This window comes from Sphaeramia orbicularis, chromosome 11 (assembly GCF_902148855.1).
Source record: "Sphaeramia orbicularis chromosome 11, fSphaOr1.1, whole genome shotgun sequence".
NCBI lineage: Eukaryota > Metazoa > Chordata > Actinopteri > Kurtiformes > Apogonidae > Sphaeramia > Sphaeramia orbicularis.
This window is the reverse complement of record NC_043967.1, coordinates 17802645-17874733: the sequence shown is the minus strand read 5'-3', so window position 1 is coordinate 17874733 and position 72089 is coordinate 17802645. Positions and strand designations below refer to the sequence as shown.

Genomic DNA, 72089 nt, shown 5'->3' with positions numbered 1-72089 from the left:
ACCCTACTCTGCCTCTAATTGGCTAGTACTCGTTGCCATCACTGATTAGACTGGTTAACTGTAGGCATGAGGACTGATGAGCCAATCAGAGGCAGAGTAGGGCGGGTCATTCCGAGGAAAGTATTGCTAACTAGCGCTGGCCACCTCTGGAACTTGATTGGACACTTCTGGAACCAGTTCCACCCCAGTTGATTGACAGGTCACTGCACATCGCGTTGAAAGGTGCACCATTATTGGAAATGTGAACAAGAAAGGGAGAATAAATGTCTTTCAAGAAAGTGACACATATCGAGAGAACCTACTTTTTTACTTTGGAATACATAATTCTGAGGTAAGTTTTAAGGTGGTTTCCAAACGAGTCACTGCTTTAAACTACTGGTCATATGACTGCACATTTAAATGAGAAGAGATTTTGTCACCAATAGTTAAACTATGTGAGTAGGCTAATGTTATGAAAGGCTAAAGTTATGAAAGGCTAATCCTATGTTTGCCTCATGTTAGGCAAGGCAAAGCAGCTTTATTTATTTGTTTTATATGTTGAATAAATTTTCATTCATGCAGCTGCTTGTCTGACCGGTAAAACCTACAAACTGTTCTGGATCAAGTCATGGTCATTTTATAATAGTGAGTAAATACTACTGATGGACTTTTGGGTAAACGAAACAGAGCAGTCTGACATGTCACTGTTTCTAAAACAAGTTGTTTTTCTGGACTACTTTAACAAAAAAAAAAAAAAGGCAAAATTTGAGAGTATACCCACTTCTCCAGGGACCACTACACCACTGTATGAAACTACATTTTTGGAAGTAATTATAGACCACAAAATCTGCTGGAAACCTTATTTAAAATATATGCGAGCAAAGTTGGAAAGGAGCATTGCAGTTCAATGTAAAGTAAGATAAACACTGAACCATCCCATTTTCTGTATATGTCTCTTGTCTTACTGTATTTCAATTATAGCGTAGACATATGGTGGTAATACTTGCAAAAGAGCTATCCACCCTTTATGGGTATTGAAAAGAAGAGCTATGAGTATTAACAATGTAGAATCAAGAGAACACACAAACAGGCTGTTCATAAATCTGGTAAAATTCAATCTGTTTAATGTACACAGCAATAAATAACTTGCTTTCTGGTGCTATTCCAAAAGGTTTGTCAGACAGAGAAGATGACTATATTTTAAGAGGAACATTTTATTTAAAACACACATGTTCAGACCACTCTGACGAGCATACGCTTCAATTTTTGGAGTGAATTCATGGAGTAGTTTAGCTGTTGAACTTAATGTGACACTGATTTGCAAGAAGTACAGGACAAGAAACAGGACTGCCATGCTTACTATCAGTTATGTCAGTAATTATGTGTCTTTTTCTTTGATGTTGATGTTGGAAAAGCTCCTACACATTAGTAGAGAAACTATAATTAAAATAAAAGTTCATTTAACATATTTAGCATTAGAAATAAATGGTGTGATCTTATGCTTTTATGCATCTTCCTAAAAGTTAACTGAACAAAAGCCATTCTGCAGACAATCTTAAGAATAAAAGAGCAGCAGACTTGTTATCTTCATCTGGCTGTGTGTAATAATACTCCTGACATAAGGGAGGATCTGCCACCTGAACCGGCAGATGTGCAGAGAGACAACGAACAATGCCCTCACATGCACAAGAGAATGAGAATCCCATCAGTCCTCTCTCGTTAGCAGCCGACACCTCTAAACGGTTCCAGATGCCTGATGGTAATGTGGAGGAAATCGGTTAATCGTCTTGTTTGTGCCCCACAGTTCGCTATTTCCACCAGAAGAGCTTTTGGACGTCAGCTGTAATGAGAAGCTCATTGTTTGGGTTAATACGGTGCAATTTTCTGATTTGCTTTCAACACTTTCTCAAACACATTTCAGTTGATATAAACAGAAAAGTCACTGGAGACAATAGGAACAGTGTGGATTTAAGGGCTAAGGAGCCAGTAGTTGCTTTTCCATTGACCCTCAAATTATGCAAATATAACTTGCGCATAAAAATTTACCGAATGGAAAAACGACAATTTTGACAAAAGTCTCATTTTTCGATTAAAAGTTTTTGAGCTGGCAAGAGGTGGTTTTTCAGGCTCAGTGCAAATTGTATATCACACAAAACTGCAATGGAAAGACCTTTTTTCGCAACTAGAGTCAGGTGAATTAAAAAACTGGATGTTGACGTACGTTACAACAAGCGAAGAAGAAACATGTCGCAGCATGTGTGGACACACCAGGAAACCCGATCATTTTTTAATTCAGTACGAGATAGAGGAGTAATATATAATAATAATGAATATATCTGTAAATCAACACCATATTTACGTTCATCACCATGTTTATGGAACTACTTCTCGTGTCATCTCGTGATAATAAATAAACAAATCATCGCATTTGTGATTTAATGGAAAAACCGACATTACGCACTTCTGTTTTTTCGACATTTAGTAAATATCGGTAAAGTTTTGCGCAGATGTCCAATGGAAAAGCGACTAGTGTCTTTCTCAGGTGTGTTTGGAGAGCATAAAGAGATATAATAGTATCCTTATACACAAAAGTGGGTAATAATACCACTTCAAATAAATGCAAAAGCTGCTCTGTTACTGCTAGATATGCAAATAAGAAAACAGCTTATCAGTCTGTTCAAGAAGTTATATCCTAATTTTGTATAACTAAAAAAGGTTAACATGCTTTATTATTCCTGTAGGGAAATTCAGTCTTTGCATCCTAATAAGATAAGATAAGACAAGATAAAATAAAATAAGATTGAAATTGCGGTGTTTACAGCAGCAAAATCCAGTAACAGAAATGTGTGTTGTCCGCTACTAACCAATATATTATGAGTTCTGGATATGGTAAGCCAGTAACAAAGTAATTTCCTGTAAAATAGATCAAATGCAGCTGCAATGAAGCCACAGATCACTCATTTCTCAATCCAGATCGCTCTAATGGGGGATGGAGACCAGCCCCCTGAGAAAACCTAAGCACTGCTCCAATGCCAAAGGTTCCACCTGAATGCTGCTCTATTATACACTCATTTGTTTAATGTAAATATTAACCATAAACTTGCAATATATTTGGTAGTGATTAGTACTTCTGCCTCACTGTTAGAAGGTTCTGGGTTTGATTCCCAATTGGACTGAGATATTCTGTGTTAAATTTAGCTGTTCTCTCTGGGTCCTCCGGTTTATCCCACCTTTAAAAACAGGTAAATATAGTTTTACCCATAAAGACCCAAACATCCACTGGCAACCAACAATATCTACTGATCTAAAATGTTTAATAACTTCTGAGCCACTAAACCTATCAATGCATGTTTGGTGTGCAATACAGTTATTTATCTTTTCATGGTCATCAGATATGACCATTTCGGGCATTCAGAGGCTCTGTAGTGAACATGGAAACACCATCATTTTTTACAACATTGATTCACCAGTAAAACCCATGGAGTTTGATCAATAACAGTGGATGGACACACTTGTTTTTGTATTCCGTTATCTTTGCTGGAAAAGTGATTTATTCTTCAGTTTTCTTCATTTTTGATTGTTTTTTAATGCAAAGACTTAGAAACGCAAAGCAGAATAGACAATTAATAATAACAAAAACTTAAAATATACAGATCTGAGAAAAATAAATAAATAAATCAGAGAGTAAGTCCATTTTAAAGAATTCCTTATAAATTGCCAGAGTATTAGTGTTTTTTTTTTTTTTTGTTAAAGATAAATTCCAATGATTTAATACATTTTTCAAATTCAGTAAGAAAGACTTTAAAATTTGGGTGTATATTGTTCCATTTTTGATATAATAACCCTCAGCTTTTATGAGCATCTACATAATCAGTGAATTAAATATAAGAAAATATATGATGTACACTGAACAGAAAACACAGAGTATAATATTATAATAAATGGTGATAAATTACTTAAGAAAAGTTAAATATAGAGAAAAATATTTTGGAACTGCTACAAAAGGAGCATCTGGGGTTTTTTTGTGTTAACTCTCCTGTCAGTGCCTCTTGACCACAGAACTGATGAAGGTCTGGAGTTGGTGCCTGAGTACCTTCAATGGCACCTCACTGCTCCTAATGTGCTAATGCTAATTAATAATGCTAATGCTAATATGTGGCGCTGTGTGTCTATTAGGACGTGCAAAATGCAGAGACTGAATTTCCCTAATGGGATTACCTTTAAGCTTTATCAAACACAATCTAGACTGTGCATCGTAGTTTATGTGCAGTATTTATGAGCACTGATGAGGATGGATTTATACCAGTTGTTCCCAACTTTTTTGGCTCGTGACCCCATTTTAACATCACAAATTTCTGGCAACCCCAGACATTCAAAGTGGAGACTTTTTTTTTTTTTTTTTTTGCTAAAATTAATTTATTTTTGATCATGTAAGAGTTTGCTATAGTATGTTGCAAATAAACATTAATTTTAGATGACATTTAGTCTATATAATGCATATTATTATGGACGGAGGCAGAAAAGCCAGGTGTAGATTACTGCACAAAGTGAGGATTTTATTTTCCTTGGTCAGGATATGTACAGTCAGTCTAGCTTGGATTTACAACACTGACAATTAATACTGAACAAACAAGAACTCAAACTATGAATTATGAAAGAGCTGCAGCATCTGAAACCGACCACAATGAACATTTGACAGATAAACAGAACCACAGTGCTTCAGTTTCAGCTTCACAGTTTATCATGTCTTTTATGGATTGGGATTGTCTCTCAATTCACCATATATTTTTATTAGTAAGGTTTTTTTTTTTTTTTTTTTTTTTTTTATCAATTACTAGAAATTTCAGGTGACCCCATTTGAATTCCAGGTGACCCCACATGAGGTCCAGACCCCAAGGTTGAAAAACACTGATTTATACAGTTGGATTCTATCAGTTGTAGGAAACACTGGCCTGCTGCCTGTAATGTACTAAATGCTCATGCTAATTGCTAATGCTAATGCTAGGTCCTGCATGTGTATGTGTGAGAGAGAGACAGAGGGTAAAATGCAGAGACTGAATTTCCCTACAGGGATAATAAACCGAGTTAACCTTTAACCTTTAGGTATTATGAGTAAGGTGAAACGAAACTCAAAACGTTGCTAGTAAATTCCCATTTCACAAATTAGATTCTAAATAAACACAAATGCTGTTGCACCACATTAACAACACAGCCTGAATGTCTTGGTCTCTGAGCAGTAGGGAGGTGTACATCCTTCTCAACTTTTGCCACTAAGAGAAGTATTCAGCATGACAGTAAATCAAAACCAGCTCCATGAGCCAAGTTACAAAGTGCAAAACCAGACACAGACACCCACTTAATGGTAAGAGTATCCTCAAGCTTCCCCATGCAACAATAAAAGCTTCGTTGTATTCATGTTACCAGAGACATCGTGGGCCGGTGTCCGTTCCGACTCCCACCAGAACCACTCTGGAGGATTGGCTTCCAAAACTCTGCTTCCCAACCGTCCACACAGGAAATGTCTACAACTCTAGCTAAGGGGATTATATGTGGATTTCTTAAGGAATATTTGGACTAATACTAAGATAAAAGTCGTGGAATATTCTCTCATCCATTAATTTTGTGTACTCCTTACTGCAGAGGCCTCCTGTGACCTTTGTATAAAACTTATTTTGTATGTGTACTAAGCCATAACAACTGTTATTCATCATTCAGACCACTATATATAGCAATATCACTCCTCTCACTGTGTAAAAATAGTCGCTTTTCCATTGACCCCCAAATTGCGCAAATATAACTTGCACATAAGAATTTACCTAATGGTAAAATGACAATTTTGCCAAAAGTCTCATATTTTGATTAAAAGATTTTGCACTGGCAAGAGGTGGTTTTTCAGGTGTAGAGCAAATGGTATATCACACAAAACTGCAATGGAAAGACCTTTTTTTCGCAACTAAAGTTTGGTGAATTTCAAAAACGGAGGTTGACATACGTTGCAACAAGAGAAGAAGAAGAAACGTTCCAATATTTGTGGACACACCAGGAAACCTGATCATTTTTTAAATTTAGTACAAGATAGAGGGGTAATATATATAATAATAATGAAATATATCTGTAAATCAACACCATATTTATTTTCGTCGCCATGTTTATGGAATGACTGTCATCTCGCAATAAATAAACAAATCATCGCATTTGTGATTTAACAGAAAACCGACATTATGCACCTCTGTTTTTTCGACATTTAGTAAATATCTGTAAAGTTTTGCGCAGGTGTCCAATGGAAAAGCGACTAATGACATCTAAATATTGTGTTTACTGGAATTCAATGTTCGTCTACCTAAAAGGGATTATATTTAGTATCGATATTCCAAGCTCTCAACAGCTGGGAGAAGTCATGTACAAGGCCACGTTTAGGACTGTCACAACCTGGGGTGCCATAAAGGGGGGGTAAACATGACAAATTCATGGGGTCCAGCAGTGCCAGGGGGCCCAGTGGATATAGGTCAGAAGTTGTCAAAATTTCATGTAAGCTCCGGAGTAAAAGAGAGGCATAGAAGCTGGCAGTCGGACGTACAAAGTTAAGTTTCGCTTTCGGTTTCACGTCAGTCATGGCAACCCCACATGTAAACCTCCTGCCCCTAGCCTACACTATGTACATACCCCCCTCCACTCCGACGACAAATTTACGCATACTTTATTTTACAAAGGGCCAGCAACGTTTTACCTTTCATGGGGCCTACAATTGCTAGCTGGAACAAGTGAAAATGTGAAATGGCACAAGTGAAAATTATCTCGGTAAGATTTCTTGAAATAAGATTTTTTAAGATCTATTGTCTAAAAATAAGTTCTTATATCTCACTTACAAGTTACTCTTTAGGGGGTTATGTCTTATTTTAAGTGTGACGAGATATTTTGACTAAAAATGAGAAAAATGCACTTGGTAAGATTTAGATTTTTGCAGTGCAGTCCAGTACACTGGCATCTTTGGCATCTTACTGCATTGCTCATTATTCTATTGCTAAAGTACCTCCAGAATAATGCTATCGTGAACTCTATAAACTTTCGAAAACAAGCTCCATGAAATAAAACATCTAAATTTTCCTTCATCTAGACCGCTCATCACGGAGGTCTTTATCTTTACATAATGTCATGATGCATGGTTGATGTTCGGCTGGCTGTACCCTCAGGATAGCTGCAGAATTCAAGAAAATGATGGATTCGGACCACCCATCCATCTCCCTGCAGCAGCTCTGGCAGCCTGCACATCTCACACAACAGGCCTGCACAGCACAGTGAGTTATCTCATCACCAGGACACACACGCACGACAATCCCAAACAGGCTGAGCTCTGTTTAAACTCATCTGTAATGGCAGGTTACATTTTAATCAAAATACAAGTAGAATAAGTCGACAGAATTTATGTCATTGTTTTTTTAATCGTTTCACGCCCCTGACAGGACGTTTGAGTCGGAGAGGTATGGGAGGCCGAGTGCCAAGTGAAATACACAGTGGAGGGCCTGCCAACCAAACAGAGCGGCAGCATGTGAAAGTACATTTGAAATATGTTGAGTGTTGTGTAGGTTGGCCGTCCTAAGTGTTTTATGGTAAAGGAAAATCCTAAAGAGCTGCAGGGTTTCCTCAAGCATTGTCTCAGTTTCAGCCTTTTTTTTCCTGACACGCTATTGATATCAAGTCACTCCATGAGGCTTGAATTCTCACTCTTTTATGATCATCCATCGATCTGGAAGGAAAGGCTGAGGTTTGATCACATTTCACTAGTTGCAAATCCAGTGTCCAGTCTGCAAACTCCATCCAAATTGTTATGAAACAGAGAATTTATTCCTTCAGAATGAGCGGATGAATGGTTCTCCACACCATAACCGGTCATGGCTACGGTTTATTAAAAACTGTTTGACAGGTTTCAATGAAAGTCAAATTTCACAGTTTTGGAGTTTCCTTCACTCCACTTGGAGCTGAACAAAATGTCTAAAACTATTTTCAGGAAAACTTTTTTATATCAACCAATCAGAGATTCATTAATTTTAGTAATTGTAATGATAAACCTTTAATTTTTATCTCATATCAGTGTCAACGAGTTAAAACTGTAGAAGCTAGCTGAAAATTAATGAGTAAACAGGACAAACACACGCCAAACAGTTGGACGCCTAGAAATGGAACATTCAGAACTATTCAGTTCTATCACTGATCAACAATTGTTGAATTTTAATGTTTTGGGTTTTTTTGTTTTTTTTTTTACATTTGTTCTTGCTGTTGTTTTATTTTAAATGTTGATATTCGAAACTAAACAAACAAATAATGATTTTTCCTAGAGGAGAAAAATGCCTGATTTTACCTAAATTAGGTCACTTGTTCTGAGTCTGACATTCTATATTTCTATAGGATTTTTTTCTTTTTGGATCAATTTTTTTTTTTTAAATTTATTTTCATTGCACATCTCCAAACGTACAAAAAAAGAAAAAAATTCACATTTTATGATACAAGATTTTGTGACACACAAAGTATAACACCCCCACCCCACCTGATGGCCACCCTCATAGCAACCCAACCTGGATCTCAAAATGCAAAAAACACTAATAATAACAAATATACGTATATAGATGAAAATGAACATAATGTACAGATATAAACAGATAGGTGATCAGGATATTCATAGACAATTATGTTGCACTCTTTCTTTAACCATAATGTACACAACATCCCACACACTAAGGGTTTTTCGACTGGCTGCATGCATCCAGACCACTGACCTCCCCATCATAACTATATCTAGAAAATAAATGAACCATTGTTGCCGTGATAAAGTATCATCCTCAGTCTCATCTGAATGCCAGCATTTTCTTGGCTGCAGATTTCCATAGGATTTTGAGATCTGCGCCAGTCAGTATATAACCGTTAGCAGTGTTTTAGTTCTATAAATTCTATTTACTAACTTAAGATGGCTTTAGTACCTGAAGGAATGATGATTCCATATTCCCCTGAAAACTCAGCACTCTACAATTACCAGACTGGGTTTCATTTGTGCCAGTGGTGCATCATTTTTTGGGCATCCATAGAGTCTCAGATTATGATCAAGTAGTTGTTCAAAATAAAAGCATATCCATGGATGGGCTGCAGAATGTCACGCAAAACTAATTTCCCCCACTCATACCCAAGGTTATAATTGTTAACGCAAACGAACGAATTGCCAAAAACTAAAATTGAAAAAACATTTTCGTTGACTGAAATAAATAAAAACTCTAATTAAAAGATAAAAACAATAGCTAACTGAAACTGTATTGTGTGGTTACAAAACTAACTAAAAACGTATAAAAATTATGGATAAAATTCCCTTCGTTTTTGTCTTTGTCAATGTCAGATTGATATCAAATTGATTTATTTGGCTCCAGCAGTTTTAGCTGCAGCACCATATGACACTTCACAGTCTGTCCTGTCTGGTCACTGGTGGTTTCCAGTCGTCTTCTGGTCCCCACTCTACCTGGAACATACAGACTAAAGCTGGGACAAAGCAGCACAGTCCTGTCTGGGATTTACTTTAGTGATGAGTGGGGTTGTTTTTTTTTTTTTCCTCACTGTGTGTGTGTGAGTGACAGAGACAGAGTGGAGCTAAATGACAGCGTCAGACAAGTGTAAGCATCCAGGTAAAAACTGGAGAGTTTATCACCATGAAAAGGCCTTCCAAGGACTTAACTGCACAGTTTAGAAGAGGAGAAAAGAGAAGGATGAAAAGTAATCCAATTACAGAGGTATGGAACCTGTTATAATGTTAAAAAAACATTTGATGTGACTAGCTACAGCTAGCTGAACTGAAGTGAAGCAAAGTTGGCTAATAATGGAACTGGAGATGATTAAGATATGAGATATCTGCTAAGGTGTGGTTTACTGCTGCTGAACTAGGTTATATAGGTTTATATATGTTTCTATGTGGTTTAACTGCTGGTTAGCTGGTTTATATATATGTTTCTGTCTGGTTTAACTGCTGGTTAGATGGTTTATATATGTTTCTATCTGGTTTAACTGCTGTTTGGCTGGTTTATATATATGTTTCTATCTGGTTTAACGGCTGGTTAGCTGGTTTATATATGTTTCTATGCGGTTTAACGGCTGGTTAGCTGGTTTATATATGTTTCTATCTGGTTTAACTGCTGGTTAGCTGATTTATATATTTCTATCTGGTTTAACTGCTGGCTGCTTTGTGCATCTCCTCTCACGCTTTGCACATCTTCGCATTGTTTTCACGTAAATTACGTTGTGTATAGATCACACACACACACACACACCCAACCTGCTATAGGGAACTTATACATCATAATGAACATGTGTTTGTGTCTCTGCTCAGTCAATGAGCCGCCCTAGCCTGACCCCCAAGTAAAGTGTCCAGAGTAACCCACTGATTCGCACCTCACTAATTTCTTCGAATAGGATGGTGAGGAAGATAAAATATATGAAATAACTAAAACTAAACTAAACTAAACTAAAACTAAAACTAAGCATTCAGAAAAAAATGATAACTAATAAAAACTAGCAAACATCCTCTAAAAACTAATTAAAACTAACTGAATTAGAGAAAAAAAAGTCAAAACTAAATAAAACTAAACTGTAATTAAAAATCCAAAACTATTATAACCTTGCTCATACCTTGATTTTTTTCTTCCCACACTGTTTTGGAAGATGCTAGTGATGAATACGGTGATTGATTTCTGAATTGTAAAGCAGGTACCAACAATCTTAAATCAAAGCATGATACCATTGGTGCCTACAGGAAACTGTCACAACCCACAAGAAAAACACCAAGTGTCTGAATCATTTTGAAATGCCAGGTGTGTGTCAGATGTGCTCTTTCACTTTTTTATTACCTCCACCAAGTGAAACGTCAGAGGTTATGTTTTCATCGGGGTTCGTCTGTCTGTTTGCCTGTTAGCAAGATAACTCAAAAAGTTATGGACGGATTTGTGATTAAATTTTGGTGGTGATCGGGGGGGGGGTGCTGATCTGGAGGTCTACGCTCTCCGAGTACCTTTCTAGATTTTTTTTTATTTTTTATCTTAATTCAACTGGATGTTCATATCTGACTAATGCTGGTGAGATTGTGAATACACAATAAAAGTGGTGGGTATGTTTTTCATATTCACTCTGCCAGTTTTATTATCTCCGCCAAAGAGGTTGTGTTTTCAAATTTTCAGGAAATGTTCATACTGGAACAAGGAACAGATGATTAAATTTTGGGGGTGATGGGGGATCTGCCTTGGCAGAGGTCTGCGCTAACCGAGTGCTTTTCTAATTTATTTATTTGACCAGTGTAATTTAATTTTTAAGCTAAAATGTTTGTTCAATATCAAAATACAGAGTGAAATACAAGTATGTACTGTAGGTGCTGTAGTTTACAGCATATGACAAAAAATGTTAACTGCAAGATTACCTATTGTCATTTTAATTGTCTTTGTTTCTTCATCATTCCCCACCTTTAGTAGTTGCACCAATTAAACAATAACCTGCAATTCACATTCCAAAACCCAACTTTAGCAATGCCTGTCCATGTGGAAAATAAAACTGTGAAATATGGTGTTAAATATTGCTCAATAAACTTGTAAAAGACTTCTTTTCATGATAAAATCCATCGTGGCTTTTCTGTGAGTGAGCACATGATCCTGTTTGACACTCAGCAGCGGTACTCAGCAGTGCACAAAGATTTCACAGGCACAGATTTATGTGCAGACATCAGTCAAATTCCTGACACACACCTGGCATTCCAGCCGTCAGCGTGGTTCCAGATGCCTGGAATTTGCATAGAGCTGGCTAAAGGTTCGCTTTCGACACTCTCCCACACTGCTAACGTTGCGTGGGACTTTTTTGTGTTTACCTATTTATCATTGGATTTCCACGCCTGTCGGTGCTTTAATGAATGGATGGTGCAAATTCTTGGGCAAATCCAAGGGCGTTCACACTGACCACTGTGAAAGAAGTTCATTTAAATCTATACTAAGATTTATATTAAAAGACAAACAATAATCTCACATTTGGTGAATTGCAGAGCTGCAAATTTGTGTTTCTAAACAGAGTTGCATGATACACTATAAAAATCTAAATCTTACCAAGTGTATTTTTCTCATTTCTAGTCAAAATATCTCATCACACTTAAAGTAAGACATAATCACCTAAAGAGTAACTTGTAAGTGAGATATAAGAACTCATTTTTAGACAATAGATCTTGAAAATCTTATTTCAAGAAATCTTACCAAGATCATTTTTACTTGTTCCATTGGCAGATTTTTTTTTTGTTTTTGTTTTTGTTTTTTGCTTGAATTAAGAAAAAAAAAAAATTCTGAAGTAAGGACAAGGATAAGATTTTCAAGATCTATTGTCTAAAAATGAGTTCTTATATCTCACTGAAAAGTTACTCTTTCTGTGATTGTCTTGTTTTAAGTGTGATGAAATATTTTGACTAAAAATGAGAAAAATATCCTTGGTAAGATTTAGATTTTTGCAGTGTGGAAGTATTTCTTAACAAACAATAGTTTATCTTTCAGCTCATGACGTCTATTAAACCCATAAAGACCCAGTGCTACTTTTGTGGTAGTTCCCAAATGATTTCTTTCTCTATATTTAACATTTCTTAAGTGATTTGTCACCATTTATTATGAGATAATCCTCTGTATTTTGCATTTTTCCAGTGTAAATCAGGTATTTTCGAATAATTAATGTACTGATCATATAGATGTTCATAAAAGCTCAGATTAAACTTGAGGGTTATTAAACCAAAAAAAAAAAAAAGGAAACTGAAGAAAAAGTGACTTTTTCAGTAAAATCTATTATTAAAAAAAGGAAGTGTGTCCATCCACTGTCATTGATCCAACTCCATGGGTTATACTGGTGAATCAATGTTGTAGAAGATGACGGTGTTTCTACGTTCACTACTAAGCCTCTGAATGTCCAAATGGGTCATATCTGATGAACATGAAAAGATGACAAACTGCATTTTACACCAATTATTTACATGTATTGATAGGATTAGTGGATTAACAGGTATTGTACATTTTATAACAGTAGATGCTTTTGGTCACTGGTGGATGTTTGGGACCTCATGGGTCAATTTGCTTCTTTTAGTTTGACTACAGGAATGATAAAGCTGAACCTGGAAACCTTTGTGCAAAAACTCATGAGTCGTGGAACGAGCTGATGGACTAAGAAATGTTACTTGAGATACTGAAAGTTTTTGAGGTGTTTCGGATGTTAAAAAAAAAAAAAAAAAAGTCCTCTGTTTATTACTAGTTTTTTGAAAGATCAGACTGTTTCTATCACTGCATCAGCAGCACATTTCAGTTTGATCTTCTCCGACAACAGCATGCTTCATTTTTCACACTGTCCCATCCCGGTTATCCACACGTCACACCACCTTTCGTAACCCTGCCACCCCCAATGAACTGGCCCGGTGTTGATGTTATTTCACGTCCCCCCGGGTGCAGCTGCAGCACAGTTTCCTGAGTATTCTGGTTCTTTTGTCCGCTGTCCAACCAGCACAGCCAGGAACTTCCAGTCACAGTGAAGATTTATGAAGCCCTCACCGTCGGGGGCGAACCTCTGTGCATCGGGCAAAGGGTTTGTTCAATAACAACAATAACATCCAGAGGCATGGCGTCCACTACACACTGAAGAAAATACAGACCGTGTGAATTTTGCAACCCAAAAAATGAATGGAGTCGCCTCTAGACACTGGTTTATATTCACATTTACAGATGCATTCTTTCATACGAGGAGATTTCACACTTTTACAAGTATTTTCTCTCTTCCTTTAAGGAACATCCTGACAGAAGAATTCCAAATTGCATGAGGCAAAACAACAAAAAGGGGTCTGTTACAATTAGAAATCAATGATTATGCATAATGTTTTTAGGTTATTGCAGATTTCATGAGCAGTGCAACTGGTTATTACTGGTTTCAAACTACTGTAGTAAAGGTTTTAAATATGGTGGATTTATAGCATAAAGTGCGAAGGAATAGCATTAAAACTAAACAACTAAATGAAGAACTTGTCTTTTTATATGTTAAATATGTTGTATCTATATCTGTATCCACTCCCAGAGTAGTTACGAAGTAAAATTCCCCTCAGAAAAAAAAAAAAAAGGAACATTAAAAGCAGGAATTTAGTTCATTGTAAATATTTAAATTGTGATATTATGTAATGTTGTGTTTTTAAAACTGCTAAATATGATAAAAATGTTCTAAAACATAATCTGAACTTCTACCCTAAATGTGTTTTAGATAGTGGGTGTGGACAGTAGGATTATATCAAAATAAAAAATGAAAAAATAGATACCTACTTCTGTTGAAAATGAAGTTAATTTGTGGCCCAAAGTGAATAAAAAAGTTTGTCTAAATGGCTAAAAAGCTGAACAGAGGACTACAGACTTTGGCGATCCTTTCAGTCACTAGATTTATATTGTGTTGCTGATCTTTTTAAAGGATCAGCAGACTTTTCCAACTACTGTCTGAAATGTGAAATGATTAGGTGAGGAGCATGGCTTATATTTGATCTCCTCTGAATATCCATCATGTGTCGTTTAGTAAAGCCATGGCAGATTTCACATGCGTAAAGTGATGTCTTTGGCTCCGCTCTTCCAGTCATTTTGTCCTCAAAGCCCAGCTGTGATCACAGCGTCCTGACCGAGCCGACTGGCACCCAGCAAATATGAGCACACAGGCGCATGAGGCCAGGTCCAGATACTCTTTGTACTTTATTACCCTCTGTTGACCCTGGCTTTTGATTACACGATTCAAACTGTGTGCAATACTTTGACTGAACGCTGAGGAGAATTTATTAATTCAGCTTTAATCTCTATGTGCTATTTCTCAACATTCCATGTCTTCTTTTCCCACCCACTCTGGCCCACACTAATGTCTTTTCACACCAGAGGTAAATTGTGTGGGTTTTGTGGATAGTATGTATTTCACTAATAAATATAACGGAATTTATTTTCATTCATCGTTAATTTTTCCAACTTTTGGTCAGTGTCAACAACATATTTAAAGCATCTATCTGTAATATTTCTACTTTCAAATATTTAAAAAAGAGCTCTGAAGTAATACCGCAGCTGCCTGTGTATTGGATATGAACTGAATATATTCACACTGACAGTCTGATGGATTTATGTGACCACTAGAGGGAGTAGTGAGTCATTGTCATCCATGTTATGTTGTGGGTGAAAAATTGTTTTGTATGATTATATTGTATGTTATTTGCATTGACTAGTTTTAAAGATTATTGTAAAGATGCCAGGAAGAATAGCCCTTAGCTAATGGGGATCCTAAAAAAAGAAAGAAATGACAGTCTCCTATGGTGCGGAAAACTAGCACCAGGCCTTTGACCAAAGCACCAGATAGTTATGAGAAGGGATGAGAACCATTAAGACTCAACTTGTAGATAAAGACGATAGAAGCGCTGTTGTTTTCACCACTGGACACAGCTCTAAATGGAAAAAATGGAGTTTGATGCTGAAATGACAGCGTTTCTTCTATTATGGTATAATGGTATGGTACAATGGTATAAAGTTGTTTGGTGATGTTATTATCTTTGCTAAGTTTGCATTTGTTGATCCACAGTTCAGACTAAACTGTGACAGTTATGACTTTGTTTCGATGATTCCAAACAGATCTTTAGTGCAACTATTCACAACACAATCCATACTGAAAACTACTATCACTACTACTAACTACTGTGGCTGATTTCTGTCTAAAAACAGAGCTAAGCTAACAAAGCTATAATGTAAACTATCAGCTGACACAGCACATGAAGATTATAAGACACAGTGATATTTTGATTGTTAAAATAAGTGGCTATGAGTTTTACTTTGAAGAAGAAAACTTGATAATACCTTAATACAGGTGAGTGTGTTCTGGTACGTGACATGAGAATTTATTGTTTATTTGTTGAGTTTTTTCTTTAAAATTGCAGCATTATTAAAATCACGATAAAAAGTATGTTGGCAACAAGAGTTTATAGCCCAGTTGAACAGTAAAAATAGTCACTTCTCCATTGATCCTCAAATTGTGTGAATATGACTTGCGCATAAAAACTGACCTAATGGAAAAACGACAATTTTGCCAGAACTCTTGTTTTTAAAAGTTTTTGCGCTGGCAAGAGGTGGTTTTTCAGGCGTAGCAAAATTGGTATATCATGCAAAACTGCAATGGAAAGACCTTTTTCAGCAACTAGAATCACATGAATTTAAAAAAAAACAAAAAAAAAAAACAGATGTTGATGGACGTTACAACAAGTGAAGAAGAAGAGTTTTAAAAGAAACATGGTGCAGTATGTGTGGACACACCAGGAAACTGAATCATTTTTTAATTTAGTATGAGATAGAGGGGTAATATATAATAATAATGAATATATCTGTAAATCAACACCATATTTACGTTCGTCGCCATGTTTATAGAATGACTTCTCGTGTCATCTCGCATTTGTGATTTAATGGAAAAACTGGCATTACGTACTTCTGTTTTTTTGACATTTAGTAAATGTCAGTAAAGTTTTGCGCAGATGTCAATGGAAAAGTGACTAATGACCAAGGTTATTATCGTTAACAAAAACTAACGAAATGATGAAAACTAGAATTGTAAAAACATTTTCGTTAACTGAAATAAATAAAAACTATAATTAAAAGAAAAAAAAGATAACTAACTGAAACTGTATTGTGTGCTTACAAAACTAACTAAAACGTATAAAAATTCTGGATAAAATTCCCTTCATTTTTGTCTTTGTCAATGTCAGATTGATACGAAAGCAATTTATTTCCCTCAAGTAATTTTAGCTGCTGGCACCATATGATATTTAACGGTCCGTCACTTCTTGTCACTTGTGGTTTCCAGTCGTCTTCTGGTCCCCACTCTACCTGGAAACATGGAGACTAAAGTTGGGAGAAAGCAGCAGAGTCCTGACTGGGATTTATTTGAATATGACGGCGAAGAAGATAAAAAATATAAAGAAGCTAAAACTAAACTAAAACTAAGCATTTAGAAAATAACGAAAACTAATAAAAACTAGCAAACCTGCTCTAAAAAGTAATTAAAACTAACTGAATTAGAGAAAAAAAAAGTCAAAACTAAATCAAACTAAACTATAGTGAAAAATCCAGAGCTATTAGAACCTTGCTAATGACACTCTTTTGTTCTCATCCCAGTACGACACAAAGTTTAATGATTTTTTCGTCATTTTAAAACCTCTGCTTCCTGTAAACTCAATACTTTTCCTCCACATCCCGTTTTTAGAGACTGCACATGTCTGTACTTATGTGAGAACATACGTAGACTTGAATGGGGCTCAAAGACCTTCTCCCTGTTGTATTGTTTCTTCATGTCACTCCTGGACCCCTGTGCAGACTTCAACCCTCTTTTCTTCAGATTTGGTCTCCCTCCTTTTATGGCTCTCATATTCTGGACAGCTTAACACATGCCAGACTCTTTTTTTTTTTTTTTAAATGTGTATGAGGGGGAAAAAGAGAGAAAGTGATGAAAGACTGGTTTAAACATGTGCAAGAGACGGCCGCTGGCACATGTGCTTCTCGCATTTATATTTTCTATTTGGGTTTTTCGACATTAAAGTTGGAGAGGAATGGTCTCCGTTTATTTAATGAACAGTTGTGGCTCTTGATGGAAGAGGACCATTGCAGGAAAACAGGTTTGTTTTGGACAAGTTCAGATCATGGTTTCTGGAACTTGGCATAGATATTTGACGGTGTATTCATGCTGGATAAAAGCAGACTTGCAAATTTATCTGCATTAATTACGGAAACTGTTTTCACCAGAACAACAGGCCATGTCATTTGTTTAATGCTGAGAAGAACAATGGTTTAAGAGTCTTTGTTGACAGATTTAACACAGTTTTAACTACAAGAAAATGTAACAGTAACCACATTTAAAGGCCAAATGGGACTTGACTGAGACTAAAGACTTTGGGGCCAGAATTGAGGCTGGAACCATTAATAGGTCAAATAAAAATCCTAGACATAGACAAATAACCATGAGACAAGTATGAGTTAAAAAGCCTGACACATCTTGTCTTGTAGTACTAGGTCAGGGATCGGCACCCTTTACTACCTAGAGCAGGGGTTCCCAAACTTTTAAACTCCTGACCCCCAAAATAACAGTGCCAGAGACTGGTGACCCCCACTAACCCCGAAGTGACTGAAACATAAGAAAAAAACATGCGCACCGGAGTCACGCAATGATGCCAGTGTTTCCTGTGGAATTGATCTCTTGGTCTGGCAGTGTGTGTGTGTGTGTGTGTGTGTGTGTGCGGGGGGTCAGCCAGTTTCTGTCCTACTTATTCAATAAGCAAGCCTACTCAGTGTAGGAAAAAAATCCCTTCACGTGTTGATCCTCCAATTACCCCAGAAAGGTGCGGTGTCACGAACAATTTTTACCCGCGTATTATTTTTGTACTTTGGTGTTTTCGCACATGCGCACAACGTGGGTAAATTTGGTATAGCACACAGCGCGCCGGTTTTACACATGTAATATTTTTACCCCCATTAACTGTGTAGTTTAGAATGTCCAAATAAAGTGACATTTACAATAGTAAATGATAAATAAACAGGGTAAATTCAGTACGACAGGTTTCACTACCAGATCACCACTTAATGTTGACATAAAAAAGAATGCAGTTGCACATGCCCGACAGTTTGGAGCATGTGCATAATTCTTAAGGGGTAAAAAAATATGGGGGTAAAAATTGTACAGCAGCACGGAGATTGACAATAGGCCTATTATATATTATACATAGGTATAATAAGTCTAATGCGATGGTGATGATTTTTTGTATTAAATGTGTGGTGTGGCGGTAAAGAACTTTAGCAGCGGAAACACTGGATACTGTGGCATATTTGCATTGTGGGTACTTGACATTTTACTCATTGTGTTCTGTTTTATGTGCAGGGGTTCAAGGGGGTGTTATGTTAATGTTTATTTACCTTAATGTGTCTGTTTTACAATGTTTATTAGCCTTTTTATGTTTATTTTTATTAATGAGACACCATTAGTTAAACCTGTAGGCAGAACAATGCTTTACCTGTTTGTCGCTGACAAGTTGTTGTTCATGTTATATTAATAAAACCTTTGCTCTTACAAAGTAAATGTACTTTCTACATATCTTGAAACTCACAATATCAATATCCTTCCTTCAAAGTGCAGGTGCCACAACACTGCCCTTAATCTAGTGGTTCCCAACCTTTTTTGGCTCATGACCACATTTTAACATCACAAATTTCTGGCGACCCCAGACATTCAAAATGGAGAGTATAGTATAGTGTAATAGTTTGCTATACTATGTTGCGAATAAATGTTAATTTTACATGACATTTAATCTATATAATGCATATTATTGTGGATGGAGGAAGAAAAGCCAGGTGTAGATTACTGCACAAAGGGAGAATTTTGTACAGTCAGTCCAAAGGCTGCAAATTAATACTGAAAAAACAATAACTCAAACTATGAATTATGAAAGAGCTGCAGCATCTGAAACCAGCCACAATGAACAATTAAAAGAAACAGTACCACAGTGTTTCAGGTTCAGCTTCAGAGTTTGTCATGTTTTTTATGTATTGTAATTGTCTCTCAACTCACCATATATTTTTTATTAGTAAGTTTTAATTTTATTTTTATCAATTACTAGAAATTTCAGGTGACCCCATTTGAATTCCAGGCGACCCCACGTGGGGTCCCGACCCCAAGGTTGAAAAACACTGCCTTAACCTGTTAAACCCTGACCATATTTTCAGGGGAAAAACGCCTAAAAAGACATACCCAAAGTAAATGAAGAATTACTTCACAATAATAAGGTTCATATGGATGTTCTTGGTGTCTATGGACATTTAGAGACCTCACAGAATCTATTCCCATTGTCTAAAATACTGTATCCATTACCCTGCCTGAGTAAACTGTAACAAACTAAAAGAGAAATTGGAATTTTTTATCCTTGCCTGTTTTTTTTCAGCTGGATTGACAATCATATGCATAAATTAAGTGTTCATGTTGGAGATTTTTAATAGTGTATATTTCACCCCACAAAGATTAAAAATCATGTTTGAACATTAAAATTTGGACTAAAATACACTTTTGATGTACTTTTATTAACATTAGGGTCTAAACTTTGAGCAAAAGATGAAAAAAACATTTATTGTCCTGATTTATTATATTTTTATAGTAGATGAGTATTAGTATAATTTTTTGGCCCGCAGGCGGGCTGATAGGGCTAAAGGGGTTTAATCAGTCGTAACCACCTTAGGGATCACATCAAGAGGCTTCTGGAAATCATCTTGCAACCCTCTACTGGCATCCTGCGACCCCTGGGGAAACCTCCATATTGGGAACCCTTGATTGAGAGACAGTTTTTTGTCCAGAAAAAAAAAAAAAATTGCTCTGATCAGCAGTTGACAATTACAGCTTTGTCATATGTTTAACCTCCCTACCCGTCAGGAAAACACCTGTGATCAGCCAACATCTGCATCGGGGGTGGACTCTTCAACATGAAATGTTTATTATGCACAGAAGATGATTTCCCCCAATGCCAGAATTTCTGGGTTATGCAGTATATATGTTGCGTTGTAACATTTTTTTGTTTTTGTTGTTTGCACACCTCTGGAAAGCAATGATAGCAGAGTAATTTTATCTGTTGGAAGACTACCCACTGTCTGGTGGACTGCCCATCGAGAATGACCAGAATGAGGCTTTATCTGTCAACAACCTGCTCTCTTTCACTTCCCTCCTTTTCCTTCTCTAGCTTTATTTAGCCCCCAAGGACCAGCCAGCAGCTCACCACAAGTCTCCACTTCACCAAAAGTCTTTTATTTAGCTTTCTGTCACTTCCCCCCCATCTCTGCATCTGATGTATGTGTGTGTGTTTTTTTTTTCTTTCAAGTTTTCTTACTACATTTCCTGAACATTCTGCAGAGATCAGTTATATCACTTAGGTGCCATTCACCTCAACCAAAAAGAAGAAAAGGGAAAAAAGGAGGAAATGGGCTCTTCCATGCCGTCTGGTTATTTGAGGTTGTGTGGAACGTTGACTGCCGCTCCGAAGCAGGAGGTTTAATGAAGGACTGGTGCGGTGTCAGGAGCCAGCGGTTGGAAAAAGCCAGTAGGGCAATGACAGCATGTGGCACTTTGGCAGCCGAGGAGACAGGATCAGTAGTGGTAAAATGTCCTGATGACTGGAAAACAAAACCCTGGAAAATTGCAGAGTGACTCGGAAGAACACACCGAGCTGAATGAAATATGGTGGAGAAATTAGATCTTTGGATGAGGGAAGACCCTGGAAATCCCCAGGAAAAAACAGTCGAGACAGATCTGACGGAAAGTGTGGATGACAGACTATATGACTATGTCACAGTCCATTGACACTGACACTTTGCTGAGCCAGATTTCTTCCTCAAAACAACAAAACTGGTTTATTTTCATCCTGGTAATAAATGGATGTCAGGCACACAGGCTGCAAGACTCCAACAACTGCATTTTTTTTTACAATAAGCTCCAGCTATAAGATGAAAATCAGATGGAAAATAGCAGAATCTGGAAATAGACACCTTCCTTATGCAGTTCTGTCCTCTCAGAAGACTAAATATAACAATAGAGATTCCACTTTGGGAAAGGGAAGCTAAAATATCATAGTTTTGAGACTTGCTGTGTTGCTTTTGGAGTGCACCAGAAGTCTGTCATCAGTGATCAGTAAAATAATACAGTCAATCACATATTTAACCCCCCAGCGCCCTGAAAACAGCTGTGATCTGACAAAGCCTGTGTCATGGGGTACATTTTCAACAGCCTGTTATCTGAAGAGGAGGATTAATACAAGGTGTCCATAATGTCTCTTTACAATTTCAAAAAATGCATTACAAAATAGGGGTGTAGCAGTACAGAAAAATGTCGGTTCCATATATTTTCGATGCGTTTTCAGTAAAAGCAGGAGACCAGTGAAGGAGGGCAGGGGGTGCGCTCTGTAACTACCAACAACTGAAAGAGAAATTTACACACTTTGAACGTCTGACCCGGCCTCAGTGCCTCTGTTACATTATCTATTGTCATGTTTACCTCCCATTATTGGTGCCCCAGCCTCAGAATAAAGTTTTTTTTGGGGGGAAATGTATATAGGGGAAACCCTGCACATGGGTTCTGCGTGCGGCCACCCTGCTCATACTGTGTGTTCTGCTTCAAGGTTCATGTAGAAACTTAAGGCGAGTGTTTGCGTTCTTCACATAGGCTACATGTATTCATTCGGTACACCTCCGTATTTTAGCGACGGCCCTGAACTGAAAGGGTTCAATACAAACAAGTGCACCATTACACCCCTATTACAAAAGCAAGTGATGAGATCTGTTTATCAGATTTGTTCTATGTACTCACTGGTTATCCATGTTTTTAATGACGAATCATATGCAGTTTAATCATTGGTCCATTTTTCTTCAACAAGAGATCAGTTACTGCAAATTTTGACCTGGACCTTTTGACTGAATATGTGTCACCACAACTGGATGACCTTCAACCAACCATCATTTTCCATGTAGGTGGTGCACCACCACATTGGGGACTGCATGTTGGTGGGTTCCTAAATCAAACATATACAGACCGGTGGATTGGAAAGGATGGTCCAATTCCCTGGACACCTTGTTTAGCAGGTATCACTGCCCTGGGTTTCTTTCTGTGGGGTTATGTTAAAGATATTGTGTATTGAACTAAGATACGGGACATCAGTGACCTGAAGCAGAAGATCACTGATGTCACTGACGCCATTGATGAGTCTATGATACAACCAACATGGAAACAAACGCGGTACCATCTGGATGTTCTTCGAGCAAATAATGGTGCAAATATAGAAGTGTATTAAATGAGGCAAAAGAAACCCGTTAATATCTACTTTTTATTTTGTAATAATTTCCACAGTTTGGTCTATTCATTTGCTTCTGTAATAAATGTGTTAAATTGTAAAATGACTTTATGGACACCCTGTCCATGGTACATACTCAATTGGCTGCAATCTGAGAATTCATCACTAGATGTCACTGAATATCACACATTTAACCTTGTGGATGTGGTTTGAGTTTTTAAAGTAAGTTTTAGAGATATTACGTTTGTCTCCAAGAGCAAGGTTACACTAAACATATGAAAATTCATTGTAGTATGGATGATGCTGGCAATTTTATTACACAGATTTTGTAGCTGTCACTGAAATATGTGTCTTTGTTTATTTAAATATTTGATGTCTATGTATTTTTGTTTGGTTTGTTATGCACTTTGCACCCAAAATTGTATTTGTTCGCTGTTTGGACCCTCCTTTGTAACTCAAAATTAATGACTCCTACTGGTGCAAAAGAATTACACTTAAAGGTTGCATAGTCATGTGATGCATCCAGTTAGTCATGTGATGTGATACAGCAGGGACAATGCAAGTTTAGTTCTTCCTTTGGAGATAAGGTGTGCACAGGGAAAGACACGTCTTTAAGCAGAGCTACTCCTTACTTTCTGGTTGGAGGGTGTACAAGGTATGGGTTACTTGTTAAATACTTTGTTAAATATACTTATTGATGCCGACATTCTGATATTATGTGTTATGATTCATATAATTTCAGTTTTTCACAGTGGATTGGTGTCTGAGAGATGAAAAATAAACCAAACATTCATCAGCTATCAGTCGGAGTGTGGCTTTCTTCTCTAGCCGGAAGTAAAAAGTATAGGAGCAGCTACCGATTCTATTCTATTATTCATCATGTAAACATGCTGGATTTGTTAACTATGCACAAAGGCAGGTTAGGTTGTTGTGAACCACCACTATTTTTGCTTCACCATATCCTCCTAAGACCCAGGACATGTTAGCAAAGTACAAGCTTTTTTGTTTTTTATTAAATAAGTGCCTATATTGGAAACATCATGATGCAACAGTTTTTTCAGATGCAGTTTTTACAGTTTTTATGGAATGTTCTTTGAGGTGGACAGTTTTCTTTTTTCTTTTTTTTTTTTCTTTTTTTTTTATAAATTTGTGAAACTTTGTTCCACAAATGTGGACAGTGGGTCTCAGGAGGTTAACTTCTAAAGCAGCAAGAGTTTAAATCAGGAGAAAAAATGAAAGAATTTTGACATACACACCTTCCTTCTGCTATTCTTTTCTATATATTGAAAGGCTAAGCATAGATATTGCCTCGCTGATGTGATGTTGTTTCATGTTGTTATGGAAAAGTGAAGCCACTTTTCCAAGTTTCCACATGAAGAAGAGTAGACTGTGAGTTCCAGCCATGTCACTTCTTACATAATCTGATCAGGGAGCAATAATTACAGCTCTCAGTTATTTATTTGACCTCCGTACCTGTCTGAAAACACAGACCAAAACCAGGCACCACTGGATAAACGTTCTACAACCTGAAGACACAGGAATAGAGTAGATGCAGAAGTCTCATGTCCTCACTTGAATTACAATATAATGACATGTAATTATGGGATTTTTGATAATAAACTCTCAAACACTGCAATTTAAAGATTTAGTATTTTATTTGAATTTACTCAGATGTGTACAAGTTTACATATCGTGAACCCTCATAGCATAATTGCCTAAGTCATATTTTTTCAGGTCAAAGCCAATGTTGCAAATGCAGCAGCAGTGGAAGGAGAGTAAAGTTACACACATATCACAGTTTGGCCAAAAATATGACTGAGGCAATTATGCAATGAGGCTAACAATATTAAGTTTTTTTTACTGTATTATTTGTATTTAACTTTGTTAAAGTTCACATTACATGGTATGAAATGCAATGCATTGCTTCTTCAGTTTTGCACAGATATTGTGACATTCATGTTGTCGAATCATTCAGATTAAGTGTAATTCTGTTTATGGTAACAGAGCAACACTTGAAACAATGATCAGATGTTAATTCAATTTTAGTGACATTAAGGCTACCCTCAGACAGCAGGTCTTAACCCCCTGAGATCCAGTAAGTAAACATTTTCAACATTTTACATTAAATAATTGCCTTAATTGGAAACAGCATGATGCAACAATTTATTTCAGATACATTTTTTTTTTAAATATAATGTCCTTTTCAGTGGACATTTTTATTTATTTATTTATTTATTTATTTATTATAAGTAAAGCTATGAAACTCTTGTCCACTACAGAGGATAAAAACACATTGCTGGGTCTCAGGAGGTTAATGCACAATTCAGATTTTTTGGTGAAATCCGATTTTTTAGTGTTCTCGTTCATATTACGCATTAAAAGCGACTTCTGTCAGTTTTGAGTATGAACTGAATGCAACCCTGAAGTGACCCACATACACAAAAAACATCTTGGCGTAATACATTACCACACAGGCACACACTGTGTTTACGTAAATAACACTCCTAGGGCACAGAATTGTGACGTTTGTCGCATTTCAATGCCATAAAGATTGGATAAATGCGACCTGGCTGTTCAGACTGAAGTCACATTGCAAAATATCGGATACGTGTCGGATTTAGGGACCACATCTGAGTCAGATTTTAAAAAATCAGATTTGTGCTGCTTAAACTGTCTTTAACAGATCGGACATAAATATGGACAACAAATGGACAAAAAAAATCGGATTTGGGCCACGTTTGCCTGGAGTCTGAACAAAGCCTTAGTAACTAGTTTAAAAATTCCTTTATATTTTGCAATGTAATTTATGCTGCAGTTGTAATTATGAAAATTACCAAAATATTTCATACTAAATTTGACTGTAATTATACTTTTCTTTTTTCTTTTGTTCAGACAAGGTATAGTTTTTAGATGTTACCTGCTTCACAGTTTCGATAAATGACACGTCAGCAGCAAGTTTCTGAGGAAAGACTGGAGTTACAGTCGAAACTGTCAAGCAGGTAACATCTAAAAACTATACCTTGTCTGAACAAAAGAAAAAAGAAAAGTATAATTACACTGACAAAAGACAAAATGACCATCATTAGCCTTAAATTTGATTGTACTTCATTTTCATAACACTTGACTTAACTTGTTTTTCTGCAAGTTGTCAGATTTCTGCTCAGTTACATCGCACAGGCTGCTGGGACCTCAAAAATATCTTGGCCAGCATTTTTTTGTTTTTTTTGTCCTGTGTCTGTATGCATTGGAAGGTTGAATTAAAAGAGCCTTCACAAACACAGAGAACATCATTAATAATACCACAGGAGTATAAACAGTTCAGGTGTGTGGGCCCGAAGGGAGGAGGCTCTGAATGTGAAGGTCACAGCTGACTGTAGACTTTGTGTTTTCACTTGGACTAAAGTATGTGCACTCCCTTTATAACTACTACCCACGCACATTAAAATACTGTGATATTCTCACAAAATTTCACATTGATGTTTCTATTCTGCTGCTAATCATGGCATTTACAATGCCACTTCCGCAGCACAATGTGGTTCACAGGAAACGACTGGCCATCATGAAATTTGCCCTTATTTTAATGACCCTCTTGAAATTCATCTGGTTTCATCATCAGGACCAAAATGTTTAAATCCAGCAGAAAAAATATAAATTACACTTACAAGCTCTGGGTTCCAAACTGCAGCATTTGTTGAACAGATGTTGAATCATAGTGATGTGATGTGAATGTACAACTGAGAAATTCTGGCTTTTGGTCAAAGATAACTGTTGCTTAAAGATGATAGATGCCTAATGTGTACATTTTGATCTGACTTCAACACTGCTACGCTAAAAACCTAGGGCGTGATAAGACAAAATCCACGTTTTAATCACATTTCCCACAAATACAGACATTCCTTCATTTACTTTATGGTACGAATGACAATGGGTTGCTCATTTTAGAACTGGAGTTAGTGTACATCCTGACACTAGTATCCTTTGTCATGTCTCAGTGGGGTGTTTGTAGTTTTCATGGCCTCATATCTTTATGGGAACAACCCCCTGAAGGGCGAAACAAGGCTTTGTTCCACTTCCTGCCAGTTTTATGACCAGTTTGTGTGAAGCGGCTCAATGGACAGTGTCTCTTCTCTCACAGGAATTACATGAGAAAAACTGTAAGTACCGTCACCGTGGCACATTTCATCTGGCTTTTCCAGGAAGAGGGGAAAAAGTATTAAATGAGGTGAAAATCACTTTAAGTCTGGCCCTGTTGTGAGTTGCAGTGACATCTTCGTTGGATTTGGGCAGTTCGTGGAAAGAGAATGTTCTGATTACGTCACTGACAGGAATTTTGGGTGTGTGTTAGGGCTGGACCCAAGTGTTTCTATTCTCAAATACTCATTTGGCAGAAAATAATCGAACATTTAATTATCCAGAGGCAAGGTCACACACAACCCATATTTCTAAAGATGGCAGGATTGTCAGCCCAATACATAGCATCACCATGGCTAAGCTAGGAGGTTTATTTTAGTCTGTCAGCACGCAAAGTGTTTCAGGTTTTCACTTTAACCTACAGACCTATACTTTAAATGTTTACTGCTGCTCTAAAGTCATGATGTTAAACCCATTTAGAACATATTCAGCTCTAGATGCCCATGAGTTACCATCTGAGAATGGGGCGAGTATGATAGAAACACATTCAGAAATAGTCTAACATTATATTTTTCCAACAGTCTGGTACCAGTCAGTGTGTTGACCATTTCCCACTTCATACAGTGGATCAACAAATTATAGACAAATTATAGACACTACTGCTTCCCTCAATGCATCCTCATTATCACTTCCTATAATGTGGAGTTATCCTCCAAATGTGAGTTATGTGCACTAAGCATAACCATGCAATAACCTTCTGTCCATCAATAACTATGCAATATTTATTCAATATTTATCAAAAAATAAATGCATTATTTTTATATAGACCTGGTTCATATGTATACATCCTGTTTTACATAGATTATACATACTGTTTTTATAGGAAATGCATACTGTTAACACTGTTAGAGGAGATACTGTCATTTATGATAATACATACTGTTAATATTGTTCATAGATATACATACTGTCACATACTGTTAATACTGTAAATTGCACCTATTCATGTTTTATCCAGTTTAACTGTTTGTTGTACTAAGCTCTATTCTTCTGTTACTTTGTTTACTTGTATTTTTTTTTTATTATATTTTGTTTTTTTTTTTTTTTTTTTTAGCTTTTATAATTTCATATTTGTTCTCTTCTTATTTCTTTAGCACTGGTGTTTGTTAATATTGCTGCACTGACTGGAGTTGCTCTTCTAATTTTATTGTCCACACAATGACAATAAAAGCTATTCTATTCCATTAGTGACAGTGTTCTGCTCATTTGATACATTACATGGCTCTATGTTCTGTCCATCATCTATACTACTCAGTTTATCGTGTTATACTTTACTTAATTGGACTTTGGGTTGTCAGAGCCTGAGATGAAGACAAATGTGTGACTGACCAAATATGCATAATAATAATAATAACTTTATTTATATAGCACCTTTTAAAACAAAGTTTACAAAGTGCTTTGACAAACAAATAAAGGGCACAACAGCAGGATACAAGATGTAAATAAAAACACTAAAATAGAAGCAACATAATAGGAGAGATGTGTACAACAATGCAGAAACAAGACACTTCAAATAGATTAAATGAATCAGAATAAGGAGGGCAGGGGTAATGTAACATGATGCTGTTAAATCAATGCAGAAGTAGAGGCGTGAGATAAAACATCATGTATGACAATATAAACCAACAATCAAACAGGATAAGATTCAAATTAAAAAATTAAAAAGGGACAAACATCACATAAAAGCAAGTCTATAAAAGTGTGTTTTAAGAAGTTACTTAAAAGATGCCACTGATTCCGCAAGCCTTATTTCCTCGGGCAGGCCGTTCCAAAGTCGAGGGGCCCTGATGGAAAAGGCCCGTGTGATACGCTAAGTACAAAGGCTGAACCCAAAAGCACGACCACAAGTACCCAGTAAGGTTTAGTGTTTTTATTAAACACTTTCACAGGAAATAAGGTACAACACAGAGATAATATAATTTCTGTGGAGCCTCTGGTTCCGGGGATAAACGTCTGGGCTGCGGGTGGATACAGCAGACGACCGGCTTGGCTGAGCCGGGAAAACCCCAACGGAATCCCCACTAGGGACAGACAGAGGGTGGTCAAAAAACAAGCCAGGTCATACACGGAAAGGCAATCAATAAAGCAACGGTACATGGGGGACAGGCAAACTCACGGTGAATATCCAGGCGGAGGTCGACACACAGGTGAACGTTGGAGGCTGAGGTATAAAAGGGAGCAGGCAGAGACGAAGTCGGGTAACGAACCAGGTCGGGAACAGGCAGGCAGGAAAAGGTCAGGCTGAATCGAAGGTCGAGGGACGAAAACAGGTCAAACACGGCAGACAAACAAACAGGATCCAAGAAACGCTGGTAAGTGAATACAACGAGTTGTAGAGCACAAACTGGCAAAGGAACAGGGGAAAACACAGGGTTTAAATACACAAGAGGGCGGGAAGACAATGAGACACAGGTGGAGATAATCAGGGAGGAGTCAGGTAATCAGGTGAAAGGTAAACACAAAAGGAAGTAAAGACACCAGACAAGACACATGAGGGAAAAACTACAAAATAAAACAGGAAGTGACACACAAGACAGACAAAACATACAAGAGTCCAGTACTGATATGACAGCCCGGTCACCCTTAGATTTAAGCCTCGACTTTGGAACAGCCAGGAGCCCTCTGCCCGAGGATCTAAGGCTACGTGCTGGCTCGTAGGTAGCTAACATGTCATCTATATAGCTTGGGGCCAGACCCATTCGGGCTTTAAAAGTAATTAGTAAAATCTTAAAATCAATTCTAAAACACACAGGGAATGGCCAATGGAGGGATGCCAGGATAGGAGTTATGTGATGTCGTCTGTTAAAACCAGTGAGAAGCCTACATGCGTGTGTATTACTGTTGAGAGTAAATTAATTACTGCTGCAACATAGCACCCCCACCTTGAATATTCACTGCTGACCACTGGCAAAGCATCAAAGGTTAAAAAATTAACTCACTTTATTATCCTTGTTGGGAAATTTGGTCTCTGCATTTCACCCATCCTAATACACACAGTACCTAGCATTAGCATTAGCAATAGAGGGTATGCACGTGACGTCACCACTAGCGGAAGTCACCGCGGTTATGTCCACTGAGTGGCAGAAAGAGGGAGACGAGTAGCGGCTTTGGCTTGAATACTGCGAAAACTTTAGAACAATCTAAAAAAATGGGGAAGAGCTGTTGTGCCATTGATCGCACAAATAGGTTTAAAAAGCACTCGGAGCTATCGTTTTAGCGGCGACCTTAAACCAAAGACAGAAGAAGCAGATGGATCGCTGCAATTCGTAGAAATAACTGGAATCCAGGCAATGAAACCTGGATTTGTGGTTGCCATTTTGTGTCAGGTAACGTTAATTTATGCTGTATTCTTGCGTAAAATCATACCTTAAATTACATATCGTTTTGGCTAACGTTACCTCCTAGTAAAGCTCTTAATGTTAGCATCTGTCATTTAGTTCTATGTTTCAGAAGTGAAACGTTTTTGTCTTCAGTTGTGTGATTCTGAACCTTGTGCTCTACATGATTTGTAAACTAGCTTAAACTGAGGCTAACCTAGTTTTCCAAATAAGGGGGTACTCTAGCACAAAGCTGTTGTAGCTGTATTGTATCATGTATTTGATGTTACTACTTAAATATCCACAGTACCAGTAGATCATCCACTCACTTGGGTCAATACTAAGGGTTCAACTCCAGCAAATCAGTAGTGAACTGTGAGCACTACTGCTGGGCCTTTACCTTGGCAATCACTGCCAAGAAAATACGTCTGCACTGACATAAAACCTCAAAAACAATAGTAAGTTGAACTGAAAGCACTCGCCAGCTGTAATCCTCTAATTAACGATGACGAGGATGTCAGCAACTCTTTGGTTTTTGTGTGTTTTCAGCCTTTGCATTGGGTATTTTCCCGGCATTGAAATCAGGTTCATATAAATGTCAGGATAGGTGATTTCTGTCCACATATCAATGTTCGTAGACCACTTGTTGTTTGGTAGCTTGTGTGGGTCCATGTCCAGTCTAATTGTCTTTAATTTCATATTATATTCCACATTTTTCCGGGTCTCGCTGTAGTTACTGCTATGCTCCAGCATGTTGAGCAGGTTTGTTTTTGCCACTCAGTCTGACTTAGAGGGGTGTGGCCCAGGGGGGAAGTGACGTATGTGCATTCCCTCTATTAGCATCAGCACAATAGGAGCAGTGAGCTGCCACTGAAGACACTCAGGGACCAACTCCAGGACTTCATCACTGGCACTGACAGGAGAATTAATCTGTATGTACCTGGTTTTGATGGTGGGCAAAACCAGGACACCAGGAGAAAACATCTAAACTCAACAGAGAAAGGCTCTGTTCTGAACGTTGAATCCTGATCATTCTCCCTGTGAAGTGGAAGTGCTACCCACTACACCACTGCACCACCCTGAAGCAAAGCCTGAAAAAGGCATTTGGGTGAGCCCTAGTGTGTAGTCTTTCTAATTATATACTCAGTTTACATCAATGTCCTACACTTTAACTATATAAGATATGATCTGCAACTGTCTTAACTAACACCATTACCTTTTTAATTGAAAAACATCAGGTGTCATTTATGGTGTAATTATAACTTAATAATAGGACTGTCAAAATGAATGCATTAATGCAGATTAATCCATCATCATGATTAATTTGATTAAAAATTTTAACACAATTAACCCATCTGAAGGTCAGAATGACTGAACGTCTCTGCCAACGCCTTTAAGGCAGTTTGTCCAAGTAGAGTTACAGTCACACATGAACAAATGGGCAGTAGATCCAGTAGTGACAGGCAGCAGAACCAACCCATAAAGATGGAAGACACTAAACAGCACGTTGGCCCTCTGGATGGAAAATATGAGGACAAAAAAAACCAAGATGGAACAGTTGTTTAAAGTTGTTTTGTTGAAACTGTTGAAGGTGTTTAATAAACACATTAAGTGCATATATATTCCCTTCTTTCTTATGTCTGTTTGCTCATGCAAAATGAAACACAATTAATATAGATTAAAAATGAATATGTAATCGTGATTAATCAAAATTGATCCACAGCAACCCTGTGACTGATCTGATTAAAAATTGTAATTGTTTGACAGCACTGCGTAATAATAATAATTGATTACTTTTCATTCTTTGTAAATGAGTGTTCCATGGGGGTCCAGGGGCAGGACCTCCACTCTCTGTCACCTGTCTTTTAACCTGTAGTATATCCTCCCAGTCTAAATATGCAGCCACTGCAGGCTATGGCTTAATCTTTAATGCAGAAAACTACTCCAGCCTTTAGGGAAAGAGTGTATTTTTAGTCTAAAATGAGACTATCTGGTGCATTGTGTCCTGGCATAGACCAACCTCCACCCTCCTGCATGAAAGTCAGTCTGTAATGACACTCTGTGATGGCACAGGACGTAAATCGTCGAATATTAAAAGATTTCCTTTATACTGGGCTGCAGTAGTTGTGTTCCAGGTATGAAGTCACATTGTGGTCATGCACCTTCGATTCTTGGTCGAGGCAGGCAATTCTCTCTCACCGCAAATAGTCAAAGTGGATCTCGGTCCAATAAGTGAAGCTCTAAATGGGTAAAACAGCTGTCAGTCAGGGTCCCCTGCCAGTTTATTGGAGGGCTTGTGGTTTCCTGTGTTTCATCATTCAGTCTCATTCAGCCACAATCTGCAAAATCTGAACAACTTCCTGAGCACAAGAAAATTCCTTGGCCCCATATCTATTTTTTCCACTGTCACACCAAGGTATTAGACTTGCAAAGGTTACCATCACATTATTACACAAATTTAACCAGAACTGAACAAATAAACATATGAATGACTCTCAACTACTCTCTGTTTCTATGGTGAACTGTATTTTGATTCATCTTTGTGTGTGTGTGTGTGTGTGTGTGTGTGTGTGTGTGTGTGTGTGTGTGTAGGTGTGTGTGTGTGTGTGTGTAGGTGTGTGTGTGTGTCGCAGAATGTAAATGAGATCTCCAAACCTGCCTTAACGGATTTCACCATCACTAATCTTTCAGTTGTGTTAATTATTTGAATAAACATGTAGCAGTTTTAGATTTTTCACAGATGGCCAGTTTTAATATTTCCCAGATGAGCCAGATCCTGGAAGTGTTCCACAGTGTGTGCAATCTCTGTGAGAAATCCAGTACAGGCACATCCATGGTCAGACCTTTTCTCAAAAGTGACTGAGTCACTGAGGAAGAACTGAGACTTTGCTTTAAAACAGATTTCATTATCTGTTTTTATCCTCTGCTCTGATGAAAGATGACAGTTCTCACCCATGTATCAGATTTGTTGATGCATTCAGTATTTAGTCAAGTCAGAGGAATCTTCCTTGAGTGTGCACCACCTCTCATCACCACTGCAGAGCTGTAAATCTTACTAAATTATTTAACTGGGAACGCAAGGCAGGCACTCCAGTTAAATGTGGAAAAGTCTTCAGTTGGCTGTGTTGATCTTGGCACAGCACGCTGTAATGACAACATGACGCTTCCTGCTGAAGGAAATCTGTTCTCTAAGGGGTCAAGGTAGGAGGTTCATCCAAGATTAGGAATGACACTGGCCAGATGCACTGCACATCTCTCCACACCTTCATCATCACTCAGATAAGAATATCGCAGGAGTGTAATTAGACTGAGCCTGAACTGGGACTATTATCTGTCATAGACAGTAGCCAGTGTGGGTACCTGGACTTATCTGTAGACTTATCTACTATATACAAAGTTATTTAAAAAGAATGAACCGATTTCATCACGCATTGCTTCACTTCTCAAGCATCGTCGTGGAATGAGTCAGTGACCATTTGAAAGACGAGTTTTCTAAGTTTTGAATGGCTGCCTCGATGACCTTAAATATCAAATAACATCAGCGATCAGCTCAGTGGATCATGATATGCTGATACACGTCTGGGAGGAATTCTCTTTTTGCATTGATGTTGTCCGTGCTGCAGGTGGTGGACACATTGAACACTTGTAAGACAGGAAATAAAAGTTGATTGTGAGTAGAATACTTGTGACCTGCTGGAGTTTTCTATTGCTTTTCCTTATTAAAATATTGCGTAATGAAATCGGTTCATTCTTTTTGAATAAACCTGTATAGATTAGTAAATACACTATTTTTACATGGCTCAAAGGCCGCTGCAAGGTTTGGTTATATAATTATGGGTTTATTTAACCCAAACATCCACCAAGGACCAAAAGCATCTACTGATCTAAAATGTTTAATACCTGTTGATCCAATGAAATAACTGGTGTAAATACAGTTTGTCGTCTTTTCATGGTCATCAGATATGTCCCATTTGGACATTCAGAGGCTCCATAGTTACCATGGAAGCACCATCATCTTCTGCAACATTGATTCACCAGTAAAACCCATGGAGTTGGATCAGTGACAGTGGATGGAGACACTTGTTTTTACATTCAGCTATTGATATATTTTGCTAAAAAAAAGTTATTTTTTTGCCAGTTTTCTGTTTTTGATATAATAACCCACAACTTTAATCTGATCTTTTATGAACATTCACATGATCAGTGAATTAAATATAGGAAAATACCTGATTTTCACTGAAAAAAAAAAAAAAAATACAGAGGATAATATTATCGTAAATAGAGATAAATTGCTTAAGAAAGGTTTTGGGAACTGACATGAAAGTAGCACTGGGTCTTTATGGGTTAAGAAGAGATAGAACTGTAAACTCATGAAATATTAAAGTACAATATGTATTGTACTTCAAATACCATGCTGTACAGGAACCTCCAGATTAGGAATTCAGGGCATTAACTCACCCCAGTAAAACTAACAGCTGTTTGTACATCAATAAATGATGCCATATATCCATTTTAATGTAAATTACTTATCAGCAGTGGACCAGGTTGTCTTTTGTTATTTGGTTTGTCTCTGTCTTTCTGTGTTTTGTACTGGAAAGAGATTAAAATCAGTGTTGCTCTTTGTACCTGACTATACATCATGTCACTGTCTGGATTTTTGCATATATCTGCATCATAGCATTTTGCCGGAAAGAGTTCAGAAAAATAGCATCCACACCCAGGTGTCGTGTTACATCAGTGCCAGTGTTTCTGATGGTACCCTTTCACACTGAAGACAAAACCCATATGTTAGTGGTTTTTGTGCAGTGTAGAAATAGTATTATGGGGTTGAGTGACCATACCACCCATACCAATTAGCAACTATTATACTGAACATCATCTATTCAAGTAATTCTAAGTTTGTACTATAGATTAACACATATACACTTTTATACTGATTCCATAACCAAAATGCATCTGTGTCCTCCCTGATTTAATTACTTTATTACCACCATCATTACATCTGCATTTTGTGTTGGATCTAAAATCAAACAGCAAATGTGAAATTGCAACTACTATTTTCCTATGTTACTGGATCATTCAATGTCCCATGACAGAGCAGAATAATACTATGTGTGAGAATTGAATGTTTAATGGTAAAATTATGTTTCAGTAGTTCCTAGAAGAAATTGCATTACCTCTTAGAGTAACAATATTTGTATATCTAACTAAAAATGAGTAGATATGGGTTCAAATGACCTGCTAGTATCAAGAGGAACAATAATCCCCCCCCCCCCCCCCCCCCCTTTTTCTATACAGACAAAAATAACCTTTTTTTTTTTTTTGGCCACAATTGTAACTGTACAAAGTATTAATACTTGGTGTGATCGATTTTTCCCTTTTTCTTTATTGTATACAGTACTGTGCAAAAGTCTTTAGCCTTGTGGTTTTTGCAGAGTTGCAATGTATGTGTGTGTGTGTGTGTGTGTGTGTGTGTGTGTGTGCATATGTGTATTTGTTTCTAACAATAAATATGCATGAAACATGTGCACACTAGTGAAACACACACATATACAAACAAAAAAGTCTGAACTAAACATTTTCTGGAGGTAAAGTCAGTATTTAGTGTGACCTCCATGTGGATTGTAATTTTCATTCTGTTAAGACAATAGTGAAGAATATCAAAAACCGCTCAACTCAAGTGTTAACGTTCAGTTCCTGTGGTGTTTTATCATCATGGATAATCCTTGAATATAGCTCTCTTGCAGCAGCAACTGCAAACTGTCTATGCAAACACAACAATCATGAAGTTGTTGATCTCTGAGTTCATGTCTGTGCTTTTGTGAGAGCCAGCGTCTGAGTTTTCCATCCTCTCTGATGTCCAGATATAGAGCAGATCTGACAACTGTTATGTGGTAGGGATATACATATTTTTACTGTCAGCAAAGTGGTTTTTCAACATAATAAAGTCTTTATATATATATATATATATATATATATATATATATATATATATATATATATATATATGTATAAAGACTTTATGATGTTGAAAAACCACGTTGCTGAGGAAGTAACTAAATATTGACAAACATACATTCAATTAAATCATATTAAATTAAATCATTCACCCATGACACGTGTTGTGCATCAGAAAATGAACGTCTATAGACCCAATCAACATCAATAGACGGGGCCCTGCTGCATTGAGTTTACATGTGAATCTCTACCAGTTCATTTATCAGAGATCTATCCTTCGTGGTTGCTTCTGGGTAGTGGAGTTTATCCTCTACTGCGCTTCCAGATGGGACAAACAGCCTTCATGAATTAACATCTCTTATGGATTTCCCTTTCATTCCCACACAGACAACCATGCCGTGTCCCGCTTCTATCAGACAATGACATGCAGTAATGAAACACATGCACAGAGAGAAAACACTGGCCACGACCGTCCACCACAAGTCAGCTCTGAGATGCATCTGGAAAGCCACAGAGCAGCTGGAACCCAGAGCCAAGTGAATCACCAGCTGCTTTTACTTTCATGGCTACAAAAAAAAAAACAGTGCATGAATTAGAATGCACACTCACACAGACAAATGCACTCATCAATCAAAAAAGCATCTCTCAAAAAAAACTGATATATATAAATATATACTGAAGAATTGTGGACAAGGTTGGATTTTTCTGATTTATTTGCGATGGAAATCCATTTTTTGCAAGTAAAAAGCATGTAAACTTTAAATGTTTCAGGGGAAACACGATGCAAATTGCAAAATAAAAAACATACAAGTTCTTGTTTCAGGGGTACAGGTTTAGGTTAAGGCAGCAATCGTCTTCATATTCCTTTTATTTCGATAAATTACAGAAATTCAGAAGCATTAGTGTTTTGCTTTTTTTTCAGTTTTCTGTATTGATTTCTCAATTAAGTACAGTAGAACTAGACTAAACCCTCCACAGTGCAAAATCTGAGTCCATTCATCAATGCAAAGTGTCTCTGGAATGTTCTCTGAGTCTCGTTGTATCACGTTGTTGCGAGGCGTTACTTGCACATGTATTTTCTACATGTCTCACCAACATTTCCTTCACTCCTGTCCTGTGTAATGACACCATGGAAGGTCATAGGTGAGGATGTTCGGAGCTCTGGTCGCTGTCGTGGCTGTCCTCCTCGGTCGTCTGCCTCGGTGAGTTGGCTGAGCGCTGTAATCCCACTATGCCTGAGAACTCTGACGGCAGTAACGTCCCCTTTTTCACATTCACCAGTTCTTTCTCCCGTGCTGCCGGACCCTGCTGGCCTCCCTTCACCCGCTTCCACTTCATTCTCCTGTTCTGGAACCAGACTTTCACCTGATGGGAAACAAATCAGCAGTCAGAATAAAACAAGCCCATCACATGAACATCATTTCTACAAAGGCTGCAGTTAAAATACCTTTTTCAACAATAGTCAGTTTTCCATCGGATATATGTGCAAAACTTTACCAATATTCACTAACTGTCGCAAAAACAGAAATGCGTAATGTCCGTAATTTTCCATTATACACAAATGTGAGGATTTCTTTATTTATATCGCTAGATGTCACGAGAAGTCATTCCATAAATGTGACGACAAACATAAATATCATGTTGATTTACAGATTTCTCTGTTGTTACCTTCACCAGGGAACAGCAGAGGTTATGTTTTCACTGGGGTTTGTCTGTCTGTTTGTTGGTTTGTTTGTTTATCTGTTAGCAAGATAACTCAAAAAGTTATGGACAGATTTGGATGAAATTTTCCAGAAATGTTGATACTGGCACAAGGAACAAATGATGGTGGTTATCGGGGGGGGGGCGACTGATGTGTCTTGGCGGAGGTCTGCGCTCTCCGAGTGCTTTGCTAGTGTTTTCATTGGGGTTTATTTGTTTGTCTGTCTGTTAGCAAGGTAACTCAAAAAGTTATGGACAGATTATGATGAAATTTTCAAGAATTATTGATACTGGCACAAGGAAAAAATGATTACATTTTGGTGGTGGTGACTGAGGGGGGGGCTGATCTGCCTTGCCAGAGGTCTGCGCTCTCAGAGTGCTTTTCTAGTTTTGAATCTAGAATGCTCGTTACCCCTCTGTCCCGTACTAAATTCAAAAATGATTTGGTTTCCTTGTGTGTCCTCACATACCGCACCATGTTTATGTAACATTTAATTTGAATATTATTTTATTTCCAAATTATTAATTTTTGTTTATTATTTTGACATTTGTTTATGTTGTAATTTACATATTATTTCATTAATTATTTAATCAATTTATATTATATATTCTTTTATTATGTTTTTTCTTGCCTTTCTTAATATTTTGGTTCCTGCCTATTGTTTGTGGTACGACCTGTTTTGGCGTGACACAGGAGTTACGTTCGTGGTGGAGCGTGAGCAGTGTACATTGTGCTGAGCTGCTGATAATAAAGCTTGCTGAAACTGTCCTGCCGTTTGGTGATTATTAGCACGGAAGATAGCAAAACATATCAATGCCAAGAATACCATTGTAACCCACCTTACCCACAGCCCTGGTTTTAAAACTCTTCTTCTTCACCTGTTGTAATATCCGTCAACATCTGTTCTTTTTTTTTGTTTTGTTTTTTTTTTATTCACGTGACTCTAGTTGTGCAAAAAGGTCTTTCCATCGCAGTTTTGCATGATATACCAAATTCACTACGCAAGTGCAAAAATTTTTCATCGAAAAACAAGTTTTGGCGAAATTGTCATTTTTTCATTCGGCAAATTTTTATGTGCAAGTTATATTCAAGCAATTTGAGAGTCAATGGAAAAGTAACTAATGAAAGTTTAGGAAATAAATCATGTTCAAAGTTAGCCAGACAAAAGAACAATTTGTTGTTGCCCTTCAGTTGTGACATTATTGCAAATTGTTAAAGTTTGGCATTGGTTAACACTTAAATAAATGAGAAATGCATCTGCACAAGCTCTGCAAATGGACAAAAAAAAAAACCCTGTAATCAGTGATACAGTAACAAAATCAACACAAATGAACACAAAAGCAAATCTTCACATTCCTGAGTTGTTTAATCATGCTTCCCTGATAACCACAAGCTGAACACGTACATCTGACTCACAGGAGGAATCGTTCTTCCACTGGGTACATTTTAGACAGCACCAGCCTTGATTATACATAAAAGAACAACAACCTCTAAAGTGCATTTTTAAATATATTTAATTTAATTTATACTGACATGTTACAAGAGACTTACATATACCTGTGTAGCATTTATTGCATAGATTTTATGATTCTAATACAACCTGATAGTGTTACACCAAATAAACTTCACCCCCTGGCTCTATTTGGCAAAGACACTGTCACTGAACGCTGTTATAATGAGTGGGATTTGTTTAAAGAAATATAACCAAGAGTCTTTCTTCCTAATTCCAAACCAACAGTGGATCTATCTCCATCACTGTCATGACTCTGATGATAAAGTCTACAAATAGGTCTGGCTGTGAGATACATTTAAAGCAGTTCTGAATTCACTCCTCACACAAGTTTAACACCAATTCACACCTTGATTTATGTCGCTATAACAAGTCACGTTTTGTTCATGTGGAAGAACGACTCCCATGAGATCCAGCTGAATGATGACCTGTAGGTGACCTTAACAACTTCACAAGTGTCAGCATCCCCTCAGAGGTTAAATACCTGGAATTGTCCTGCAGTCAGACCACAGGAAGCCTCTTTAATAAGAGAAGTGGACCTAAAGGAAGTCCAGTCTCCTTCTACTAAAGCAGTTACAATATCCTGATGACTGATCTACACCCTCAGAGTTTAGAACTACATTGTAATGTCATTAAAGTTTGTGTTGGTGACATTCTACTGTCTGGGTCCTTTTATTCTCTGAAAATGACACTATATTACCCAAATTGTTTAGGTGAAAGAAAATGTTGTCACTCTGTCAAGACATGCATAATTGCACAAGTTTATTTTTCTGTTCATCACTAATTAGATAATTAAAAAACTCCAAAAATTCTGTGCAATAACCGTACAATAAACAATACAGCAAACCATGCAATAAACCTGTGATATGATCAACATGTGCACGGCTGTAAATAGTGTATGTAGCTCTCTTGATTGTGTTTATCTTGATTTTGCACTTCTTTTGTTCTTGTGTGCTTGCACTTTGTTGCTGTAAACCTGGAATTTCCCCTTGTGGGACTAATAAAGGCATATCTTATCTTATCTTATCTTATCTTATCTTATCTTATCTTATCTTATCTTATCTTATCCTGTCTTATCTTATCTTATCTTATCTTATCTTATCTTATCTTATCTTATCTTAATGGTACTTCTTAATCCAAAAAGTCAAACTGTTGCTTATCTTTAAACTATCCCCACATTGGAAACAGATTCCAATAACAGACTGAACTTATGTCACACTGAACCAGCCCCATCCACTATTAACACACATACGAAAGTAAAACTCCAAAATTAACAGACTTTTTTTTTACAGACCACTTTTGATGAAGAAATGCTGCCATGTTATGTAAATGTATTACTATATACCATACAGCATAGTAATTAGTCTGTGTTTTAACTGACATTTTTGTTAATTTTTTTAAAGTCCCCTGGGTGTGAGTGTGACGGTGTGAGCCAGTGATTAGATAAGCGTTACTGCGGTCAGTATCGCGGCGTCGTACTATATTTCCACACATGCAGATATGTGCTGATGCATGAGTCATAGAGGCCTGCTGGCCGGCTCTGCTGCCCACTCTCCCTGACTCCACAGCTTATTTAGTATTACCGTCACACATAGTGATGATTAAGCTGCTGCCTAAAACGGTTCCATCCATATCTGAACCACTGAGCCTCGATCCCTGTCCTCATCCCTCCACCTCTTAAACTCTCCCTGTTCACTCACTGCAGACCAGTGCTGGGAGGAACATGTTACAAAAGTAATGCATTACAATAACACATTACTTTTTGCTGTAACACAGTAGTGTAAGGCATTACTAATTAATTTTCAGTAATATTTTACTCTGCACATGTTCAATAGGATTTGCGTTATAACTCACTTTTCACCCATAATTTAATTGCTTAAATAAAGAAAGAAAAAAGAAAAACAGCAACAACCATGAGACCTTAAAAAATCAAAAATCCATCTGTAAAGTTCTATTTCCTGTTGGTGTTCAGCCAATGGGTGAAGACAGCAGAGGTCAGTACATTGTCCACATGGACGTATGCTCATTACTAACCCTAACCCTGCTTTAAGAAGCTAGTTAGCATGATCCCTGTGATCAGCAATGACAAGGTAAGCTAACGTTTCTATGAATAGTTAGAATTTTTTATCGATTGCGGATTTATCTACCAGCATCCTCGGTGCTGCGCCCTGTTTAAACATGTAAAATATTGAAAAAAATGCAAGCGCTCCTGCTGGGACTCGAACATCATAGACTAAAGCCCAACTAATATGGGATTTTTGGAGTCGATGCCGATACCAATATTGGGGGCTTAAAAAAGTCAATATCCGATATATCGGTTATCAGCCAATATATTGGGCAATATATGAAATAAGAACATTGATCTACACAGGATATAATAGTCTTATATTAGATAATGGTGGACATTTGGATTAACAGTTGCCTCTTTGTTTATCTCACAAAGATAATTGACACAACTTTCAAACGCTGTCTTATATTAGACTAGTATGTGACCCTGTTGGGAACCATGGGTTGTAGATGTGGTAGTTTTTATGCTGGAGAGAGCAGATTTATGGGAAAAGATGTGAGTCTATATTTAATAAGTAGTGACATAAAATTGTTTGGTAAATCATTCTTTCAATTGTAAGTGATAATTAATATGCACTATTAATACCCAGTTGCACCTGCAGAATGAAACTGTGAGGGAAGCCACAAATAAACGGGGGTAATAGTGTGATTGTTGGAGTGGTGGTGAAAGTGAAACTGACACACTTTCCTATTCCTCTAGCTCTCTGGGCAGACACACAGGAGCAGCGAGCGACAGAATCTCCATGCAGCTAAAAAGTTAATACATCAGTTACATATCAACCGACGTTGTTTAATCGGTGATACGCTATAATCGGCCCAATTAATCGGCGTATCACCGATCGGACTCTATCGTACACCATAGCCTTACTTACTGAACTATCCCTCCACATGTACATTGGTTTTGCAAATTTATGCTTCCCAAGGCTCCATTTATGAGAGTCTATATGTAACTCAAAAGTAATACAGGAGTCCTGCAATGCATTACAATTCTGAGGCAGTAATATTGTTGCAGCAGGACCTTGAAAAACCTGTCCATGCATTTATCTCTAGTGGAGCTGACTACTGTAACAGTATCTTCTCTGGTCTGCCTAAAAAGTCAATCAGACGACTGCAGCTGATCCAGAACGCTGCTGCTCCAGTCCTCACTAAGACCCAGAGAGTGGACCACATCAGTCCAGTTCTGAGGTCTCTACACTGGTTCCCTGTCTCTCGCAGAACAGACTTTAAAATTCTCTTGCTAGCGTATGAAGCACTGAATGGTTTAGGCCCAAAATACATCAGAGACCTTCTAGTCCAGTATGAACCATCCAGACCACTCTAGTCGTCTGGTGCAGGTCTGCTCTGTGTTCCCAAAGTCAGAACTAAACATTAAGAATCAGCGTTCAGTTTCTATGCTCCGTATATCTGGAACAAACTACCAGAAAATATCAGGTCTGCTGAGAGTCTGAGTTCTTTTAAGTCCAGGTTAAAGACTCACCTGTTCACTGCTGCCTTTGACTAAAAGGCTTTTTATGTTTAAATTTTATATTCTCTTTCAGAACTCTGCACTGCAACTCTTACTTTAATATGTGTGTGTGTTTATATTTTTGGATTTTATGTGTTGTTTTCTTACTTGCTGTTTTTAATCATCTTTTACATGTTTCTTTTATAATGTTTTAAATGTGTTTCTTTTTCCCTGTTGTTGTATTTCAGTGTCCTGTGTGAAACACCTGGAATTGCCGTGTTGCTGAAATGTGCTATACAAATAAACCTGCCTTGCCTTGTAACATAAAGAATTACTTTAAAATACCAGTAACATGTAATCTGTAATATATTACAGTTTTGAAGTAACTTGCACCATACTGCTGCAGACGCCTCACCATCTGTAGCCTCCACTACACATACACAACCCAGTAGAAATGACACTAATACACACACACACATACACACACACACATACACTGTCCACTGCTTCTTCTTACCCCCCGTCCAGCCAACTTGACATCTCATGGCCTAGTTATCCTGTAGGATTTATTTTAGGTCATGCTGCAGAGTGGTGGACTCCTCAGTCACTGAGAGTTAAGTTTACAGAGTAAACACGTGTATATGCTGCTCATTTCCTCATAAACTGCTCGGTGCAAACCCTAAAGTCCCATGTGTGCTGGACTTTAATAGAACACTTAGGTCAACTTTAGTGTCCTGTCAGTCAGCAGCAGTTTCAGCAAGATTGAACAGGTATTAGCCAAGCTGACTGTGGTCTGAAACCAACATTATAAATAAATATACATATTAAAGCTGCAGTGCAGGAGCCTGGTCTGTTTTAGGGCTGTAGAAAATCTATCCCTTGATGCATATTTTGGCCAGTTACAGCGTTTTCAGACAGAGTGGTGGACAGCTGTATTTACCAATCACTGATCAGATTCTGTCAGATGTGACCTGACGTGACTTTGCGTTTTATACTGAATCTATACATAAGGGGTGTCAGACATACGGCCCATGGGCCAAAACCGGCCCACCAAAGGGTCCAATCCAGCCCGTGGGATGCATTTGCGAATTGCAAAAATTACACTGAAGATATTCAAAGTCAGAATAATATCCCACAAATGATGACAACCCCAGATTTTTGTCTTGGATTAATTCTTTTTAAAAAGTAAAATTACAATGGAAATGTTTACAATTACAAACTATCCTTTCACAATAAAATGTGAATAATCTGCACAACTATGAACAACCTAAAATGTTTTAAGAAAAATATTAATTTCAACAATCTTATGGCTGTTACTATATGTTCTGTGTATTTGTAGATCCACTGTAAGTTGTGTTAATAATAAGCACAGATATAACATTGTTGAAATTCCACTTATATTTCAGGTTTTACATGGTTGTTCAGGTTTTTTAACATTTTTATAATCTAATTCTTTTTTTTTCACACTAAAACAAAGAAAAAAAAAATATTTATATGTTATTATTCTATTATTTTAGTTGTCCAGCCCACTTGAGATCACATTGGGTTGTATTTGACCCCTGAACTAAAACGCGTTACCCCTGCCATACATGGAAGGTTAGAGGAGTGGTTTCATTTTTCTATAACAGCATCATCAGGTCATCTATCTGAAAAGGCAGCTGCTTCTGTATCATGAGACCTTTTTTAGGGAAAAAAAAAGTACTATAGTCATTAGTGAAAGCCTGTTAATTTTTTTGATCCCGTTTGAATTATGTTGTCATTTGCATTTTCAAGTCAAGAAAGTAGCAGTTAGTGGCAAAATGGTAGAACTACCAGACTATGAAAATATATGACATATGGACTAAATGGTGCCCACCTTATTGTCAGAAGGTCCTTTAGTTAGAAAAATAGTTAGGATTTATTTGATAAATCTAACCCTAAATCCTAACCCTTTCTCTTTTCTGACTAACAGGCCTTCTGATAATAGGGCGCCTCCCAGATTACACTCCCACATGTCCCAGAAGTGACATCATCAGAACTTTCTGTCTTCATGATATGTTTGCTAAAGATGTCTCTGCTACTTCAACATGACCACATTGTAGTGATTTCCAACTCTTAATACTTTTCATATCATATTCAAAGATTAGTGTAAAATGTGCCAAATGAACCGCCATTTTGGAGTTGATGATGTATGTCACCTACAATGAGACATGTAGCCCATTGAGCTGTTTAACACAAAAGTAGATGGTTTTGTACTATTTTTTGCAACAAACCGCAACTTTCATGGCTCATAAAATTAGCAGAATTTAATTGACAGATATCATATGTGCAAACCATAAAATCAGATGGATGGATGGATGGATGTTTTAGACCACACTGCAAACTAGAAGCACTCGGAGAGCGCAGACCTCCGCCAAGGCTGATCAGTGGCCCCCCCCGTGGGCCCCCCCACCCCCGATCACCACCAAAATGTAATCATTTCTTCCTTATCCCATTTCCAACAAACCCTGAAAATTTCATCCAAATCTGTCCATAACTTTTTGAGTTATGTTGTACACTAACGATCAGTGGCCCCCCCCGTGGGCCCCCCCACCCCCGATCACCACCAAAATTTAAACATTTTTTCCTCATCCCATTTCCAACAAACCCTGAAAATTTCATCCAAATCTGTCCATAACTTTTTGAGTTATGTTGCACACTAACGGACAGACAAACAAACAAACAAACCCTGGCAAAAACATAACCTCCTTGGCGGAGGTAAAAATGCCCTGCCAGAAATAATAATAATAATAAGAAGAAGAAGAAGAAGAAGAAGAAGAAGAAGAAGAATACATCACACTTATATAGTGCTTTTTTGGACACTCAACGACACTTTAAATAAACCTAAATAAATATGCCTAATATTCCTAAATCTAGTCAAATTGAAATATATTGAGCAAAAAAAATCTGCCAATGGGGTAAGAAAAAAATTCTTGGCTCGAATTCTTAAAACAAGAAAAAAAAAAAAAGAAGCATATCAACTAAAAAACCATAATGTGCCTTAAAACTAGACAAAAAATGCTAGAATTTTCGCAAACAGTGCTTAGTACAAGAAATAAAATCATTGTGATATTAACTGGAAAATCTTATTAAGAAAAAGTTAGATGCATATTTTTTAAAATAAGAATATTTTTCTTATGTAAAAATTTCTTGGCAAGCTTTTGTCCCTATTTAGAGCTAAAAATAAGACAAATGTTTTAGAAATAAGCCTTTTTTTTCCACTTTCTTAGAAATCATTTTTTGCAGTGCAAGTGAGGGAATCTGCAATGGGAAGGTGTCCACTGTAAAAAATCAAAATCTTACCAAGTACATTTTTCTGATTTCTAGTCAAAATATCTATCACACTTAAAATAAGACATGATCACCTAAAGAGCAGATGTTTTTGCTTGAATTAAGCAAAAAAAAAAAAAAAAAAAAAAAAAAATCTTGAATTAAGCAAGAAAAAAATTTGCCAATGGATCAAATGAAAATTATCTTGGTAAGAATTCTTGAAATAAGATTTTCTAGACCTTTTGTCTAAAAAGAAATTCTTATATCTCACTGAAAAGTTACTCTATAGGAGATACTGTCTTATTTTTAGTGTGATGAGATATTTTGACTAGAAATCAGAAAAATACACTTGGTAAGATTTAGATTTTTGGCAGTGTGTATTTTCAGTTTCTATCATTGCTCCCTCATTTTGGCATCTGCAGATTTAAGGTTGGTTTCAGCTCATCCCAAACTGAGCAACACAAAAAAAAAAAAAAAAAAAAAAAAAAAAAAATCAAAGCATGTGGCAAATAAAGCATGTTGGGAATGCATGAACATTAGGGAAAATTTATGTCACACACAAAGTTAATGTGTAAAACAACAGGGTTATACTTAATGGTCAGCATCATAGTCTCTAACAGGGAAAAAGAGGTCATCCCATAAAACATATTATAAAACTGTATTATATTTCACATCACATTACTGCTTATTTGATTCACTACTCAATATTAATCCTCAGTGGTTGAACTTTAATGTTTGGTCATGAAAAGCTGCTGCCAGTGTTTTACTGCGAAAGAAAACAAACTACGGCTGAGTTTGGTAAATCTGTAGAGTAGGTGGAAGCAGAGGCCATTAGATCCAAATCACCGCCCTCATGCATAGATTTATTGGACTAGTGTGGAGACGCTGGAGATGCAGCCACTATGAGGGGGAGTGAGGAGGGAGTGGGCTGCTAACAGGAAGACCTAAATCCTGGGTGAGTTGTCCTGGCTGATGCTTGAGCCAAAACACTGATTTTGGTTTTAGTCAACAGACCTCCGACTGCACTAGTGGGAGTGAGAAGATTGCAGCGTTGTTGTTGGACCCAAGTGCAGAGGTTGACCTTCAACTCCACCACGTACACAGACAGGACAACAAAATGCGAGACTGTAGATATATACATGAGGCAACGGCCGTTCCATCTGTTTAAATCACTGACTGCGAAGCCAAACGAGAAGTGACTAATCTGAAGTTAAAGAAAGATTAATGAATGTGCACAAATCCAGCAAAGGTTAGGAAGAAAATGTGAGGTTAAAACGAGAACAAGGAGCCTCCTGTTATTTATCACAATCACACAAATGCAGAAGATGCACAAGATTCAGAAGGATTTTTCAACGCTTTAGCGAAGAACGTCGTACTTATCTACAGTTCTATAATGTTGTCTTTCCAAAGGATGTGTTGACACAAAATACAGACGGTCACTGCTGATGTTCTTTAACCCATAAAGACCCAGCGCTAATTTTATGACAGCCCCCAAATGATTTTTTTCTCTAAATCTAACCTTTCTTAAGTGATTTATCAGCATTTGTGTATAATAAAAGCTTCTGTGTCACAGTTAGGGGAGTTAAACTGTGGAACAGATTGAGTGCAGAACTAAAATAAATTGCCAGAATGACTGTGTTTAAAAAGAGACAAAGAAATTATTTTCCAGAGGTACATTAATAAATAAATGCCATAAGGTACTTGTTTGTTATCTGGATATGAATTTTTGCAATGTGTTGGTGAATGTGTTGTAATATGGATGAGTGATTAAATATACATGTTTTAAAATTGCTGATAAATTTGGGACAGTGTTGTTTTCAGTAAGCATGGAAAGGTCTGAAGGGGTAGGATTAGAATACTTCTTCCTACTCCTTTTTGCTCATATAAATTTGGAGGCTTAAGACGTTGCAGTTTTAAGTTACCGTTTTGTTTTGTTCTCATTCTCCTGATTATCATTTATTTGCATTTTTGTTTTTTAATTGTCATTTACATGATTGAAATAAAGATATCAATCAATCAATCAATCAATAATATTCTCTGCATTTTGTAGTTTTTCAGTGTAAATCAGGTATTTTCCTGTATTTAATTCTTTGATCATGAACGTTCATAAAACCTCAGATTAAAGTTGATGATTATTATATTAAAAGCAGAGAAAACTCAAGAAAAAGTGACTTTTTCAGTAAAATCTATCATTAACTGAACATAAACCCAGTGTGTCCATCCACTGTCACTGATCCAACTCCATGAGCGTTACTGGTGAATCAATGTTGTAGAAGATGACGGTGTTTCCATGTTCACTATGGAGCCTCTGAACGTCCAAATGGGTCATATCTGATGACCATGAAAAGATGACAAACTGTATTTTACACCAATTATCTACATGTGTTGATAGGATTAGTGGATCAATAGGTATTAAACAGTTTAGATCAGTAGATGCTTTTGGTTGGTGATGGATGTTTGGGTCTTTATGGGCTAAAAAAGGTGATATAGGTTTTAAATGAAGTGTTTTTAACACTAATAAATATCTAGAGTCATCTATTAACAGGTCATCTCACTTTATTTTCCCTGTAGGTCATTGTCTGCCTTTTAACCATCCTAATACGCCCACAGTACCTAGCACCTGCCACTGTTAGTGTTTTTCCTGCAAACGCTTGTCATTAGTCTAAAGTTGAGTTGTTTATTCATGTTTTATACTCTATTTAATTAACTAGCTATTATGCATTAGTTTAACCTATTTATATATGAGTATATGAAACACTTATACATGACATTTAGATCAGTTTTATTTACTTTAGCTTACTCTTTAAACAACCCATGGTTTTAACCATTTCTAGCTTTTATCAGTTACTTTTGGCACAGCTACAGACCCCAATACACAATATTATCATGAAATACTAGCAAAAAAATCTTTTTTGTTTTTAAAAGGTGTGGCTACATCCGACAGACACAAATAAATGCCATTTTTACCTCCGCCAAGGAGGTTATGTTTTTGCCCGTATTGGTTTGTCTGTTTGTTTGTTTGTCTGTCTGTCTGTCCGTGTGCAGGATAACTCAAAAAGTTATAGACAGATTTGGATGAAAATTTCAGGAAATGTTGATACTGTGAGTGCTTTTCTAGAAAAGAGAGCGCAAACCTCCGTCAAGGCAGATCAGTGGGCCCCCATGGCCCCCCCACCCCCGATCACCACCAAAATTTAATCATTTGTTCCTTGTACCAGTATCAACATTTACTGAAATTTTCATCCAAATTCATCCATAACTTTCTGAGTTATCTTGCACACAGACAGACAGACAAGCAAACAAAAACGGGGGGGGCACTGATCTGCCTTGGCAGAGGTCTGCACTTTTTGAGTGCTTTTCTAGTTTTTTTGTTAATTGCCAAGAAAAAATAACCAAACTACATTCTTGGCAGTTTCAACATGTCATATCCTGGATGTGTTTCATTATCTGCTGAAACGTCCAGTTTTGATCACATTGGAACAGAGCACATGCAGAGGCAGCTTGTGGACGGTATAATACTTTGCAAAGTTCAGTGACTTAAGAGTGATTCTTAATGTAATATATCACAAATCCATGGGGTGAACAAAAACTTTTTTCATCCACTGTATTTGAGGCATTTCTTCTAGATGACTATTTTAAACCATGAAGACCCAGTGCTACTTTTGAGACACTTCCCAAATAAATTTTTTCTCATATATAACCTTTCTTATGTGATTTATCACCATTCATTATACTATTATCCTCTGTCTTTTGTGTTTGTTTTTCCGTGAAAATTATGTATTTTCCTATATTTAATTTACTGATCATGTAGATGTTCATAAAAAGCTCAGTTTGAAGTTGAGGTTTATTATATAAAAAACACAGAAGACTGATGAAAAAGTGGCTTTTTCAGCAAAAATATCAATAACTGAATGGAAATACGAGTGTGTCCATCCACTGTCATTGATCCAACTTTATGGGTTTTACTGGTGAATCAGTGTTGGAGAAGATGATAATGTTTCCACGTTCACTACGGAGCCTCTGAACATCCAAATGAGTCATATCTGATGACCATGAAAAGATGATAAACTGTATTTTAAACAGTTATTTACATGTATTGATAGGATTAGTGGATCAACAGGTATTTAACATTGTATTTAAATATTTTTATTTTGTTATTTATTTAGTTATTAAACATTTTAGATCAGTTGATGATTTTGGTTGTCAGTGGATGTTGGGGTCTTTATGGGACAAACCAGAGAAATAAGAGGAAACCCAAGCCACACCAAGAGAACAGGCAAACTGAATAAATAAAGTCCTTATCTGAGGGGGATCGAATCTGGAACCTTCTGTAAACTGGACATGCAACCACTACACCGCAACGCCACCACTGTGAGGTCAATAATAAACTCAAATAGAACCATTTGGAGAATGAATTCACATATCAAATTATTGCAGTTTATTTTCCTCTGCTAATTGGCAACCCAGTAAAAACAACTGTGGGACATATTTTGGGTATAAGTTTGGGACAGACAGGCTTAACCTTTAACAGTGTGTGATTACAACAACATGATCAGATCACATGACATTTTCAAATTTCTTGTCTCATTTGCACATATCTAATGAAGCTCGATATGTAATATGCACATTTGGTGGAAAATTGAATGACAGGCAACATTTATGCTCAGAAAACTGTTACAAAATGTCCTTTTAGACACGTTTTTTTAATTCAATCCAATCCAATCCACTTTATTTATGTAGCACATTTAAACAAGAATGTTTCCAAAGTGCTGCACATAGATTCATAAAAACAATGAACTACACTCTAATAATTTTACATTTACCTATGATTTTATTCATATATTCCACGACTGATGTGAAGCTAAGACTTTGGTAAACCCATTTCAAACACCAAAACACTCCACCCATGTGAGTGAAGGTGTGTTTTCACAAGAGATTTGGACATTTTCACACATCTGACTTCAAACTTTCAGCATTTGGGCAGAATTATCTAGATCTACAGTGGTGTAGGACAAAAGTACACTTCAGTTACATAAAGCTGCTATTATACTGAACATTTTGGCATAAAACACTTAGTATTGTGATATTTGCAGATACCTGAAAAAGGTGAATTTAACAAAGTTTGTACAAATCGAGAAAATATCCTTAGATCTCTGAGAGTTAAAGGATGGGATTTGACAGTATAGTTGATTAATACAGAGTTTCCGCAGGTATCAGCAAATCTAATTTAATGCTTTTTAATGCCCTTTTTAATGCCACTTTAAACAATTTTAACGCCCATGTCCAACTGCAGATACAGTTTTATGATGGTTTACCTTTCACATGCTTTAATCAGGTTCTGAATAGTTCCTCCCCCTGTCACTTCTGCTGAAACTTGCATTTTCCCGTTTTTCTGACATTTGCTAATATTCCCTCCGCTCTTTCGCCACGGCATGAGCACGCTCACAGCACGTTGCATTCCAAGCATCAAGTGTTTTGACTTCATGTATTAGTCATAAACAATAGCAAATTAAAGGCTTCTGCCTGTCAATCATCACACTATACTTCCAATTAAAACTATTAAATGTTGTTGTTTTTTTTATCAATGTATTTTTATGAAGTCTTTCAAACATACTTAAAGTCAAGACAAACACTGAGACATATAGCAGAGGTATAAGACGCCACAAAAATAAATGAGTAAATAAATAAAAATTTAGAAAATTACAATTGAAGGTTTCCACTATGTAATTACCCAGTCACTTTGTACACAGCACACATTATCCAGAGTCAAGGTGCATTGTCAACTGTTCTACATAAGAAATAAAAGGATGCCATACCACATTAAACTTCCCCATTAATCCATTCAATGTGTATCCAATCTTTTCAATTTTACGGAAAAACATGACGTCACATATTCATCTGCCAAAGGAGGGGGGTTTGTCATTCTTCCAATTTAAAAGAATGAGTTGCCGTGCTAAAAGGGAGGAGTAGGTAATACTATTTAATTGTGGCCTTTGTAAAGGGAGATGTTCTAACGGTATGCCAAAAAGTCTGATAAAAGGGCAAGGGTCAATGAAAATTATTAAATGTTTATACCTTCAAAATAAATCATGATGAACAATACTTTTTTTTTTCCATCAAGTGTATTTAATTTTTTAATGCCTCTGGACATTGAATTTAATATGTTTTAATGCCATTTAAGGCCTTAATTTTCACAAAATTTATTTAATGACTTTTAATGCATTTTAATGGCCTGCAGAAACCCTGGAATGGTTGATTCACACATAGCAATGCGACTTCTCTAAGTGACATAATAATAGTACGATCTGTCCACTTTACTAAAATATGCAAAAACAGTGTTAGAAACCAGAGTACAGGTTGAAAGTGTCAAAGGGTGGAACAACATGACTACAGCACACAGGTTTACCATTATTTCCCTGCATGCTGAGTAGGGGTGTTAGAAAATATCGGTTCTGCAATATATCGCAATATTTCATTTCGCAATAGTGTATCGATATTAAAAAGCACTGTATCGATATTTTAAAGTATTTATTCAAATGCAGATATAGCGGAGGTTCAGTTTTGTTTTTTGGTTTTCTTTATTGTTTATATCTTATTATTATTATTATTTAACACTCTTTTATTAAATAAAGGTCATTTTACACATTCTAAAAGCACTTTTTTACTGTCTGAGAGGCAGATGATAGTTTCTTTGGAAACCAGGAGAATTAGAAAAAATGTTGTGATATAGCTATAGTTCTGAAATAAAAATGTGTTTAGTACTTGTACATATTTCTGGTGTAATTCAATCCTTCCAGGAAATAATAATTTAAAAAAAAAAAGAAACAAACAAACAAATTGCCTTTTTAACAGTATCAGGATATATCGTGATATATCGCATCGTGATCCTAGTATTGTGATTTGTATCGTATCGCCAGATTCTTGCCAATACACAGCCCTAATGCTGAGTACAATTATCCCCTACTGTATGTGATATTATCCCATTATACAAGCTGAAATGACATGCAGTTAATAAACTATGTCTTCCTCTCTCCAGAGACATCCCACAGTCATTTGACTCTTTCAACATACAGCTGTTTCCAAACATTTGTAACCTTCACAGTGAACAGCAGCCGGCTGTGCTGTTCACATCCACAGCGCAATTAACTTCATACAAATGTTTCTTTGTGAGCATTTAGAAAACCATCTGGACTCTGATATACACCATCAGAAAGTCACTTCACAGACACTGAGAGCAGCACACTGACATTTCAAAGACTCGTGGTGGTTTGGAATCGATTAGCCTTGGCGCATTAGTATGACATGTCCAAACGTTTGCTAATACCAGACCACTGAGGGTTTCTATCCTGGGACCATTTGTGCAGTAAGTCAATGGAAGCCATATATAGACTGCCATCTTCCACACTGTGATGGATGTGTTTGATGTCTTTCTCTAAGAATACATGCAGTTACTTCAAAAAGAGTGATTTTAACCCCAGAAATAGTCACGCCTACAAAGACAGTCCAACACTTTAGACTCCCACAGCCATCAAGCAAGACGTCTGAATAAGTCTGATCTGACAGAACTATTTCTACACTGTTAGTAGTCATCAGCAATGACCTGAATACTTATTGATAAAAATGTCATGGTTTTGAAAAAATAGTTCACTTGGAGAAATGTATTTCCTCTCTGCTTTTCCAAGATGTCAATATGATTGATGTATATAAACCTGTACGCGTTCTCTGCCAAAATGAAATTTTCGGGGATGAAAAATAGTGTTCGTTTCCAGATCTGTGCAGTGTCTTCAACTGTGGTGCAAGTTCCCAAATACAGTGCATGAGGACAGGTTTGGGTTTTGTTTCTGCATAGTTTCAGAATGTTTCCCACATTAAATTCAAGTTTGCTGACAAAAGGCTCCTTTCTGTAAAGAAGAAACAATGAACACCTTGTAAAATATGTGATATCACACAGAGATCGTACAGTCCTACGAGTATTTAGGAACTATACTGAACAATAAGCTGACATTTGAGAGAAATACTGACATGATCTACAAGAAAAGCCAGCAATGTCTCTTTTGTCTTTGGAAACTCTTCAAATTCCAGGTTGACTCAACCCTGATGACCATGTTTTTGTGTTCTTTTAGGGAGTCTGTGATGACCTTTTCCTTTATTTGTTGGTTCCTATCACTGAAGGTCAAAGCAGAAAAACCTACTCAATAAGGTGGTTAATGTCTGCACTAAAATAACTGGCACTGCTCAGAAAACTTTACAGGACCTTTACAACAAACAGTAGTATAAGAAAAAAGCTAACAGGGATCCAAATAAATAAATAAATAAATAAATAAATAAGAAAGCAGAAGCCATCCTGTTAAATTGCTCTCATCCTCTCCATCAACACTTTCAGTTTCTTTCATCTGGTTCACTTCTCAGACTTCCACTTGTTAAAACTAACAGATACAAACATTCCTTTGTACCTTCAAGTATTGCCCTGATAAACTCCAGGAGAAAAAGATAGTTTTCCTGTAGTGTTGTTTTTAACCCTCTTTGGGGTTTTTATTGGTTTGATATCCTGTGACTTTATATTTATACATCTTATCTATATTTTTGCCCTTTCTGATTGAGTATATTTATTTTATTATGTATTTAAGTTATTTGAGCAATTGCTGTGTACGTGTGTGTTGCTCACACTGTTGCACAACAATTGCCCCAAATAACGGGGATTGATTGATTGATTGATTGATTGATTGATTGATTGATCCTCACATGGAGCTGAAGACGTTCTATTCACACTTTAAAGTGAATGATAAATGCACTCATTATTACCCTGTCCTCAGCTGAAAAGTATATCAAACATGTTGTTATACATTTATACTTTAACTGAACAAATAGCAGACCAATAAATATCACCCAGATCACCAAATATTAATATAACACAAGCATCCAGCTTCCATTTAAACTGTGACATGTAAATGTATCCCTCTGGGAAATCCTCTTGTCAGCTGTCTTACTCAGCGTCATCTGAGAACAAACATGTGTCTACTACATTCATTTTTCTCCATAAAATATATAAAACAGAGACCAGCAACTTTCCAGGGTTAATTAGGGTGCTTTGTTTTTAGCTTTTGGAGTTATACTACTAGTTTCCATCTGTCTATGTGCTCAGCTAAAAGCAAACCAGATCATGTTTGTATTGGACACACAGAAGAAACTCATATTAAATATTTACCCTCAGGTAAGATAGTAATGATCCAAAATGTTAAAATAAATAAATGGATAATAATTTTAGTTAATTTTTAATTTTATTATTTCAGTTCAGGTTTATATAATCATAAACTGTCTATACCAGTGTTTTCTAACCTTGGGGTTGGAACCCTACGTGGGGTCACCTGGAATTCAAATGGGGAAATTTCTAGTAATTGATTAAACAAAAAAAAAAAAAAGCTTACTAATAAAAAATATATGGTGAGTTGACAGAGACAATCCCAATACATAACAGACATGACAAACTGTGAAGCTGAAACTGAAGCACTGTGGTTCTGTTTATCTTTCAAATGTTCATTGTGGTCAGTTTCAGATGCTGCAGCTCTTTCATAATTCATAGTTTGAGTTCTTGTTTGTTCAGTATTAATTGTCAGCCTTGTAAATCCAAGTTGGACTGACTGTACATATCCTGACCAAGGAAAACAAAATTCTCACTTTGTGCAGTAATCTACACCTGGCTTTTCTGCCTCCGTCCATAATAATATACATTATATAGACTAAATGTCGTCTAAAATTTATGTTTATTTGCAACATAGTATGGCAAACTATTACATGATCAAAAACAAATTAATTTTAGCAAAAAAAAAAAGTCTCCGTTTTGAATGTCTAGGGTCGCCAGAAATGTGTGATGTTGAAATGGGGTCACGAGCCAAAAAAGGTTGGGAATCACTGGTCTATACAGTGGACAGTGATTCTGCTGGTTTATTCACAGCCTCAAGTTTGACATTTTGGCCTCATCTTCTTGTTTAGAAAGAGAAGTGGATAAGAGGAAAACTGAGTAAAACTAGTTAAGCTTAAGGTAATTTCCCTAACTAACTGATTTAACACCATTTTACACAGTGTCATGGCAAATTCTACCTAAGGAATTCAGCTAGCTGATGAACTGATAAATACAATGTCAATTTTAAGTGATGTACAAACACACTGGCCTAATTATCCTCATTATCAAGCTGATGATAGAACATAGAAAGTACATAGAAAGTTCCACCTCTTTCAGTTGTGCTTCACTAGACCTTATTTTGGGGAAAACGTATTATAGTCAATGTAATACACTGACTGAAATACAGTCAATGGAGAGCTAACACAGACATACACAGACATATTACAGTCAATGGTAAGACAACTGTCTGAAAGCCAACATTTACATATATGATGTTTGTCATCATACAAGATACAAGTTATGAAAGTCACAGTTTATTGTAAAACTGCTGAAGCATTAAATATATTGTAGATTTAAAGACTACACACCCCAGAGTAGAGAGGGTAACACTCTGAATTAAGCCATCATTTGTACATGTTTGTCAATTTACAAAAAGACTGTGAAAATACATAAATGGAAAGACTACACTCCTGAAACCCACAGAGGTGACGTCTATCTGTCTCTGTCCATGATCTATGCAGCTTCAACTAAACCAGACCTGCTTTTCATCCCTTTTAAAACTTTTTCATGCAACAACCGTTATGGTGTTGTTCACATCTATCATATCCTCTAAAGTCAAGCCACCCAAAAGTTGTGGCTCTTTTACATTAAATAATTGTATTAATTGGAAACAGCATGATGTAACAGTTTTTAAGATACATTCTTTGTGGAATGTCCTTTGCAGTGGACAGCATTTTGTTTTTTCTTTTTTTTTTTTTCTTTTTTTTTTTTTTTTGAGTGAAGCTGTGAAACTCTTATTCCCTACAGAGGACAAAACTGTATCACTGGGTCTCAAGCGGATACGCAGCTAGACATGCATATGATTTTTTTTCTCTCTAATTAACCTTTCTTAAATGATTTATCACCATTTATTTTAATATAATCCTCTGTGTTTTGCATTTTTTCAGTGAAAATCATGTATTTTCCTATATTTAAGTCACTGATCATGTAGATGTTCATAAATACTCAGATTAAAGTTGAAAGTTATTATACAGAGAAAGTTATATTAGTTACATTACAGATGAAACTGAAGAAAAAGTGACTTTTTTCAACAAAGATATTAATAAGTGATCATAAAACAAGTGTGTCCATCCACTGTCATTGATCCAACCCCATGGGTTTTACTGGTGAATCAATGTTGTAGAAGATGACAGTGTTTCCACATTCACTATGGAGCCTCTGAACGTCCAAATGGGTCATATCTGATGACCATGAAAAGATGACAAACTGTATTTTACACTAATTATTTACATGTATTGATAGGATTAATGGATCAACAGGTATTAAACAGTTTAGATCAGTAGATGGTTTTGGTCGGTGATGGATGTTTAGGTCTTTATGGGTTAGTAACAACTGAGACTTTCTCATGTAAAATTACATTTTATGTAGCTAAAAGTACAATTTAAATGAGATGAAAACATTGTTTGTATTTTTTACCATTGACCACACTTCATATTTTTTCCAGAATAAGGTCTCATGGGATACACTGGAAGAGAATGCACTAATTAGGTAATGATGAGATTTGTGAATATAGCTGTGTTATGCTGACAGGTCAGTAAATAACTTCATGACAGATCATCAGTGTAACTTCTAAGCCACAACTGACAGGAAAAAGTTTTATTTAGACATATGGACTGAGCAGCCTGTGAATAAAAGCAGACACAGGTAGCATTCACCTGACACACAACATGGCTGCACCCTTATTTCTGCATATTTTAAGCCTCAAGTTGAATAAAATATTTAATTGGAAATTATTTTTAAATAGTAAAATAGATTTTGTGTCCGTAAAGTTGTAAAATTGTGCAGTAATGCTAAAAACCTTTATCTTCCTTTGTTCTATGGAGATTCGCTCCCTTATGGAGTCGGCCTCAAGTGGCCATTCAAGGAACTGCAGTTTTTTTGACACACCTACACTGGCTTCAGTTTACAGTTTCTGTTTTTCTATGACTGAGGCTCTTCTTGAATTGTGAAAACAAACACCTTTCCCCTTTTCCTGTCACTGATCAGCATCATATTGTAAAGCATTCATTTTATCTTTGGGACTCTGTGTATTTTGAATTCAAGTCACTGACAACATTCACAGACGTTTCTTTTGGGTTTCTGCCTAAAGAAGCTTTTTAAAAAAGCTTAATATTCTCAAGTATCAAAATATGACTCAAGTGTTGGTCAGTGAGAGTCATTAATTTAGTTGAAATACCTGAGGACTGCCAATAAAGGTCAGTAAAATTCATGGCTCATTAATTTCTCCTTTTAATTGTGTTTTATGATACGCCGTTGGCTGTTTATCACACTGCTTTGGTTTCCCTGCCCTCACACTGTTTGCTGGTCATTTAGCAGGTACCGTACTTGTCGTTCCGTGAGGTCGAGGTTGACAGCTATTTCGTAGCGTCTCAGTCTGGTCAAATAGTTGTGGTGTGCAAACTCGGACTCCAGTTCCCGGATCTGTTCCTTGGTGAAGGCTGTGCGCTCCTTCCTGGGCTTGCTGTTCATGTCTGACTTATAGCTCCCGTCTTGGGACTCTGAAATGAAAAACAGAACATTTTCCAGCCACAGCTGATTCTCTAAAAGAGAGGGGGAGGAAGAACAAAAAAAAAATTAGGGGGAAAAGAGGGGGGTGATAAACGACAGGGCCCCATCTGAAACAAAAATAAAATGAAAGCAGGACAATTAGGAGTGCCAATCATCTTTTATTGAACAGATATTGTTGGTGAATACTGTGGTATTCAGCCCAAGTAGGGGGTTCACTTCCAGACGACTCAGTGGAATACACATTTTATGAACACTTAACTTTTTCTTTTATTACTTTTCCCTCTTAACTAGAAGTATTTTGTCACACTACTGTTTGGAATTAGAACTCCCATTTCTACTGCTTCTTGTTTAACAATTTAATTCTGAAACCATGTGGGAACAAACCGTCTGTTCATTTGAGGGTTATTAATAAATAACTTCATGCCTATTAGATTTAATGTGTTGGATACGAATGGAACATGTCAATAGCTTTGAATTCTTACATGAAATAAATCATCACAAACAGTGCTCACAGGGACAAGGACAGAAATGTACAAAATATGTAAATTCAAGTAATTGAAATGCAATTAATAGATAATATGGACAGTTGTGTACTTTAACTGAGAGAAATGTGCTGTATGCGTACTATATGTGTACTATGACCACACAACACTGGTAGTATTTATATAGGTTTTTGTACAGGGGGTATTTGTGATGGCATGGCCATGGTGTGGTTTTTTTTGTTTCTGTCGTGTGCAATCTTCTTCCTTTATTTTGACCCGTTGATCTTTTTACAATCTTAGTTTTCTGTATCAGTTTGTTCTGGAGTTTGGCCAGAAGATGTGTTTCCATACGTGTGTTTAATGTGCATTTTGAAGTTTTGAAGTTAGAAAATGCACATGGATATGTCAAAAATTCAGCAAAGGTTCCAGATTTCACAAAAAACTTTTTAACTGTTGTTTTTTTTTTTTTTTTTTTTTTGGGGGGGGGGGGGGGGGGGGGGGTTTGAACAAGTGTAACTGCACATAAAGGAATATGAAAACACCATGGGCTGATGATGAGATGTAATTATTCATCTGTGTTATTTGGGAAAAAAGAAAGAAAAAGAAAGAAAAATGAGAGGTAAGCAGCACCAGTAACCACTGCCTCTTCTACTACACTGCAATAAAGGCCTGTACAAAAATAAAAAAAATTAAACTCATTTTTTGGGTTAAAATGTCTTATTCCAAGAAAAATTATCTGCCAGCGCAGTAAGAAAAGTGCACTTATCAAGTTTTCTTAAAATAAGAAAATATTATCTGAGGAGTATAGAATGCTAGTACTCTTATTTAAAGTAGAATATACTTTTTTCAAGTCTTCACGGTAAGATTTTTTTTTTTAAATCTATGGAATATGTACGGTCTTATGAAGATGTAATGACTCAATAGATATACAGTCGTGGAAAAAATTATTAGACCATCAAAAGTCATCAAAAACAATGGTTATGCAATCCAGTACTAACTCCTGTGTGTATCATGTGACTAAAACAGACAGACAAGAAAACATGGAATGCCTAAAAGCACTGTTTTTGTCAGTACAATGCCATAGATATTGATGAAACAACTGAAGTGATTTTGGTTATTATCAAGAAAACATGGAAAATGTCTAAATATCAGCTCTGAAATTAAACTCTTATGCGCTATATATATATATATATATATATATATATATATATATATATATATATATATATATATAGGCAACACTGGATAAAACAAGCAAAACTTTCTTGTGGTTAAACAGTCATTGTGTCGGTCATATTCATCCCTAACAATGGAGCTTGTTTTGTTATAAATATTGCTTTAAATTAGTTGTAATATTATATAATAATTATATATAATTGGGGGTAGCAAAAAAATCTTGGAACAAAGTCAAACAATCTTGATAAGATTAAGTCTCAATGAGGAAATAAATAAGTCTAAAAACAATGATGTTTCAACATAAATATTCCAAATTCAAGTCAGTTTATCTAAGTCAGATATTCATGTTTTGTTTGTTTTGTTTGTGTGTTTAACAGTCATGTATAGTCGAGCCTACAGCGCCACCCTCTAACCACATGAAGCTGCCCAGTCTATTGGATTCAAACCACTTTATTGAAAAGCATTTTCACTTTTTTTTTTTTTTTTTTTTACAACTTGCATGGAATTTTACGTAATCACAACTACTGGTGGATGAACAGCAAGTGAATTGTGTGATTTATGTTCAGAAATGTCTATATCCAGTTTTTACACAATTTTTAAGGTATATTTTTTTACCATCAATAATAAGATATAGTCTGCTGTTCTACATTCTTATTTAATTACTTGAAAGTTGTGAATGTTTAGTTGATAACCTGAAGGGGCCGATCACTTATGCAGTTTATTATCTGTGCGTGCAGTCAACACCAGGTAGACCCATTCATTTCAGCCTCACAAACATGAAGTGTGTTTTTGCATTTCTCTTCTGGTGTTTTTGATGAATTATTAAATCTACACCGAGTGGCAGTCAGATGTTGAGCAGCTCAGAGAACATTTCCACAAACGCTGTGTGTCAGAAACCTTCTTTACCTTCATATGAAAATGCACAGTGACACATAGTAGCTGTAACACTGCTATAGTTTATATTTCTGAATAAAATGAGTTTGACTGTAGGATGTTATCACTAGTAAGTGGAGCAGGAAAATCAAAGGAGAGGGACTGTGTGATTCTGTATTATTTTTATTATAAAACCATTCCAATTATCATCATTTGTTACCTGCTGCAGTTGAATTCATTGATGTGGTTAATAGTAGCAGCAGGAAAAGCCCAGGGCCTGAATTGAGCTCGTGTGTCAAACTTAAACGGCCTCTCTTTCTTTGTTATGTTCCCATTTGGACCGCTCGAAATACACTTGAATAAAAAGTTAAGGAGACATTTTTTTCATGGTACCCCACAGTACTTTTTGCATATAAACACTTTTCCCAGATTGTTCGTGCCTTAGCAGTGAAATCATATTTTCCCGACTTATTATTGTCTTTCATTACAAGTGTATTTCTAGAATCCCTTTCATATATTTGTGGTCACTAAATGGTGAAAACTAATGGAGCATTTTAAAAGTAATCCTTCATAGTGTGAAGCATTGAGTGATGGTTTCTACACTGTTCTCCATTTTGCAGCGCATAAATCCAGCTGACATTTCATTAGTCGTGTAAATGTGGGATGTGCCGACAAACCACAGTGTGCCAGGAAAAAGATGCTGTACCGTAACACCCAACATTTAGAAGAAGTCACCATCGCACAAAGACGCCGGCCCAGGGTTTTGTATCATACGATCTTCTTGTCAGGTTGTTTCATCCAGTGCACACAATAAAGAAGACTTTGTTCTGCTATGTCATTTTTTAATATCCAACATATTTGTGCTGTTACTCACTTGGATGATGAAAAAAAAAAAAAAAAAAAAAAGTGCAGCAGAAAAATAGTGCCATGGTTGTCCTCAGCTTCCCCATTCACTGCTGCTCTTTGTGGGGCTGTAGGTCTAAAACTGGCCTATGTACTGTATATTTCATCATCACTAGATTCTTTTTATGAACATCACATCCAGAGCAAACTCTGTAATAAAAGTGCTGCGGCTTTTCTAAGTGCCAATGAAGTTAGAGTTAGGAAATTGGATTTAGGTTAGGCCTCTGGCAGCTCCACTATATCCTTTCGAAGTGTTCAATCTATCAGTCAAAGCTCCCACTTTCCTGCCAGGGACATCGACACAGGAGGAATCGGAAAGTTTTCGACTTGGCACCGACTCCAAATCGCTCGTCAAACAGGGTTAAACGCCGCAGATACGGTGCCTGCTTTTAAGTCTTTTGGATATATATCCTGGAGATGACGTGATTTTTTTTTTTATGTTCTTTTACCATTCATAAAAAGCATATGTGTGCAGAAGTAGAACTGTAAAATTTATACCATGAAGTTAAGTTTTATATGACGGATACGTGACCTGCTCTCACCGTCAGCTTCAGTATTCTACTCGTGACTTTCTCCATCAGAGCAGATGAATATGTGAAGCTGCCATTGAAGACACTGGGGTCATGACCTCTGTGTGTGTGTGTGTGTGTGTGTGTGTGTGTGTGTGTGTGTGTAGGGGGGGGGGGTGTTTTTGTGGGTGTTTTTTCAGAGGTTTCACAGTTAAAGCAGCCTCAGAGGACTTTACTGTCACTCTAAAGAAAAGACAATTTCATAAACCGACTCCAGTAGCTTTTATGGAGCTTGTGATCCACAGACACAATTGTTTTGACTTCACTTGTGGATAATCTTATTTCCTGTGGAAGATTCTTGTCTATCGTTTGAAACCTCAAGAAATTATGTAAATATATTCTTTAAAGTAATTATGCCTTTATCTCAGGACATCAAAAGTAGAGAAATGAGGAAAAAAAAACACCAGGACAAGGACTGAAACCAGGAATTTTAATCTGACGTGGTATCTTTGGGTCTTTTTTTTCTGTCTTAGTTATGATGACCATGAGTGTAATGTTGATTCTGTGCAAGTATTTTTGCACAGCATCTAAGATGAAGAAATTTATGAAATACCTCTGTCACTCTGCTATGAAAAGATACCATACTGGTGATATAGAATAGATGGTGCGTTACTTCTTTGCATTTCTATTTTCCAAATATTAGACCATTAGTAAATGTCTGCATAGATTTTGAGAGAGAGTCTATAGTTTCCAGTATGCTGTGTTTGATGGTTTTTACATTGTGCGCTGTTATATTTTTATTGTTTTTATATTTATATTTGTTGCTATTTATTAGTTACACTTCGGTAAGGGCATCCTGAACCAGTTTCGTTGTAACATGGAGTACAATGACAATAAAGCCTTTTCTATTCTATTCTATTCTATTCTATTCTATTCTATTCTATTTTCATAGCCATAGCGGCACCTACGCCCTCCTCAAACCAAGAGAAACTCTGATCTCTTTTCTGTTTGTTTTATAGCAGTAATTTTACAAGTGTTGAACCACGGCGTACTTATCAATGCACAGATATACAAAAATGTAATAAATAACTTCATTTGATTTCGATGATTTTAATGATGTCCAGTCTCATGTCACAAGAATTTGAATGATGGCAGTGCGGTTATTACATCTGAATTATTTAAGTGCGTGGAACACACATTAAAATGTTAATGTGTTGCATTAAATTTATATTAAATGTTCATTTTAAGACATTTCTTTTGAGTCTCTACGTTGAAGTACCACTCTCTGACTGCTCCGATGGCGACAAACCCTTTTCTACAATACCCATTGCTAAATGAAGGCTGACGCAGAAAAACATCTCCCACAAAACAACGCAAATCCTGATAAGTATGTTGTTGTTTTTTTTTAAATTGCTCTAAAAATACATAAAATATAACTATATTTTCACAATTTCTCAACAGAATTTGTCAACTGTCCCATGAAATTCGGGTACTTTGTGTGGTGATTTTTCAAAAAACAACCAAAGAGTTTAGAAGAAAGTTAAGTGTGAACTACGTCCAAGTGCAAATAGTCCTCTGGGCAAATATATTAAAACTCATCATTTATTTTAACCATATTAGATTAAAAGTGTAAACAATATTCCTTTAACCACATTATTACAAACATTTATTTTTAAACACATCCATGAGATACTTAAGAGAAGTAAATGGATAATAAAATAGTAATAATAGTAATAAAAATGATGATAAAAGAGTTTAAAAGTAAATCATTATGTTGTGTCAAACATGTAAAAATATCACAGCAATTGAAAAAAACAGTGATCACATTTTAATGTCTAATATGCTTTTTAATATCTTATTATCTTTGGTTTATAATAAGAATTTAGCAGAATGAGCCTAGTGTCCAGAATGCGAAGCTATTCCATGTTGCTGTGAAAAAGCTGAGAAATGTGTGAAAAATAACAGATAATAAAATAGCAGATTTCCTCAGTGTTACGATAATAACTAACTGTAGAGTCATGTAAGAAAAAGACTCAATTCAACGTAAAGCAGCTTGTGTTTGTAAAAGATGAATCATTGAAGAAAAATCATTTACAGTGAATTACAGTCAGCGTCAGTAGTGTGTTCTAACACTCAACACTTTAACACCAAAAGGAAAATGTAATTGTTCGTGAGTTCAACTATATTATGATTTTGGTAACAACAAAAATCCAGCCAAGAGAGATTCAGACAGAGAAATTTAGCTGTATCTTGTAGTTTCCAGTATTTTTAGGTATCTAAAAAAAAAATCAGCTTCCGTCACTGATATTAAACTGATATTAAAGTAACAGGTCCTAAAGATTTTTGTTCCTTCAAAAAAGAATATCAGGACTAGGAAAAATAGGATGTCTAATTTCACTAATGGACTTTTTTTGTTTTTGTTTTTTCAGATTAAAAAAAAGCAGAAAAACAAAAATGTCAGATTTGTGTGGAATTGTTCTGTGTACAAAAGCGGTGAAATCAGGAATGAAATATTACAAACAGCGCTACAGGAAAAACCTTTTTAACCAAATCAGTCAAGATTCCTTTTATTTCACATGGTTTGCTTTTCTTTATAAAATCCTTCCACATGTTATGGATGTTGAACTCTTACCTGAACTATCATTCTTTCCTTTACTCATCCTCCTGTCTGCTTCTTCTGAAGACAGACTCTGTCGGCCATATTCCCCAGACACAGATGACCCCCCGGTGGGGTCACCGCTGCCCAAGCCAGGATTATTGCCACATAAATTTGAGCCCCCTGAGCAGAGTCCTGGGGCCGTGGCCTCGAGCGGTGGCAGGCAGACGCCGTGCCGAGCGTTAGGCGAGGGCATCTGCGGGGGGACGGGCCAGCCAGGTGGGTGCTGAGGGTGGAGGGGGTGCTGCTGCTGAGACAGGTGGCCTCGGTGGGCTGGACCACCAAACACCCCATTGTCCTCTCCTCCAGGGTAGCTGCACGGAGGCGAGGAGCTGGGTAGGTCCAGGTAGGAGACGTGGTCACTTCGGCCATGCAGGGTCAGTGGTGACTGTGTGATAGCGGGGTGTAGACCCTGAGCCGGGACATGAGGGCTGCGTAGACAACCAAACAGAGAGTGATCCATGGTGCGTCCTCCACAACCTAACTCCTGCCTAGTTAGTTTCAAGCAAAACACTCCAAAAAGCAACTAAGAAGACAGGAGCGTCTGGGATGTGGGCAGCCCTGTTCCCAGCTCTCCTCTGCAGCCCCTCTCAGTTCAGACCCTCTTAGTTCCAAAAGAAAGCCAGCTGATTTAAGGTAGAGATGGTGGCGTTGAAGGAAAAGGCCCCTGGTAATCCTGAACAGGCACACGGTTGCCAGGTGGATGGTGGGTAAACAGTGAGAGCCTGAGGAGGATCTCGGATGACAGCGGAGAACGCCAGGACCAGTGTGGAAGGAGAGGGAGCTTCCAGGGAAGTTGTGTTGGATACAGGGAGGCAGGAGGAGGAGACGGAGGAGGGGGGTGTTATATTTAGGGTGTAACCTGAGAGGTAGGCTGGGTCACTGGCTCGCTGCTACTGACCACATGCATGTGATCATCCTCCAAAATGCAGAGCACAATAAATCTGAACCCCTCCTATAGCGCTGCCCCAGGAAAAGTGGGCAATTTATTTTGGAGCTGAGCTATTTGACCCCGCAGAAAGTTAGAATTAAGAACTGTGTTGCATCAGCTATTAGCTTCTGGCAGTGGAGCTGGTGAATATAGTGACTGTGTGTTCACTGTGTGTTCAGATGATGACTGGAAAATGACAAATGACCTCAGAAATGAGTTGCAAATATCAACACTTGATACTTGTACTTACGTTAAATCGCCAAAAACTGGATATGACTTGAAACTTGAATCATGTCTTATATCCCAAAAATTGTGCCTGTTTCATGTTTGTTGCAGTGTTATTTCAATGGTTAGAATTCAGATACATATAACTTGGCATGTAATTTATTACAGAAGGTTTCTGGCTGATGGACAGACACTGTATCTAAGGTATAAGGTATAACAGTATCATGACATATTCATTTTTTTCCATTTCTGAAAATAAAAAAAGTAACTTAATCCCATCACAATGTTTCACTCAACACGCTGTAACTTTAAAAACACATGTAAATAGAGAAAAAAAATACTAAAAAATGAAATTTATTGTTCTGTTATTGCCAAAAATTGTTCTAAATTGAAGATTTATAGCAAAGTTGACAACAAATTTTGGACCTACCTATAAGTCTGGTGCTTCCATTTGGAACAGAAACCATGCTGAACATGCTAGTGTTATCATGATACAAATTAGAGCAAAGTAAAGTAACATTAGCTTTGTCGCCATATAAAGTTCCATGCAAATCTTATACTTACTTTGTGTGTCAATAATCTACTGATTTTTGTGCCTTTATTTTTCAGTTGTGCCTGAAGAAGGGCCTGCACTGATGTTAGCTGCCAGTGGGTGGAGCCAGAGTAGATCCAGGCTTGACCTAACCTTAGACAAGTAAGTAGATACAGAACAGACACTCTAATCGTTTCTCAATATCAAGTTCACTGAGTTCGGACTTGGGAACTCTGCAGGTTCGTCTTGGTAAGAATGGCCCAATAGAATGGACTTCCTAAAAACTTCCAAAAGTCTCTTACTTGTGAACTTTCCTCCCTGGCCCTTAGGTATGGGAATCGATAAGAATTTAACAATTCCGATTCCATTATCAATTTTGCTTATCCTTATTGATTCTCTTATCGATTCTCATTGGGTGAAGGAATAAAAGACTACCAACGGGTTTATTTGCATCCGAAACTTAAGACGTTTTACTAATTCCTCTATGTCTCCCACCGTTGTGCACCTCTTTTTTTTCCCCCTACCTTCGGAAACTTTTATTTGAGGGGACAGGACATTTGTTGCCCCCACCAGAACTGGGCTGAACGACCGGACTGATGACCGGATGACACACTGGTGTTTGTTCTGCCGCCAGAGTCACAAGCGTCACTAAGTAGCATATCAAATATGTGACATTTCTGCAAATGAATTGCATGCTCTGTGGACAAATGTTTGAGCACATTGGAGGGATTTCCCCCTTTGAACTAATGGAAGCTTTGCCAGTGTTACAAATGGCCCTGGTGTCATCTTTTCATGTGAGATACAGCCATACTTTGGAGCGTTTCTGCCTCAACGCCATGTTAGCTACGTTCTAAACCAAAGCAATGTAGCGTGCATGTGACATCGTCACACATGCGTAACGAAGGTGGAATCGATAAACAGAATCGTTAAGCAGGCAGGCAAACGATTCCAAGGAATTGAGCTACTGGGAACCAGTTCTCAAAAAGAACCAGTTCTCGATTCTTTTCCACCAGCAGGGGTCACTAATTATGACAGTTACAAAGAAGGGTCTAAAACGGCAAACAAATATAATTTTGGGGTTCAAAAGTGCATAACCAACCAAACAAAAACACATAGCGTACATATTAAATATTTGAATAAACAAAGACACGTATTTCAGTGACAGCTACACTGACACCAAAATTGCAAGGATTCATCTTGACCATTTTCTAAAGAAACGTGAATAAACCTTGTAATTTTCCCTTTTTTTTTTTTTTTTAATTTCACACTTGTAAGTTGTTGCTTGTTGATCTTTTTGGAAACCAATGCTATGAAATTATGAATCATTTTCAATTAACACAACTAATTATTTGAATTGGTCGTTAAAGAAATGAAGGTTGTGTTAAGCGCTCACCTTTTCTGTAGACATCTGGCGAAGTTCACCGTCCTGCAGATAAAGTCGGAAGTTAACTGGAAACTGACTTGCTGAACACTGGCAAGATCGGAAGTACGTCACGAAGCTGGTGTGCAGAGCAACCAGGCCTCAGTAAATATCTTCTTTCCAGGAGTCATTCCAGTCCTGAATTTTTAAGCTGCTGTGCTGTGTTTAATGTTAACATTTGCAGCACATGTGTTGTCAAACTAGTAATGTTTTCTTACTTTTCTTTTGTGTATTTGAATAAGTTTGTGCAATCAGTTTTCTTCATCATTGTCCAACAGCTACAGAAAGGGCGCCGTAATATCTGCGAGTGCTGCCTTAAATTTGAAAATAGACTAACCACGAACATAAAGCTGTGCAAAGAGGGAGCATGTGAAATTCTTCTTGATGGAGACAAACCACCATAAAGTTATAACAGAGCTGTTCAGGGGCTCAGCCAGTCCTGTCCAAACGCATAGTCCACATCCGGTGGTCCTGGTACAGCAAAAACACTGTGTTTACCTAACAAATTAGGATAATTAGTAGCAATGTAAAGTAATCCTTTAGTATGGACCCATGCTGCATATTAATGCTCACATGGTTTCATTTTACAGAGGCTGAAGCGGGGTATCAGGGGTGAGTGTTTTTCTACTCATTTTGTGTCAGTACCCCACAGCTCCAGTATTATCAAACTATTATAACAGCTTAGGGAGGAACATTTCCACAGGTGAGTTCACTTTCAGCTAGTGGGCCACACTGAAATACTGTAGCTCTTGTTATATGGCCTCATGAATACTATTACTGTCGACAGTGTTTATTTTTCAAAGTCTACAATATTCACCTTTTTACCAGAGGTTATGATTTCACCGGGGTTTGTTTGTTAGTCTGTCTGTTAGCAAGATAACTCAAAAAGTTACGGACAGATTTTGATGAAATTTTCAGGAAATGTTGATACTGGCACAAGGAACAAATTATTACATTTTGGTGGTGATTGGGGGGGGGGGGTGCCTTGGTGGAGGTCTGCGCTCTCTGAGTGCTTTTCTAGTTTCGTATAATTTTGTAGAGAATGAACTATGTGAGAACTTCATCCCACACTTATGATTGTTTACACCTGGTATTAACATGTGTTCTATAGCCTGATGGTGCTAACATATGGGGCAGTGCAGTGGTGTAGTAGTTAGCAGTTTTGCCCCACAGCAAGAATGATTGGACTCTCAGTCAGACTGGAGCCTTTCTGTGTTGAGTTTACCTGTTCTCTACTGTGCTCCTGGTTCTTCCACTATTAAAAACATGTACATACATGTTAATTCTCCTGTCAGTGCCCCTAATCATGGTGCTGATGAAGTTCTGGAGTAGTTCTCCGAGCACCTTCAGTGGTAGTTCACTGCACCTAATATGCTATATGCTAATGCTAATTGCAAATAATAGGTACTATGTGTACATTAGTATGGGTAAAATGCAAAGACAAAATAAAACAAGTTAATCTTAACCACAAGCTAAACATATGCACTAAGTTTAGTTTTCTTACCATGCACAGTGGTCATGGAATAATCTTCAAAAAACTCTTAAACTACAAATATTCATCTCTGTTAATGATTTTAAAAGTATCATGGAGAATGCAGTGAAGGAGGAATGTCACTGTTTTTCTTGAGTCCATTAAGGTTGAATAATTGTTCTGTTTTATTGTTTATTGTGTATCATTTATGTGTTTTATATAGTTTTGACTTTCTATTGCTGCTACCTTGGCTAGGTCTCCCTTGCAAAAAAAAAAAAAAAAAAAATTCTTATCTCAATGGGATTTTCTGGTTAAATAAAGGTAAGTAAATAAATAAATAAATAAGTATTGGTGCATCATCTAAATATGTCTGGCTCACATTGCATAGGATTTGGGGTATATTTAAATGCAATCCACACAGCCTCCACTGCAAAACAAATACAGATTTCCCCATTATTATTATTATGTCATCATATGTGTTTTTGCACATGTGAAAGGCATATGGTTTTGCAACATTTAAATAATTATTTTTTCTGTTAATGACACTTAAATCATGAGCATGTAATTAAATATTTACAACTCTCAGTACATCAGTGACTTGCATCCAAAACTTCATTACCTTCTGACCTGCAAATAACACTAAGCACATGCGTCACAGATTAGCATAACATATTTAGCAACTGCATAATTGGATTTCCATTCACTCCACAGTCAGCATATAGGCTCAAAGTTCCATCCATTAATTTTCTTTTTTTTTTAAATGTAAAAAAAAAAATAATAATAATAATAAATTAATAAACAAATAAGCATGCATCCATTTTCTGAACAGCTTGTTCTTCATGAGGATCGCAGAGGTCCTGGAGACTATCCCAGATGCCTATGGGTGACAGCGTGGCTCACCTTGGATGCACAACGAACAACATTTCACTCTCACTTTTACACATATGGGTGATTTAGAATAACCAATTAACCCTTTAAGTGTATGTCTTTGGATGGTGGGAGGAAACTCCACAAAGAAAAAGCCCACACCGGTCTGCGCTGGGATCGAACCCAGGACCTTTTTTTTCTATGAGATGACAGCTATCACTCTTAAGTTGCAAAATACATCTTATACGAAGTGAGAATTCAACTTCAGCTAGATTCACTGATGCAAATATAAATATCTGCAAATTCTGCAGCGGAAAAGTGATGTTACACACACCATGTTGATTTTTTGTAGTCACAAAATACAATTGATGAAAAGTTTTTTAAAGAACACTGCAGAACTGTTGCAGGCTCTAACAAAAGACGTAGCGAAAATAACATAGTTAAGGTTAGAAAAAATATAATGAATATGATATAAAGGCTCTAATAATAAACACAACAGTTACCTGGTGTGAAAAGGAAAACTGTATTTTTGTGGTAAGTCTACAAAGTTTGTTCTTCTGTAACATCTGTCCTTTCCTCCTCCTTCTAAGGACCGTATTTAATACCATCAGCTGTTCTACATCGCATCTTTGTACCCACATTAATTCAAATATATACAAGAGGTCACCAAACAATTGTAAAAGGTCCACAGTGGGTCATTTTAAGCCCTTCCTCATGGTGGATTTTCCATGCACATAGAAGGTTTAGCCTGTAAGTATTGAACTAACTGACCAAAGCACAAACATGCAAATCTTTTATTACTACTGTATGTTCTCAAACTCTACTGTGGGCAGAAACATGCTGTTCTTTTATCTCTTTTGTTTTAAAATGTTCCATGATAAACATGACTGTCCTCTTCTTTGGATTAACGAGAACAAAATTAATTAAAGTCACATTTTTATAAAATATACAGTATATAAAACGGATATTGGATTTTTTTTTTTAGTTGGTGTATAATTAAAGACTA

The 72089-nt window shown here is 36.8% G+C and overlaps 1 protein-coding gene and 1 long non-coding RNA gene across 2 annotated transcripts; both read right to left on the bottom strand.

Annotated features, from left to right (window-relative positions):
• Positions 1-17871: 17871 nt before the first annotated feature.
• LOC115428598 (uncharacterized) lies at positions 17872-34061 on the bottom strand. The gene is made up of 3 exons (XR_003936658.1): positions 33775-34061; positions 32750-32759; positions 17872-17883 (listed from the first exon to the last, which is right to left on the bottom strand). It is a non-coding gene; the product is annotated as an uncharacterized LOC115428598 (long non-coding RNA).
• A 2982-nt stretch (positions 34062-37043) lies between these two features.
• On the bottom strand, positions 37044-66421 carry meox2b (mesenchyme homeobox 2b). The gene is made up of 3 exons (XM_030146681.1): positions 65614-66421; positions 58856-59028; positions 37044-37704 (listed from the first exon to the last, which is right to left on the bottom strand). The coding sequence occupies exons 1-3, from the start codon at positions 66098-66100 to the stop codon at positions 37477-37479; spliced, it is 888 nt and encodes a 295-aa protein (XP_030002541.1). The 5' UTR covers positions 66101-66421; the 3' UTR covers positions 37044-37476.
• Between the last annotated feature and the right edge of the window lie 5668 nt (positions 66422-72089).

Bases quoted from the DNA above. Each gene is read 5' to 3' on its own strand.
- meox2b (XM_030146681.1), bottom strand. From the start codon at position 66,100: ATGGATCACTCTCTGTTTGGTTGTCTACGCAGCCCTCATGTCCCGGCT. The intron at 59,029-65,613 runs GTAAGAGTTCAA...TTTTCATTTCAG, and splicing joins AGGAAAGAATGATAGTTCAG to AGTCCCAAGACGGGAGCTAT. The intron at 37,705-58,855 runs GTACGGTACCTG...GTTTCCCATCAG, and splicing joins TCGACCTCACGGAACGACAA to GTGAAAGTCTGGTTCCAGAA.